General features: G+C 37.0%; 3 protein-coding genes across 4 annotated transcripts; 2 read left to right on the top strand and 1 right to left on the bottom strand.

Moving 5' to 3' along the window:
• Positions 1 to 115: 115 nt before the first annotated feature.
• Positions 116 to 2248, top strand: LOC139962220 (uncharacterized). Its single transcript, XM_071962220.1, has one exon. It carries the CDS (start codon positions 303 to 305, stop codon positions 1635 to 1637), a length of 1335 nt encoding a protein of 444 aa, XP_071818321.1. The 5' UTR covers positions 116 to 302; the 3' UTR covers positions 1638 to 2248.
• A 3041-nt stretch (positions 2249 to 5289) lies between these two features.
• On the bottom strand, positions 5290 to 26241 carry LOC139961317 (protein DENND6A-like). 2 transcript variants are annotated; one of them, XM_071960447.1, is made up of 16 exons: positions 25927 to 26238; positions 25396 to 25434; positions 24825 to 24867; positions 23689 to 23804; positions 23043 to 23123; positions 22271 to 22376; positions 21367 to 21512; positions 20511 to 20627; positions 19586 to 19743; positions 18863 to 18954; positions 16034 to 16096; positions 14825 to 14889; positions 14160 to 14303; positions 13690 to 13799; positions 12508 to 12685; positions 5290 to 10376 (listed from the first exon to the last, which is right to left on the bottom strand). In XM_071960447.1, the coding sequence occupies exons 1-16, from the start codon at positions 26089 to 26091 to the stop codon at positions 10257 to 10259; spliced, it is 1743 nt and encodes a 580-aa protein (XP_071816548.1). In that variant the 5' UTR covers positions 26092 to 26238; the 3' UTR covers positions 5290 to 10256. The 2 variants fall into 2 exon arrangements, with proteins under 2 accessions (XP_071816548.1, XP_071816549.1); XM_071960448.1 differs by lacking the exon at positions 16034 to 16096 and having other exon boundaries at positions 25927 to 26241.
• A 1257-nt stretch (positions 26242 to 27498) lies between these two features.
• LOC139961503 (ataxin-10-like) lies at positions 27499 to 70836 on the top strand. Its single transcript, XM_071960705.1, has 9 exons — positions 27499 to 27651; positions 32294 to 32461; positions 34402 to 34593; positions 36574 to 36744; positions 37726 to 37981; positions 38821 to 38935; positions 49704 to 49876; positions 67599 to 67662; positions 69008 to 70836. The coding sequence occupies exons 1-9, from the start codon at positions 27533 to 27535 to the stop codon at positions 69190 to 69192; spliced, it is 1443 nt and encodes a 480-aa protein (XP_071816806.1). The 5' UTR covers positions 27499 to 27532; the 3' UTR covers positions 69193 to 70836.
• The last annotated feature ends 1253 nt before the right edge of the window (positions 70837 to 72089 follow it).

Here is a 72089-nt window from a genome sequence, read left to right as displayed (position 1 = left end):
CTTACTGTATAAGCTTTCACTTCGATCAGAAGGCAATGATACTTTGTCACGTATAGAACATCATTTTTTTTAAGGTATCTCTTATTCTTTTCTGGTAGAGGATTGCTTTCATGATTGTACTTTCTCGTTCTTAGATTAAAAGACGTCTTAATCGTCGAAAAAACAATATAAGGGGAAAGATAAATATTTTTTAGTAACGCAGTCGGAGTGGTCTGTTTGCATCTAAATAATCAGATATTATCAGTCTGTTGGGATTTGATAACCTTACTTCTGAAACACAGACCATCTTAAACTCGGAAATAATGACGCGATTCTGGTATACTTGGGCTGTAGTGATTTACAGAAGCTTAGTAAGCCTTATTGGCATCCCTGGGAACATTCTCATCTTAGCGGTCTATTGGGACAAACAAGCCCTGGGTAGTGCTCAGGTTTTCATACAAACACTCGCTCTCTCGGATCTCTACGTCTGTTTACTATTCCCTCTCGAGATACACTTTTGGTTGCACGAATTTGACTACAAAGATCTATTGTTATGTAAATTATTATTCACTTTAGCATCTATTGGATGGTACATGTCGATTTTAATTACCGTCACAATTGCGTTAGATAGATATCTAGCTGTCGCTAAACCAGTCAACGGCCGATGGTCTCGAAGGAAAGCACAGAAGATATCTATTTCCTGTATATTTGTAGCCATTTTCATTAATATGGCCGTCCCTTTTTCGAGTCATATTAATTTCAGGGAGGTGAAAGGAGTTGTGAATGGTACGACTTGTTACAAACAAGATACGGGTGGCAGCGGAATAGCTTTGCTGGTTACGATACCCCAATACCTATCTTGCCTTGCTGCTTTCATCTTTATCGTTATCCTCTATGTTAAACTTTGGATCGTGGTTGCTCGCCAGAGGAAGAAAATTGGGATAAAAGAAGTCAAATATGATGACGATACTTCGGTGGTTGGTGATAAGATGAGTCAGGCTGGTTCCACGAAAACTAATGTTGTTGAATACAGTGTAACAAATGTTCAATATACAGCTAACGATACTGCAGTGGGAGGAAAGGGTACCGAAGCAGACACTCGATTGGAAACATCGGGGAAGAGCACAGAGAGGGATTCAACCGAAACGGATGTTACTGGAACAGACGACAGACTAAACGGACATAACGATAACAAATTACAGAAAGCGGAGGACAATGACGTCAGGATAAGCAACAGCAGGCCAGCATTGGAGGATACCATAGCAACAGGAGGTAGCAGAGAAGAAAATAATAAAGTGACGAAATCAGGTGACCAACTGCATCCAACTAATTCCAAGCAACCGCGTAGCCTGACCTTTGCTAATAAAGTGAGACGTCGTCGTGGTCAAAGCCATAAAGTGGTTTCTCGTTTGACACTAATGCTTCTGCTGGCAACCGCCATTTTCTTCATCACTTGGTTCGTAACTCTTGCAACATTCGCCTTAACGCCTCTGACGCGTCCATTCTTCGGTAATAACATCGCCTACGTCATGATTGCATTATTGCGGCTCAGTGGACTGATTAATCACTCAATCAACCCTCTTCTTTACAGTTTTCTGAATCCAAAATTTAGGGCCGACTGTAGAACGTTGTTCAAACGACTGAAATCAAGGCTGTAACTGAAACAGATTCACGCCTATATGGATGTTGTTAAAACCAGGTGACGAAAATGTCCCTTGTAATTTTAAGAGGCTAAAAGATAATGAAAAAATATTGTTCGCAGTTGTAAGAATGGATTAATATTCTAGTTTGAAACTATGAGTATGTGACTAACAGAGCATTCACAACTCTTCATAATTAAAGTTTGTACTAATCAGCAGGTGTAATTTGTAAAGTACGATATAGCCTACATGTTACAACATGTTTCTGTACCATATAAAGTAATGTATATTCCCGAACTACACTTGCCGTTGAGATTATTACGAAAATCTATGTAATTGTTGCCCCCGTCATTCTTGTTACCATTAGGTTATATGCTACAGTCCTAATGACAGTTTTGTATTTTTTATAACACCAACTCTATATCTACAGCTCTATATTTAGATAGGAGTTCTTTACTAACTACGTGTAAATCGATACTTTCTTATTTTCTATCGCACTTTTTTTCACTAACGCAGCCAATACCGAAAACTAGGTGTAACTGATTTTACATCTTAGTTAATTTCTGGATCTCTGGATCCGAAGGAAAACAATAAAAGGAAACCAAAGTAAATGGTTAATCGCTTGCTTACTATGTTAGCCAGGTCGGTCTTAGTTACGCAGAAGTATCTGACATTTAACTATGTATCAAGGGAGCATCCAGTGACGGGGACCAAGGGGGCCAGGGCCACTCCTCCTGGTTTGATTTCTCGCATTAAAAAGTAGGTAGATAGCAAACATTTTACCAATGTCCTTTTTTTAAATATCATGCACAGCTATTTCGGTACTCATATCGATATTTAATGATACCCTGACCCCCCCCCCCCTTTCCCCTACAAATACTCTGTTTAGTTAGTATCTTTAAACCGTTCTTTTCTTACCTGTCTCCTCACAACCGCAGCAGCCCTTCTTATTCCACCTCCCGAAACTTACATAGAGTATACGTGTCACGTGTTGCAGTATTTCTTCGTTCAAAAATTTCTCAAAATTGGTCTTAATTTGTTGTTACCTTAAGCTCAGTCACGAACGAATATCTAAATCTGGCGATACATTTTGGACGATTTGATTTTATATAACATGTGATACTATCATTCTTTTGAGGATATGGTACAAGCGATTATGACGCCTTCGTAAGTCAGGGGTTTTCCCATCAGGGTCTGGCGCAAATTTAGCTTAACGCTATTTAGTGTATATATGATTATTCTTAACAGAATTGTTGGCAGCGCTTAACTATCATACCTAAATTATTTTAACATATTTAATAACGTTGGTTTTATTTACAGGACTCGATTAAAACAAAACTTAAAAAAGGGCGATATTTCAAAGTTAAACAGTAGAAAATTTGACTTCGACTAAAATTTCTTATCCATTTTTGTCTTTGTGTAATATCGGTATATATGAATGCAAACCCCGCCCCGCCCCCTCCCCCCGCCCCCACCCCAAACGGTTTGAGTGAAAGTACAGTTTTTAAAATACTCACCCTTTAAAGTTGACTAAAACATGTATAATTTTCTGTTATGATAATATCGATTATGATGCTTTTCAGTCCAGGTAGGCTTAATGGGACGTAATGTCGATCAAATGTTTCAGGAAAGTTTTTTAACTTAACTAAAAGAAGTTTCTTTGATTCCATACAAACAACGTGAATGAAGATGCAACGATATGTATTAAACACATCTCGTTATACGTTGAAAACATAGCATTTGTTAGGCGTACCATGACAAGTTTTTTCTATCGACTTTTTGTGTGTATATATATATATGTTGCTTTTTGAGGACGTGTATGGCAAGCCATATAGGACAAACACCGCATAATATATCCTCGATATATTAATACGAATATATATGGATATTTATTCGAATATATACACGTACTAAATCAGACAACTGGCATGTCTTATATCTTTCACAAACGAGTTTCGAGAGTTTTCACATTGTAGCCTCGTCAGTGCAATAAATGAGAGATTGCAAAGTTAGTCTCTATTGACGTACACCCAGACAACATCATGGCTCGTCCAACTGACAAGGAACAGTATTTGAGAGAGTTCTCGCATTTATCGCGGATATACGTACACAGCAACAATGCGTTTTCGTGTAGCCTATATTCCAGTTAATCCGTGCATATATTGGATGTAATCCCGATATGTATTTGAATTAATGCGCGGATATATTGGATTTAATACGTGTTTATATTCGAATTAATACGTATATATATATTCAAATTAATACGTGTATTTATTCGAATTATCATGCGGATATATTATGCGGTGTTTGTCCCACATGGCTTGCCATAGACGTGTCCTATAATGTTTTGCACGCTACGCTAATTACCCATCAAGGCATTGGGAAAAGAATGAAGCAAATTGATACTTTGATTGATTAGTCCAAACGAAGCTGGGTTAGAAATATAACGGGTACTTTTATGAAGCAGAGATTTATAAAGCTCTACAATAGATCGATATTAATTTTGTGTCTGTAGACATCTCTTTTAATATAACCTTAATTTCCATGCATTTGACGTAGGCCTACGTACAAACGTTGATGGTATGTTTTTTTTATTTCATATAACAATACATAATTTTCATAAATCGATATTTGGAATTTTTCAATGTTTTAATTGTACTTGGCGCATACATTTAAGGAATGATGATGCAAAAATGAGCAGTTAAGGATGCTTTTCGACAGATTCTATGCTACTGACTTTTTTCACCTCAACCCTTTTTCTGTAAAATTATGGTATGCGATAAACAGTTTTCCAAAACTTACACAAATAATAGTTACTTTATAAGTGTCAATTGGGCGGATAGGATGGAGGTGTTTGATGTACACATTTTTTAATGTCTTGTTTGTTTTCCCATTGTTTTTGGCTTTGTGATGTAAAGAAGTTACAAATACTATATGTTATGTGTGACAATGATACATCGTGTAGTCTGATGCAAATGAAACCATAATTAACTGCTAAAGTAAGTATAAAGCATTTTTCAAAACATATCAGGCAATGAAATTGCGACACTGATGCATTACGGGAATGTGGAGGGGTAACGGGAAGGGGTGAGAGGGATAGTAGGGATGGGCCATTCCATATGGGGATATACTTCACAGAACTGGATCATACAGCCTAATTTGACAAGAATAATTCACATGTAAAACTGTTAAGTCAAATCAAAAGCAGATCAGACCCAAAAGTAATATGAGATTGGGAGGCTAATCTTACATTTGGGAGGAGTGGTGTCAGGGCGTGGGGGGGGGGGGGGTGGGAGGATTAAGTCAATATGAGATGGGTTTTTTTAAAGGTAGAAGGAGTAAGTTAGTAAGGAAAGGATTCAATCAAATTGCTGAAGATTGTTGGATTCGATATCTGCAATGAAAAGAATACAACCAGGCCTGACGAGACTGGGGTCAGGGAGGGGGTAGAATGGGGACAGGGAGCGAATACGGCCCTGCTGCTTTGAGACAATTATAGAGCCTGTTAAATAGGGAGGAGACCAGGGAATCTATGGGATATAGAATATCATTTTCATAATATACCTATATGGAAATATAAAGACTGCTAAATGCGGCCAGGTGACATAGTTGTCCATGGCGCCCGACATGGCTATCCACGCACATGACAATGAGGTAAGAGAGATCATGATCAATGAATTTTTCTGTATATATTTTTTATTGATGGTGTTCTGGTATTTACAAAATTGTGACTAAAAGTTGCAATTAAAAACTAGTAAGACTTGCATTACACTAAAACGTGATTGTTACAGTGCAGTTGCCTAAACTGTAGTTTGCCCAAAATTACTTTAACTTAAAAACAAAACTATCGCAAAAAACATAGTTCTGTTTTCCAACAAAATAATACTAAAGCAGGTGAAGACAAAGTTGAGGTGAAGAAAGGATCATCCCCCCCCCCCCCAACCCCTCTTTCCTGCCCTTTCCGACTAACTCCCTTCTGCCCAACCCTTCCTCGACTTTCTAAGCTCAGAAAATTTGGTAATATGGAGACTGACATACAAAGCCTAAAACGGTCAATTTTATAATTCTTGATCTTTTAACTTCCTCAATGTTTCCAATATTACTTTTCCTTTCTGTTCATTCCAATTGCTACCAATCGATCTTAGCAGACACAATAAACCAATGAACCAAAAGAAATGTCCCAAGTGTGGCGGTACAAAGAAATTTGAAAAGTATTACACAAGACCTTGTTTTGTTTTTTTGGCTTTTCTTTATTTTCTAGAAAATTTGAGGGTAACCTTCATTTGATCTGAAGGTTCCATTACAAAGTTAAAAGTTTTTTGAGTTCCTAGCCAATTTACTTGTTCTAAGAGAGGCTAAATGCAGATTAATAAACACCATGTCCAAGAGAAAGGCAAAAAAAAAAAAAATAACAGGTGAGAAGAAGCAACCAAAGTGACTAAAAAACAACTTAAACAACAATGACATAGGAATGAAGATACAAATAGTCAATACCTGTGACCTTAATTATATATGTGAAATATGCTAGAAGTAAATATGCCAGATTACTCCAAAGAACAGACGAGGTTGAGGACTTAGCTGAACCAAGCGGTAGTTTAGATAATTTCTTTCCTTAAAAGATATGATACTTTGCTTTCTAAGCCAGGGAAGAAAAAATAGAACACCACCCTCAGATTGAACATCTGCTACAAACTCTGTTGTGTTAAGATCACCCACCAACTCTCTTGTGTTAAAAACACCCACCAACTCTCTTGTGTTAACACCACCCACCAACTCTTGTGTTAACACCTCCCACCAACTCTTGTGTTAACACCACCCACCAACTATGTTGTGTTAACACCACCCACTAACTCTATTGTGTTAACACCACCCACTGTACATTGACAGCAAACCTGGCACAAGTAACCATATTGCAACCAAATTAAAAATATTGAAGCAAAAGAACAGTAACATGCTACAGCACGTGAAGTTGCTATATCTTTAAGTACTACTTTTTTTTTGCATATAACTTGAAGATTTATTAAGCCTAATTCTGAATGGGGCTCAAAACCTGTTCAAAAGAACACTTTAGGAGATAAAAAGACTAGCATAAGAAAAAAATATATATAGGTCATGATATAATCACAACTGAACAAGGTCTATAACATTATAGATATAGACATACAGTGAACATGTCTACATACACCTGTACAGTACACTCATATCTGAAACAGCACAGTGGTGATACATAGTAAATAGCTGGCTGTTGCACATACTACCGTCTACATACACATGTATTTGGCATGCATATAGTTGTGTATACACTCAGCTGTTCAACGACACAGCATGATATGTATAAAGATTCTGCCAGGACTGAATCTTACAAACCAGTTTTAGTGCCGTCCTGATTGGCATCTTTAAGGCATTGCTTGCACATGTCTACATACAACTGTAGAGAGACATACAGTGCACATGTCTACATATGCCTGTACAGTACACTCATATCTGAAACAGCATAGTGGTAATACACAGTTAGCAAGCTGTTGCACATACTAACGTCTACATACACATGATTAGGCATGCATATAGTTCTGTATATTTACAGCTGTTCAACGACACAGCATGTTGGGACTGAATCTTACTAACCTACAGATTTTGTGCCGTCCTGATTGACACCTCTAAGGCATTGCTTGCACATATCTACATACACCTGTACAGTACACTCATATCTGAAACAGCACAGTGGTAATACATAGTAAATAGCTGGCTGTTGCACATACTACGGTCTACATACACATGTATTGGCATGCATATAGTTGTGTATGTACATACAGCTGTTCAACGACACAGCATGATATGTATAAAGATTCTGTCAGGACTGAATCTTACAAACCTACAGATTAAGTGCCATCCTGATTGACATCTTTAAGGCATTGCTTGACCAGGGATATCAACTCCCTGGCTAGACCAACTAGCTTTGATCTTTAATAAGACATTAAGTAACCTACTCTATATGCATGGATAAAGTTGAAATTTACAATAAAATAGTTTAAATCAAACAAGCTGTTTTATAACAATAAATGCCCGCAATAATTCAAATGGAAGGATGTGGGCAGTGTATCACTGATTTGAGTCAAGGTTACGACAACATTAAATAAAACTTCCATCCATCTCAAGTTTACCCTATTGCTATCTTCAAATTTTATCCGATAAATTTAAAATCGGCAGGCATTTAAAATCAAGAAAGAAAATAAAAATAAACCGTTTTGCCAAGAACTTTAAAATTTAGCCAAGTTGATTATACATCAAACCTTTAGAAATCAAGAGTACATTGGAAAACTTTGCTGTCTCTCTCTCCGCATCATAACTGTGCAAAAATAAGAGCGAAAAAAAAAGGTTGAATTTTGCTCTGCAGAAGGCAAAAGTCTGGAATGTGACCAATTTATTAGTATGCAAGAAATGCTAACTTGCAGAACTATCTCCAACCCCGAAATGTCAACTGACATTAACATCAAGGATGGATGTAATCACCAAAACAGGTTGATAAGAATTATTGTGTACAAAATGCAGGTATTAAACTAAACCCTGCATCCAGCTATGACATAACGCCGGTGCCTTTCAATCATAAGGTCCCGAGTTCGAGTCACTCCAAGATTAATGTATGTCGTCCAGTTACAGAGTTGTTGACAATTGACAATTCATAATCATGGACGTTAAAATATGAATCTAAGAGACTGACTTCGGTCAGCTTGCGGCTTTGATAAGCCAATGATGGCTTCTTCACAAGTTCCTGCTTGCAGGAGGATCTAAAATACATACATACATTCTTAACATCGAATCACAGAACTTGATTTTCTAACATTTCCATATGTTGACAAAAAATTGAAAATATCTACCTCCAGTCAACACAGACAGTGATCAAAGCTCATCATCTCATATCAGCTGCACTGCCATAGATATGCAGATTTTATTTTCTAACTGTGACCTCAGCTTTCATTTCTGATACATCATTTTCCCTTTAATATCTCTCTCCCCCCAAGCAATGTCTTTTCTTCTGCTGGTGGTGCTCAAAACCGATTTATGTATTAAAGAACTCTCTACCATTTATATATTTCTACTCTTTTAAAATTTAGGTATCAATGGAAATGAATCAAGCCTTACTTCTTTCAAGAATCTCACTGTAACCATAATCCCAAAACTTGCAGAATATAACTCAATTTCATTCTATTTTTCATGATTCTGTCAGATTTTTAGATTTAAAAAAAAATTGATAATTAAAAGTAATATTAGATGTTACAATAAATTAATACAGTTAATAAAGGCTTGAAATATCCAAGGAATATAACGAAACAAATCAGCACACAAACAGAGCAATACTTTAAAGTCATTCTCTCTATTATGAGAACAAAATTTCTTCCTATACAAGATTAAGTCACACACATTGCAAACAAGTTGTTTTCTGGTGTACATACCGAAAACACACTTTTCATAGGAGTCGTGTTAAAACTTCCTTGATGTAGCTTTTACCACGGTGCTCTGTTCATGTATAACGTTTCAATTACCCTCATGTCAAACACACATTATGCTATTCATCTCCTCCAATGTAAAATGAATTGACAAACAAAGGACCTCATCTACCCCCCCCCCCCCCACACACACACCCACCTCCATAGCCATTTCATGATAAGTGATAAGAACTCTCTCTTGTTACAAAATTACAAAAAGACAAGATTGAGATAGAAAAATGCACAGGTATCAAAGAAGAATTTTTTAATGATTGTTTTTGCATTTCTTTAGGGGTTGTATGGGCAGTAGATGGCAGGGTGGGAGGGGGGTAAGGTGGTTGGGAAAGAGGTGTCACTGTCATTCTGAGCTCATGTAGTGAAGGTAAATGTCAGTGTTTATCTTGAAACCTAAATACCTGTTTTGCTTGACAAGGAAAAGGTGCATTGTCATTTAAAAATATGTTGCCATGTGAATAGTGTAAAAGTTGTTCAATGGTTCTATTTTTTTTCTTTTCATTTTTTCCTTTTGGACACAGAGAGAGAGATGGGGTGGGGGTGAGGACTTGACATGAAAATACCAGCCAGTGTTAGTGACACAAAAAACACTCTGTACACCCCTACCCCCATTCCCACCTCAAAAGGGTTTGGCTCAGCTTTTATGCAATAAACAAACACCCCAGTTGATATTTTCATGCAAATGTCCAAGCAAACTCTCACGGCAGTACAGTGGCCTGACATACAAACCAAGATGTCTTCGAGCAAATACTCACAACTGTTCTAACATTTTTCTCCTTTCTAATAAGTAGCAACATATTTTGCAGCAATATCCTGTGGTACTCCCTTTCTTCATCTTTTAAACTGCTGATGGTTGGCTAGAGTCTCGAAACAATCAGCATGTAAGACATATCAAGGGTTGTCTACAACTTCAAGGCCACAAAAAGCTTTCCAATTGTGATGGGAGGTGATTACGAAGTAGTTCAACATGGCCATGATGAAATATTCGGTTAAGAGAAAGTAGTTATACCTCAGTGGTATCCTTTACAATGCCATGTTGCGATTGGTTGTGTAGATTTCCTTATCCTGTTCCTCACCTTTTCTCTTTCCATCTCTGCCCCCCCCCCTCTCTCTTTGTCATATCCATGGTAGCACATATTCATTTCTTCAGTACACCTCTTAAATCCTCTGGTAGGGTATGTATGATCGCTTCTGATCCCTGGTGTAACTTCTGTATGAGTTCTGGTTTAACTGGAAGATTCAGTTCTCTGATGTTAGCCTAAGGGTGAAACAAAATATATACATCTATAATATATATAAATATATATATTAATATTTATATATATACAAAGACCTATATTAACAAAAAGAGAGACATGTTCACTTTCATTTAGAACTAAGGATGAAGTGTTAAATAACACTTTATAAGTTCAAAGTAGAGAAATATTTTGTATCATGTTAAAAGTGGAAAATAGATTATCACGTTTTAATTAAGAATGAAAACTAATATAGAATACACTACTGAACAAAACACTGATTGGAAATTTTACTTAACCTATGAACCTACTCTTCTTTCAAAATGTTATCAGTATAAACATGGAAATTTATGGTGGAAATTGGTGAAGGATGGGTGGAAAATGGAATGTGGGAGAATAGGGGGTGGGGTTTGTGGATCACTATCATCCAGTTAGAGCTACAACTTTTTAAGGTAAAAAAAGTTTTCTGCTTTTAATTGGTGGTTATGGGCAAACTTACTAGTCTTTCCCTGATTTTAAGATGCAAGTCAACAAAATCTCCATTGTTGTCTTGTGTTTACAGTAATATGTGAATTTACCAATCTTTCCATGAATTAAAGGACAAAATCAAGCATTTGGTGTTTCATGATTGTAGTTATATGTTAACTTACCAGTCTGTCAAGCATTTGTTGTTTCATGATTGTAGTTATATGTTTAACTTACCAGTCTTTCCCTGAGTTTAAGTACTAAGTCAAGCATTTGCTGTTTCATGATTGTAGTTATATGTTAACTTACCAGTCTTTCCCTGAGTTTAAGTACTAAGTCAAGCAGTTGCTGTTTCATGATTGTAGTTATATGTTAACTTACCAGTCTTTCCCTGAGTTTAAGTACTAAGTCAAGCATTTGTTGTTTCATGATTGTAGTTATATGTTTAACTTACCAGTCTTTCCCTGAGTTTAAGTACTAAGTCAAGCATTTGCTGTTTCATGATTGTAGTTATATGTTAACTTACCAGTCTTTCCCTGAGTTTAAGTACTAAGTCAAGCATTTGTTGTTTCATGATTGTAGTTATATATGTTAACTTACCAGTCTTTCCCTGAGTTTAAGTACTAAGTCAAGCATTTGCTGTTTCATGATTGTAGTTATATGTTAACTTACCAGTCTTTCCCTGAGTTTAAGTACTAAGTCAAGCATTTGGTGTTTCATGATAGTAGTTATATATGTTAACTTACCAGTCTTTCCCTGAGTTTAAGTACTAAGTCAAGCATTTGCTGTTTCATGATTGTAGTTATATATGTTAACTTACCAGTCTTTCCATGAGTTTAAGTACTAAGTCAAGCATTTGCTGTTTCATGATTGTAGTTATATGTTAACTTACCAGTCTTTCCCTGAGTTTAAGTACTAAGTCAAGCATTTGTTGTTTCATGATAGTAGAAGTTTATAACTTACCAGTCTTTCCCTGAGTTTAAGTACTAAGTCAAGCATTTGCTGTTTCATGATTGTAGTTATATGTTAACTTACCAGTCTTTCCCTGAGTTTAAGTACTAAGTCAAGCATTTGTTGTTTCATGATAGTAGAAGTTTATAACTTACCAGTCTTTCCCTGAGTTTAAGTACTAAGTCAAGCATTTGCTGTTTCATGATTGTAGTTATATGTTAACTTACCAGTCTTTCCCTGAGTTTAAGTACTAAGTCAAGCATTTGCTGTTTCATGATTGTAGTTATATATGTTAACTTACCAGTCTTTCCATGAGTTTAAGTACTAAGTCAAGCATTTGCTGTTTCATGATTGTAGTTATATGTTAACTTACCAGTCTTTCCCTGAGTTTAAGTACTAAGTCAAGCATTTGCTGTTTCATGATTGTAGTTATATATGTTAACTTACCAGTCTTTCCATGAGTTTAAGTACTAAGTCAAGCATTTGCTGTTTCATGATTGTAGTTATATGTTAACTTACCAGTCTTTCCCTGAGTTTAAGTACTAAGTCAAGCATTTGCTGTTTCATGATTGTAGTTATATATGTTAACTTACCAGTCTTTCCCTGAGTTTAAGTACTAAGTCAAGCATTTGCTGTTTCATCATTGTATTTATATATGTTAACTTACCAGTCTTTCCCTGAGTTTAAGTACTAAGTCAAGCAGTTGCTGTTTCATGATTGTAGAAGTTTATAACTTACCAGTCTTTCCCTGAGTTTAAGTACTAAGTCAACAATCTCTACTTCCTCCTTGTCACTGCACCATTGGAGGAGGTCAGCCTCTGAGAGAGCCTCCAGATGGAGAAGTAACAACTTCTGATTTATCTCCTCCTCACGGTTCTGGAACCAGCCTTGAAAATTGGCGGATTTGAAGAAACGTCTGGGGATGGTTAAGATAAAAACAACCAGAATGTAGTGGTACCATACCAACTAGAAATCACAATGTAGTGGTTCCATGCAAACCAGAGACCACAATGTAGTGGTTCTATGCAAAGCACAGACCACAATGTAGTGGTTCCATGCAAACCAGAGACCACAATGTAGTGGTTCCATACAAACCAGAAACCATAATTTAGTGGTTCCATGCAAACCAGAGACCACAATGTAGTGATTCCATACAAACCAGAGACACTAATGTAGTGGTTCCATGCAAACCAGAGACCATGTAGTGGTTCCATGCAAACCAGTGACCACAATGTAGTGGTTGCATAGAAACCAGAGACCAAAATGTAGTGGTTCCATGCAAACCAGAGACCACAATGTAGTGATTCCATACAAACCAGAGACACTAATGTAGTGGTTCCATGCAAACCAGAGACCACAATGTAGTGGTTGCAAATTAGAAACCATAATGTAGTGGTTCCATGCAAACCAGAGACCATAATTTAGTGGTTCCATACAAGCCAGAAACCATAATGTAGTGGTTCCTTGCAACCCAGAGACCACAATGTAATGGTTCAGTGCAAACCAAAGACCACAATGTAGTTCCATGCAAACCAGAGACCACAATGTAGTAACTCCAAGCAAACCAGAAAACTGAGGGTTCCAATCCCATGTAAGCAGAAGCCAGAAAAGCAGCAAAGGGATGCAACCGAAAGAGATATTGTGACAACATTGTGATGCTAATTTAACAATTAGCCATTATTTTGTGATGCCATGCAAACCAGACACATGAATATAGGGTTGGCCATGTACACTACGAGAATACCATTGACTCATTGCTATCTCCTGATCCTGTTCTGTTCAATAAAGTGAAGCAACCAATTTAAAGCTATGTGCTGGGTTAAAAATATAGAATTTTCCAAAAATAGTGATAGCTATCTCCGCATAATTACTGAAGCAATGGTAACTAAGAAACCAGTCGGGTAAAGATGTGAAGCTGACCTGTATAATCCCTCCCAATCTCCTTTAAGCCCAGAGGTCAGCTGTGGTCCTGAGTGCTCCACGGTCTGAAGAAACTCCTCCACGTCGAAGGTCTTCAGTCTCGGAGGATGCTGTAAGAGGAAGAATCAAAGAGGATGGTTGATGAGGAGTTTAAATATTGGGAAGGGGGGGGGGATAGAAAGAAGAAAAAACAACAAACAGGCAGACAATGACAAAAACATCAAATATCTTTGGATTCACGTCAAATGCCGTTTCCTTTTACCAATACGTTTCCACACTACTTGTCTGACAATCACTCACTTCAGCCACATTTTCTGTAACCTTAAAACCATTTTTGAAAAAAATGGTTTTGATTTACTTCCTACAAGTATAAAACACTAGTTTCGCAAACATACAACAGAAAATCACAATACAAACATATTCATAGCAGTTAAATGCTGCCTCATAAAGTAGGAAATATGTAACATTACCTTCCATGGTGAAATATTTCTCTGTAATGGCATAAGACTTGTAACGTATCTCTCTAATGAAAACATGAAGCTCTGAGTCAGTTCTAGGAGATATCTTCTCAACATTGCATCTTGGACCTCATATGGCCTTCTGCTTTGAATACCCTGGAAGTAGACAATAATGAATATATGAGGTTCTGTATCCATGTTAAGGTGGTATTCCCTTAACTTTGCATCTTGTACCTCATATAGCATTCTGCTTTGAATACCCTGGAAGTAGACTATAATGAATATATGAGGTACTGTTTCCATGTTAAGGAGGTATTCCTTTAACATTGAACCTTCCACCTCATATGGCCTTCTGTGGTGAGTACCCTAAACATAGACAATAATTAATATATGATGATCTGTGTTCATTTCATATGATTGCAGACATTTTCATATCATTTCAGAGTTAAAGAAATAAACAGTATAGGTGACAATGAATATTACCCCCCCCCCCATCCCATGAGAACCACCCTGTGTGTAAAATCACAATGGCAAACGGTTAATACAGTACTTGCAGTACTGCAGGTCAGAATATACACCCAGATGCAATAGTCTAAAGTATATTACACCTGTTTATAAATTAGAGGATGAAATTTTACAGAAAAATAATGAAATTTATCGTGGAAACTGTTTCGAACCTTTGCCAGCCTTTTGATGATTGTTTTATCTTTGCTCAGGAATGGTTTGTATTGAGTGTACACACCTGCAAATACAAACATAACAAAGAACGTAAAACTTCTAAGATTGTTACGTCGGTCCCTCTTCATTTTAATCTTTAGCAGCTCATGGTTAACACATAAAAGGGCTGGTGTGTTAAGTCTAACATTACTAAAATGCATTGTAACTTTCCCACAATGCTTTCTTAATGCAACAACAATATACAGTTCTGATGCAACAACAATATATAGTTCAAATTGTTTGGCAAATAATATCATAACCTCAAAATTGTTCTTTTATTTTTAATTAAATAATTAAATGGATCTGTTGACATCATAGCCTCTCTTCGGTAAAAAGACAAAACACATGTCTAATATCTGTCTTATGTGAGGAGATTGAAGGATGCAAAGATGGTGACCAATATCAGTGCATGCTACAGAATGAAATGGCTGGTCACTTAAGTCTAACACAAAGGAAAGGTATATGGTGTAACTTCACTGTAATGCTCTTATGAAATCAAAGAGGGCTAATGAATGAAACGGCTGGGAAGATAAGTCTAACACAAAAAAAATTACCTGTTATGCAATGCTATTATAATTTCAATTGACAATTCCGATAAAAACAGTTTGTCTGAATATTTTCTCACAAAATAAGTTATTTACAATGAATGTAATAAATATTTGATATGAAACATTAAACAATCAGAAAAGGAAACATTTAGTGGTTCCAATGCAAAAGAAAACGTTTAGTGCTTCAGATGCCCAAACAAATTCATAGTGTGGTAAGCCATAAATGTTAATATTCATGAACTTGTGCACAGCAATGAGGGATTAGCTATTTACTACTGCAGCAACATATAAAGGAAGGTAACAAAAGTCGATTATCATGCATTAAAAATGTAAATACGAAACAAATGGAAAGCATCCACATTCTAGCTTGTGTATTTTTTCTTCTTTACTAACCTACAAATTACTAATATAATTCCTTCAAAAAGAGCAATAAAAGGTAGGTCATTAGCTTTACCATATCTCTGCACATTTGTTTGCAAATATTTTTTTGTCTTATTTGTCTCATTTTGTGGCTCATTATTTGCTGCGATAAAGGACAACTGTTGTTAAGCATAAATCCTAAAATTTATCACTTCTCAAACAAGAATAACAAAACACCAATACAACTTTTGAATATTTTACCTGGCTTCGATTCTAAGGTCTTTAAACTCCCTGGTTTCTTTGGTTTGTTGGCTTTTGACTTGTCTGTCAAAGAACAAATGTAAAATTTATGTTGACCAATCACAGTGCAGTGACAGTGGAAAATTCCATGTAGCCATGGCAACAAAAAGGAGTTTTTGCTTGTTCATAAGACCAGCAGTCACTCAGCTAATCCTTCAAATGGATGCCACTCTTCATGGCAACACATTAATTTCCTCTGTTTAACGAAAATGACAGGATTACCTTTTGTTAACTTCAGGGAAGGTTCCTTGGAAGAATATTATACTAATTACACATCCCTACAAGACTTTCAGTGTCACATGTTGTGAGTGGCCCGCCGGCCATATGTTGCTACAAGTTTTCTCAATGTTGCAAAATGTTGAGGCTTTTTCCAATATGTAAATATTGATTTTAAAAGAAAAGTGAGATATCCAGAAAATAAGCTAGTAGGTGGCATGAGTACTGTGAAATAGTGAGATGATAGTTATTGTAAATATAGTGATAAGCCAATGTAAATGAGCGATTGTAACGATAGGCGTATTCTTGTGTGGGCGTACATGTATACAGTGTAGCGTAAGGCTATGGTGCACTTGTATCGACGCATCGCTGTTTAATTACGTAACAGAGGTTTCAAACGTATCGGGCGTGGCACGCTGTTTGTGGTGCGTGCATGCAACTGGTGTGCGTGTGTGCGTGTGGTGTGATAGAACTTTCTTGTGTTTGAAAACGTTTGGCAGAGCTTATGAATGAGGCGGTGAGTACGTATGGTTGACCGGCCAACACTTGTGAGCGAGTGAGTACGTTTGATTCATATATGTGTAGTGAGCTTGTGACTTGTAAGTAAATTATGTTTGATATTTTATACTTAGTTTGCTCCAGTTGAGTTGTGAATTTATTCAAGTAAACCGTTGCTCCAGTTGAGTTATTAAATTATCCAAGTAAACCGTTAATCTTTTGTTTCTGCGTTATCTTTGCAACTTCTCTCCCTTGAGTCATCATACTTTTGGGAGGGCACGCCAGTACGGAAAACCACTTAATTTACATTGGTGTCAGAAGTGTTGGCGTACTGGCTTAATTTTAAAGATTTCGCAGAGGCACGTACGTAATTTTAGTTAAAAGAAAAGAAAAAAAGTAAAGCTGTTAGCGAATTTTATTCAAGATTTTATTTCAATATCCCACGTTACGTAATTAAACAGCGATGCGTCGATACAAGCGCACCATAGCCTAACGCTACACTATATACATGTACGCCCACACAAGAATACGCCTATCGTCACAATCGCTCATTTACACCAACATTAGTGATAATCATAAGTTAAAAAGGCTACACAGCTTGATGAATGGACAAATATGTCCCTGTGGTCTTTAAGCTTTATGATCCCTATGTTTGATTAAGCATTGAAGACTCACCATACACCTAGGCTTTATGTACAGCATGTTTGATTATGCTCCAAAGCCTCACCAAACACCTAGGCTTTAGGCTCAGTATGTTTGACAATGCTCCAAAGCCTCACTAAACACCTAGTCTATATGTACATTATGTTTAATTATGCTCTGAAGCCTCACCAAACACCAATGCTTTATGTACACACCAATGCTTTATGTACAGTATGTTTGATTATGCTCCAAAGCCTCACCAAACACATAGGCTTTATGTACAGTATGTTTGATTATGCTCCAAAGCCTCACCAAACACATAGGCTTTATGTACAGTATGTTTGATTATGCTCCAAAGCCTCACCAAACACATAGGCTTTATGTACAGTATGTTTGATTATGCTCCAAAGCCTCACCAAACACCTAAGCTATATGTACAGTATGTTTGATTATGCTCTAAAGCCTCCCCAAACACCAATGCTTTATGTACAGCATGTTTGATTATGCTCCAAAGCCTCACCAAACACCTAGGCTTTATGTACAGCATGTTTGATTATGCTCCGAAGCCTCACCAAGCACCTAGGCTTTAGGTACAGTATGTTTGATTATGCTCTTAAGCCTCACAAAACACCAAGGCTTTATGTAGAGCATTTTTGGTTATGCTCTAAAGCCTCACCAAACACCTAGGCTATACGTACAGTATGTTTGATTATGCTCCAAAGCCTCACCAAACACCAATGCTTTATGTACAGTATGTTTGATTATGCTCTGAACCTCACCAAACACCTAGGCTTTATGTACAGTATGTTTGAAATGCTCTGAAGCCTCACCAAACACCAAGGCTTTATGTACAGTATGTTTGATTATGCTCACCAAATTCCAAGTTACTAGCAGCACTGAAGCTGACAGCTTCTACTTCATTGGTTAAGTTATACAACATTAGTGCAACCTTTATGCAACCCTTTTTAATGTTAATCAAGTGGCCAGTGTACTATTCTTCACAATAATGCGTTGATATTACACAATGAACAAGCATTTCTGTCTCGTTAAATTATTTTTGTGCAAAGCTGCTAGTTAGGCTGATCAACTCCATGACAATAAACATTTTTTCACTTGACTATATGCAAATTAAGTTAGGCCTAGGTACGTCTGCTGTGTAAGCATTGCATGTTTAATATTATTCTGAGACAAAAGTAAGACTGATTTCACTGATGTTAATCCTGCTGTTGACACAACGTTAAGAAACTTAACAAAATATCTTTTTCTCAAGTGTTCTAACAAACTTATAAAACTGTAATATCGGATCAAACTATTTGGTTACGCAACTCTCTTAATAATATTCTTAAAAATATGATCTTTTTGCCGACCTATGAGAGACACAGTATTTAATTAAATAATCAAATCTGATGAAAAACAGGGTACTCCTATGCTTACCACCGATGCTCTCTCCGATTCGGACAATGTGAGGCCAGTGTTGTAACGTCTTCGCAAAAAAGGGATTTGTTACACCTAAGATGACTGATGGCCTGTTGAAACAAAAACAGATTCAAAAAGTTTAAATTAACTTTAAATCACAATACCCCTGCATATAGGCTGTTATCCTTTCCCATCTCATCTCATTCAGAAATGGCCTGTTGTATATGGAGTGCATGACTTTATTACAATTGAGTAAAATGCCTTCTATAACACTTGTTCCTATCAATAGAAAGGTTCTTCCATATCATCAACCTCACATAGGAAAATGTTGTGACTTGCTCTCAACAATTAATTCAAATTGACCCTGTGCAGCTTAAAATTTGGCTCCTGTTGATAATTAGATTTTGAAGGCATTACAAAGACTAACACTATGTCATTCAATGGCAAGGCTGTTTGGCACAGTAAATGACCCAGTAACTTGTAGCCTATACAATCCCAGTTGAAATGATGCATAATGTGATGTTATCTGTTCATATTAGGTGAGTTGTTTTGTTTAAATTTCACTTCCTTCCAAAATGTCAAAGGACAGATTTAGACAGATTTAAAATGAACTATTTTTGTTGTTGCCGTGACTGAAGCAGACGAATATTGCAATCTCATTTCCACCTTTCTGGCGGTTTCTGCATGTAGCTTATTTCTTACTTGGGAACCTTATGAAGAGTATCAGTTCATAAAACTTACGGCCCCTGCGTCCGTGTGGTGTATTCCTTGAATTCACTGTCGTGTATGGTAAAGTATGGTCTGTAGTCTGTCATGTACTTCAGAGGTGACATGGTGTTGATGAGAGCGTGTACTGTACCACATGTAATACCAGGCGATGGTCCCATGATGACTAGAGGCTGGAGGATTAGAAACAGAACAATGCATTCAAAATAGATGGAGGGGGGGGGGGGAATGGACATTTAAGCAGTAGTCTGTGTTTGCAATATGTCTTTTAAAATAATAGTAAACACGAGGTGCAGCAACCTCAAATATATTTGTAAATATATTAACAATAAGCCACTTTGCCACTGAAGCAGACAGATCTATTGTTACATTTATGATGTTATAACAGATAGATCATAACCACAATAAAAAATTCTGTAACTTTTAAAACCAATTGAGTTTTCTGTTATTCATTTACTAATTTTCTTACTTTTGCCGTTTACTAAAAAGAAATACAAACAATTAGCCCTGGGATGAATAATTTGCATATTACACAACAGTCAAAAGTTGTTGTCATGATTGGGGTTTTCTTAAATTACCAGTCGACTAGATCAGAAGAGACGTTACACAAAATGAAAGATTTATACAACAGCGTGTGAGTATCTTTGGACAAAAACATGTTCATAAACAAGTTCCCACACTAGCAAATAAAAAGTATATTTTAGCATTCTCAAACATGTGGTATTAACAGACACCTCACTCACTTATAATATATATATACTTATAATATATTTGGCCAAAAAGAAAAGTGTCCTGCTATTATTTTCATACAGAAAGTCGGCAACAGCTTGAAACACAATAACTCTTACTTGGTGCTTAAAATTCTTCTATACATGAACACTTTCACTTTCAAGGAAATTTTTTTCCAAAGACTTTTTCTTGTGTTTCGTAAAAGACTCACTTCATTTGTTAATACTAATTCCCATAGAAGTTGTATATGAGGCAAGACGGGCTGAAGGCACATAAACGTCTCTGCAGCGTGTAATGACGGCACTACTGTAAGAGGTGAACCCATCGGCTGTGCAATGACAATAAGAAGAAAAGAGAGAGAAATAAAAAAATGTCTGATTGTTTGCCTCTGTATAATTCTTGTTTTCAGATAGTTCATAGCATTGCTATTTTCAAAGCATGTATCTGCTATGAGCATAGGAAGGTTGGGACTGGGGTGGGATGGGTAGGGAAGGGGCTACCCTCATCAACATTTTAAAATTCATATTCATCCTGACACAATCCCAAATTTGTTTGCAACAAATATTACCATGAATCTATCATAGCCAGCCCGTACAACTGTTATATTGAAGCTGGATGTAAAGTAGAGCATACCTTCAATTGATAACATGAAAACTGATCATATCAACCTTCCCACCCAGACCACCTGCTTACAGCTTCATCTGCTCCCAACCCAACCCACTCCCACCCCATCTCCCCTTTCCCCAAAAACTGTATAGTTTTGTCTTCTAAATTCTGACAAGCATGGATGAACAAAACATGTCATTAACCTATTATTGCAAGCCCTTGTATCATTTATTACGTAAATGATGAGTCAATCGAAGGAACATGCTTGACGACTCACTGCTATGCATCAGTCACATCATCTGACATGCATCAGTCACATGTGAGACGACTTTTAAACATGGACAATTTTGGTTGTTTCTTTTCAAATTGAATAACTACTTGCACTAATACCATATCCACCAGCAAGTGGCCCAGGGTTCTCACATGGGGCGCCTGTGCCACAACTTCTAATAATGACTTACTTGCACGGTGTCCCTTGGAATACCCATGGCTCCTAATTTGAGGTCACCCTTGGCGGGGACTTTCACCTGCAAGACAGTGCCCATGATGGGCAGCTGGAGGGTATCACCGGGGACAGGGTTAAGCCACTGATCAATATCATGACATGCTGAAAGAGGAACAAAAATGGACGCAAATTAGTTAAAAAAAAACACATAACCATTAAAGAAAGACAAGATATGTTAAGATGAATTGTTGTAGATTGGTGGGGAGGGGGGGGGTGGTGGTTGGGGGGAGTTGAGCTCCCTTGAACAATGCTAAATCAGATGCTGTCTTTATATGTATTGGTGTGGAAACTAGTATAAAGCGAGTACACTGTGATAGGAAATTTGATGTATTACAACGCACCCCAACTCACAACACACTTTGAGTATTATTTCTGTGATACTCCAGAACTTTAATTCACATTGTAAGTCCCATAAGTAGCCGGTCATGAGCTTGTACACATGTATAATTTCTATTTTTAGGTTATCTCTGCTAGGAAAACAGTACGTGTTTAAACATCTGTACATAAATCCCCAAATATGAGAGGCAATAATGATGAACTTATTGAGTATAAAGTCTACTACCAAATAAATTTTGGCTACTTGTGACCTCAAATGACCGCTGACCTCAACCAAAACAACAGCAGCCAAAAAACTCACTAAGGGACATAACATACCATGTACAGTATAAAGTTAAACCCCATACTCCAACGATAAAATAACCAGTAGTTAAATTTTGCCGCTTATTACTTTCTTGACATAATCTGTGTAAGCGCTACTTATATTAGCTAAACAATAATCATCGGGCATAATGCAAAAGGGACTGAATTTTTGAGGTAACTTATCAAAGAGGTACATAAAGACTAAAAAATTATGGACTAACCTGCTTCTATAAGCTGTTCTCCTTTGTCAAAAAATTCTGGAGCAATAAGTTCGGCTAAATCCGTAAACAAGTTGATGTACGGTAACCTTGATAGAAGAACGACGGACTAAAACAGAAATAAAATTGACCGAAAGTTTGATTCTGCAAAGGTTTTGACGGGTGAAAGCAAACTTTAATTAAATGTTTAATTTTATAGCATATAATGTGATTCATCTGCAACAAGTTTGTGGGGAAATTTCTTCCGCAAAGAAAACATTATTACTATTTATATTCAAGCCCAAAAGAAACACTTAAGGGAAAAAATAACATACAATATCTTATAATTGTCAATGTGCACTGACTACTTGCTATGAATGCTTGATCATTCACAATGATACACCATGGACTAATACAACAATGATCAGAAGAAAGATAAATTAATTCAAATCTAGATCTTAATTTAAAAGCAATTTTTGGTTTTGATATTGGAATGTTCTTGCTACCTTCATTCCTAGATGGATGTAGTTCAATTTATGAGACTAGTGTTTCATTTCAAATATAACAACTTAGGTGAACTCCACAATTTGTTTATTAATTCACAATCAGTTTTCCATTGCTAATTCGACCTATGCAAATATTTATCTAACCAGTTTTGCCTGCATGTTTACATATCAGCATGCTTTGCACAAAAAAATAAGCTATCAAACTTGAAAGTTTAAATTAATCTATTGTTGCAAATGTCGACGGTTAATGCATCTCTTTTTGAAATTTTCATCCCATTGATACGACCTACCTTTTGGAAGTATCCTCTTCTAGAGGTCTTATCCTTAACTTGTCGAAAGTAAACAAACCCAAATAGGTGAGAGGTATCACTCTGTAAACAGAACAGAATTATAGTTTAATAACAAACTAACTTTATTGTAACATGGCAAGGCATGGACACCTAAATAATTAAATGAACATAAAGTTTAGTCATACATTTCTACAATAGGTAGTGGTCATTTACAACAGCCAGTACTCTAGGTTCTTTTTCAATATTTTACCCACTCAGGAAATTCTTGGGAGAGGTATGTGTGGGGAGGAGGGGGGGCAGGTAGCCCCCAAGTTAGAAATCAGGAGAGTCAGCTATTTGGAGTCGTAAATTGGCAACCCATATGTAAGTCATACAACAATTAGTCAGAGCCAGGGTTGTAACCATGGTGGACTGACCTACGTGGACCTGCCCTCCATCACCATGGCTCAAATTGGAACCCATTTTCTGGGACTCATTTCTTTAGATGTTAAAGGTTTAGACGTTTCAAGGCTTCAGCTTGTTAGACGAGACACAATATAATTTATTAAAACCTTACCATGTAACTAGAATATTTGAAGAAATTAATTTTTTTACACTCATACACAACAATAAATATAATGCATAACATACTCTAAATATAACCTACCTGTAAAATTAATGGACTATTCCTGTCGTATTCCTTTCTCCTGACCGATAAGTGAGAATTGGTTTTCCCCGAAGTTTGTCGTATCCTGAAATTAAACTGTGTGTCTCCCATGCAACCTAGGAGAGCAACCAATACATGGTAAATGACACAGCATAATGAGATTTTAAATCAGGAGTTACAAATGTAAGAAATCATAAAAAGGAGAGCTAAATTCCTTCAACATATGTTATAAGACCTGGCAACGATGAAAAACAACTAGTCACTCTTTTGAAGTCTGGCTAAACAATACAGCTCGTTGATTATGCAATCTCATGGAATACAACAAAAAAGTAATGTTGAGAGGATGTATGTTGAATGAAAATAGGCTTCAAAATCTCAGTTTTAAAGTAGTACATGTCATGTAAGTTTTCCGAATTTTTTTTATTCAATGTTACATGTGTGGTAAAAAACTTCTCCTAAAAAGAAGAAAATTTACGCTTTCTATCTTTAAAGGGCACTACATAGACATGTCAGTTGGTTAATTGAGAGGGAAAAAAACAAAAATAACTGTAACATGGAATGTAACTGGAACTGCAAACCACATTCTCTTTAATATTTTCTCAGGGTTCCTGGTATGTACAGTAGTTAATCAGTATCCTTACAGAATTTTTAAAATAATAACATCCTCCATTCACCAAGCTAGAAAACATAAGATTATATCATAGCATAGCAAATAACCCTCCAAAGTCTACCAAAATGTCTTCTTTAATTGGAATACAAAATGGGTCATGCCTTTTTAGTGTGATTCATGAAGCAAACTGAAAGAGCACTGAACTTCTTCTTATAAAAAAATAACAATTCTGAAAAGAACAATTTATTTTGTAGCATTACATATCTCATGTTACTAGAAAAAAACAATTCTTAAAGGTACAATTTATTTTGTAGCATGACATACCTAATGTGAACAAATTCTGCTCAAAATAAAGTGAGAACATAGGAAGATTTTAATTATAAAGCCAAAACATCCAGATTTGAGAGACAGGGAAGTCAGGGGAAAATTTGACAATGGGAGGTTGATATGGGGGAGGTGTGTTCTTAAGTGGGGAAACAATGGACAAGTCAAGCATATCCCTAAATTAATTATGAACTCAACATACCAGAATTGGAATCTGGGAAGGATAGGTAGCAAATATTCATTTTCTGTCAAGACAAAGAGAAATAATTTTGCATAGGGATGTAAATTATGTTGCATACTTGAGCAGCTGGCCATGTTTCTTCTAATTCATGTTAGTGAAAACAAATGATTTCTTTTTCAAGTAATATTACTAGTGCATTGTTCCATACTAACAATATTGATTATCTTGATAACAATATTGATTGTTTGGTAAATCATATAATTCTTTGATGATCTTCAGGCTAAGTCCTCAGTTTTTCTGATTTATATGCAAAGTATGATAAACAATGATACAACAGCTGTGAAAGAACTGTATGCATAGAGAAATATTGGAATTGTTAAGAAAAGTAACAAACTTTCTTCAAAAATCAAAGAATACAGATTTATGGCAATAACATGATACATTAACACAGTGTGTATTTTACAGTCACTTTCAGCTACAGTAAGCTCATAATGTTTGATACATTTGAGTTTGTTGATAGTAGGTTTCAAAACAACACAAAAAGCAGGTGGCAACTTTCAATACAAAAAACGTAAACATGTACAACACAAACCTCTTTGTCCGAGAGCTTTATATGAGTGGGATAGATGAACTGTCAAGGAAAGAATGTAAAACTAATTATGTTAAGAAAACAGAACATTTGAAACCTGTACATGTTCCTAAACCAATCATTAATTTTTACAGCATTAGCCAAGTGGTATTGTTACACAATTTATGATAAACTTATCCCACCATGGCACGCACACACACAAAAACCATGATTTTGTTATATACACATCCATCATGCATTAGAAATCATCAAAATGATAACAACACAGCTGTTCCTATTGCATGTAATTTTCAACTAGAAAAAAGCCTAGGCCTATTCCCGAAGTTAGGCTTATTACTTCCATTCAATTATCTTTCATACTAACAGCCAAACAACTAGGCCTAACAACATTGAACCTTAGTGTGATGTGTTAATAGTTAGGTGTGAGTTAGGTTAATACTAATTTAAGCTTCACTTCTACTTTCAAATTGAATAGACCTAAGCTAAGTTTGTTCGATTGCAACCTACACTGCTACATTAGCCTACGCTTCCTACCTCCAGTGCCTGTCCAAGTTCTAAGTCGAACGTAATAACACAAACACAATGCAGCCATTGAGAGAATTTATCCCAAGGCAGTATCGCTTTCACCATCTCCTCTCGTTCTGAATTTGCTCTTTCACGTATAATCTGTTGGGACACTGCCCGTTCGATGGAATTCATGGTGATTTTGGGTGAGGAACATCTGTTTCAAGTGGTCAAATATGATTTCATCGTCATCCAAGTATGGAACCTTCAAATTCTTTGAACAAGCTGTCTATTCGATCGACTGGTCTATGTCAGATTAAAACCGCAACAAAGTGAAGTTGGGCTGGCCAGAAGTAGTACAAGAAAAAGCTATCTAAATCTGGTAAAATATGCTATAAAATGGAAGGGCTCTCTAGTACAAAAGCTGAAATGAAGTGAAACATGGAGTGCTGAAAGCGAAAAAAAGTTTTGTTTAAGAGCAACAGAGGAGGGCGACTTGGGCATCAAGCCTTTTGTTCAGAGACCAATACGATTAAACAGTAAAGGGTGCGAGGGGTCGAGACGGTTGGAATGTGGTGGGTTGGCCTGGACAGATTAGGCATTTTTTCAACTTCAAGTTGACACCTCTGTCACATTAGGGAGCAGCATCGTACCAACTTGACCAGATTTTCGTGTTGTGTGTGCACTGTGGCTGACTATAGACAACTTTCCAAGCAAAAAAAAAAGGAAAAAGGAAAGAAAAAAAAATGTCTATTCTATAAAATCAAACTTAGGCCTATACTATCCCCCGTAGGACCTTTCGTCGGTGAGGTCGACCAGGGGTTAAACTCCTTTTGATTTAAAAGACAATGTAACACTTATCTTGAAAGGGGAAATATCAACACGTACTGTAGTTACGTTGAATCCCCGGTATGGCCATCTCGAGATATTTTGACGGGCCAAACCCTCGATTCTTCCAGTGAGTGGATCAAAGTAGGTGCGTTTTTTGTTGTTGTCATCATGTTGAATGTTTGTTTAGCTGTCAATGTTCTTAGTAGTTAGCATTGGCGTAGGAAGGTACTTTTGAGTGGGGGGGGCTGAAGACTGATGGCCGGCCTGGGGAGGGGTCTAAGGGGAGGGGGTGTCCCCCTCCCCTTTGGAATTTTTTGCATTTCCAGGTAGCTTCAGATGCAATTTGGTGCAATATAGCACACTTCAACACCCACTCCATTTTGTAAACTAAATTTTGTATTTTCACCAGGCCTTAGATGCAATTTGGTGCTCCAAATGAGTTTTTTTCTCATTTGGAAATGAAAAAGGGGTTTTCTGACCTTCCGCCCCTCCACATTTTTCACTGGGGGGGCTGGCGCCCCCCAGCCCCCCCCCCCCCCGGTTCCTACGCCCTTGGTAGTTAGAATTTGGGCATCAAAATACAATTTAATTTTTGTAAGAATATTATTTTCTTCTGCGAACAAGTGAGCTAAATGTCATAAGAAATGACAAACTTTAATATCCATTCACACATAATTGGATAATCTACCCCAGCCCTACCCTTCTAACTATCACAACCGACCAACTATGCAAAGAAGAAAGCGACCATGAGTCCTAACATGAAATTTACAAATAGCGCCATCGAATACGGAAAATTCATTACAAAATGTCAGCTTCCATGAAATCCAAACACGATCTTGTTTACAAAGTTGAAATGGCCTCTCAGCAGCATATTCTCGAAAGTTTGCAGCAACTTACCCTAAAAATGAAACAAACTGAAAACAGGTAAGTGGAAGGTATTTTATGCAGAGATCGTGATAATGATTTTTCGTATTATGTGAAAGTGAAGATCGTAGCGCCTGAGGTCTGGCCCAGGCCAACATAGACCTAGCCTAGGCTGGGACAGAGTTAATGATAGGCTAGTAGTAGTAGTAGTAGTACTAGTTAGTAGTACTAGTAGTCGTTCGGCGAATCTATCATCATATACCTGGTTTAGTATATTATTACGTCAAGCGAGTCAGATGTGCTGTTAGCTAAGATACTCATGCACTTTGTCATCGACTTATGTAGACTTGGCTACATGACATTTTCCAGAATTCCCACTGGGGGAGAAAAATAATTGAAAATACTGGGAGGTATCAAGATATAGTGTTATTGGTTAAGAACAGGAAAATGCCAGAAAACTGCCAAATTACCAACCCTTTTTAATTACGGTCGCCATGGTCGCATTGGCGACCACAATCCTCGGCTGGCGATGAGAATTTCTGGAAAAATTAATGCTAGTCGCCAGACCTATAATACTGTGGCGATCAGTTTTTGCAACTGAAAATTTCACCATGATGAATTTAAATTGTCACGAAACTGTTCAAAATTTTAAAATGACGGAGTAATTATAGAATACAGGGCCACTCGATGATACTATCTGAGCATCCGGATGCGCGGATGCTCAGTCTCACCCCAGTACGTATGTGAGTAAAAAATGTCAAAGTCCCAGTTCTTTCTTTTTGAGTGGATGCGCGGATGCTTGGATGCGGAGTCAAAAATTTCCTAAGTCCTTTGCTAGTACTTCTGTGGTGGAATTTTAGAGGGCGTCACACATGTACGGATGCCTTTAAAGAACGACACACTATTGATGTGGAATATCTTCGTACATACGGGACTTTCAGTATTGGAAATACGTGATGGTATATGTCGAAACTAGTACTCCCGGGGTGGATGCGCGGATGCGGAGTCAAAATGAAATACGTGATGGAAATTAGAGGGAAATTATTTAAGTCCATTCCTAGTACTCCCGGGGTGGATGCGCGGATGCGCGGATGCGCGGATGCGCGGATGCGGAGTCAAAATGAAATACGTGATGGAAATCTAGAGGGCGTCATACGTGTACGGACATGTACAGACACACCGCGCATCCGGATGCTGGGAAGAGTTAATGAATGGCCCTGTATTCTATAATTGTACCAAAATGACAAGTTAGAGTAGCAATATTATGTGATAAAATGAAAAGAGATTTAATCTGTCTTACAATCTTTAAAAAGTTTAACTTACAAAACTGTCGATATTATGAAACAAACTACGTTCGGCAAAGCCCCGTTTCAAGACTGCCTAACAATGAACAGCGTGCACTATACGTACATCAGTTTACAACTGCAGTGTTTAACCCTGGTAGGCTACATGTGCAGCAAATTTTACCAGGTACCTTGTCAAGCAAGTTGCAACCCCCTGTCTAACACCTGTTTGTTAACATTTTTGGCACGTTTCCAAAAAACTTTTCATGGAGTAAACTATTTTGGCTCCGCTCCCAGAATTAATTAGGTCAGTCAGTAAAGGATCGGTAAAGTTATGCGAAATATTATCTTAGACGTTTAAGAAAAGTAGGTAAATATCCCCGTAACATGAAGATAAGTAAAACACACCTCAAGCCAACCGACTCCTCCGCATGAACAAAACATTCTTTTCCCCATGATACACGAGGCACAGTCTATACCATACAGACATAGCACGATATCATGGCCCCGATAGCTACGGTATGGTCATATTTATAAAAGTAAACCTTGCAATTCCATATTTTAGGCCACTTGGCATGATTAACTAAATGCTAAATATTGTTTCCATGTCCTTGTAGAGAACGTCAACTTCGCAAAATACAATTTATAGTTGTGTTTTTGTTGTTACGTGAGATCCGTAACCGACGAAGTGGTTAGGCTATTTACTATACACTTAACTGTGGTAGGATAATAATTTTTCCTTTTTTGGTGGAAATTCTAGAAATACTTTCTTTTTCCCCCGCTTAACACCAGATGTGGTCTCATGGTTAATTCATAAATGGGTGTACTAGAGCCTTGTTTACATGACATTTGTTGCATTTAGCACGATATGCCAGTTTCGCGTGAATTTTTCGAAAGTATTTTGCTCGATCTTTCGTAAAATTTGAAAGGTGTACCAACTTACTTTTCGTACACAATTGGTAATTTCTCTACTGATTTTCAGAGTTTTGTTCTCTATACAGTGAATGTTGTAAAGGACAGGTTTTAACGAAGTTCAAAAGTCAGTAAATGAAGTTGATAAACTTGATTTTTTTCAACTTTCTTAACCATGGAATGCTTGAATAACATTTACACATAAAACGGAGAAAGGATAATTGCATTTTTTTCCCACATTTATATCAAATTTCTTTCACAAGAAGTTATCGTCATTAGTTCAATCCTCAAAAAATATCGTCTTCAAAAAAAATTATCGCGATAATAATAATTTTCGATACATCGCCCAACCCTATTTTCCTATACGTCTTTATACGATTCTGTGCATGTACACATGTACAGTCTAGTGCTACTCGATGTTGAGCCTAGGCCTAGTGTTTTTTGTACTAATATTTAGCATATAAAAGTGGCGATCACATTTTCATTCTGGGCGACCAGAATTTGGGAAAAATTTAGATCTAGTCGCCACAGGATTTTCCTCCTGGCGACCTCATTCACTGGGGAATTAAAAAGGGTTGCAAATTACAATGCCTGCATGCTGTAAAATATTGTCACATATATGAAATTATATTTAAAAAATATCCCATGGAGGAATCAAGTAGACTAGTACACTGCATATTTTGGTTTAATATTTGGCTTTCTATAAAAGATATTTCCGAGCAGTGGCGTAGCCAGGATTTTTTCAGTGGGGAGGCGCTGGGGGGGCTTGAACATTTCCTGGGGGGGCTTGACCATTTTCTTGTTACTACAGGTATATCTAAGCGGAGCGCCACCATGGTTGGCGCGCAGCATACCGAAAATTTTTAGCTAAAAAGGCCTCCTAGATCGTTGGAAATGACACTTCCCAGGCCTTCTTAGCTGCTCTAAAGTTTTCTCAACATCCTTTATTTTGAGATCCCATGTTTTGATATGGTCATCAAATAGTTTAGTGAAATAGAAAAAAAAAAACAATCTGGTAAGTTACTTTGAAATATCATGACATATCTTTCTGCAAATTGCGCTTGGAAAATAAAGAAAGATTGACTGGGCTTTCAGCCAAGTAACATACTGAAATGACCAAACTATATGTCAAACAGACATCAAAGATTGCGCCTGAAATATTATTAGGGTGATAGACTGATTGGCCGGCAGTGGCGGAGCTAGGGGTATTGGTCAGGGGGGCGAGAACGGCCTGCAGGGGCCCTTTCAACACTATCTAAGCGGAGCGCCACCACAGGTTGGCGCGGAGCGTACAGAATTTTTTTTGAGTAAAGATATTCCCTAGATCGCCGGAAATGACTCTTTCCGGGCCTTGCTAATTTGCAGATAAACGAAGAAAAAATATGTGTCATCGCCATTTGTGACAAATCGGAAGTTTATATGGGTGTTGAAAGTACATGCATTTCATCACAATCCCTGTGGTATCTTTGTGAGTGCTCATGTTTTCGAAAAAATAGATCGAAAACCCCGTGCAGTTCTTGGAAAGAGTTTCGTACAACAGAATTAAGTGCCGATAAATGAAATACCGCCGTTCGTTAGAGCATTTTGTCAGTAAACTACACCAACAAAATGTGACAAATGTCAATAGGTAGATGAGAGTGCAATAAAAAAGTCAATAATCGCGAATAAGTAAAAGTGCTAAAAAGCTGAAAAGGGCGCCAGCAGTCCAGTTGAGTCAGGGGAGGGGCATCCTCCCCCTGACTGTTTGGACACTCCGCCACTGATGGCCGGTAGTTCTCAGCGATAGTGTTGTCTCCTTTCTTGAAAATTGGGTTTTTTAGAGGTTTTAAGAGCATCAGGGTACGTCCCAGAAGTGAAAACCCGATTGAAAATGTAACAGGGTATTGAGGCAATGACGCAAGCAATGATGTGAGAAACGTGTATGATGTCAGCATTTTTTACCTTTTAACATCTTCTTTGGCATTCAAGTACCTGGAAACCACCTTTCTATAAGGGTATAGTATTGCTCACTAGATTGTTTGATCAGTTAATGTGCACTGGTTACAAGATACTGATAGGCTGTTTGTATTAGTATTTATTTGTATGTTAGGGATGATGGATATTTTAAAACAGAGTGACAAAAGGCAAAGTTTGCCCGAACAGTCGAACACACAGATTCAGTAGTAAACATTATATGTGTTGTAGTCTTGTAGAGCAGGAATTATATTATCGACGGTCGTTAACATGAGTTTTCAGTACAGTGCGACTACTATAGACTTCTCGGCCTATGCGCTATGTCATGTCAGGTTTTTCAGCAACTATAGCCTACTGCCGGTCCGCGGTCGAAGGGTCGTTCATGAGTGGTCATCATGGAGATTCGAGACCATTCAGACCAATGATATATTTTTCGCACATGTTATTTTTTTTTCGACACCCAAAATCCAAGTGGGGGGGCGACTGGGGGGCGACAAGCTTTCATGGGGGGGCTGTCATTTACAATTTTTTCTTCATTATTTACTAACTCTTAGGTGGTCCTCTGATGATGAACTGGAAGATGTTATTCTTACTTTGTCAAAAACTTCTACCTGCATGCAACATTCCCAACCATCTCCTTACGAACTGAAACTTTGTCTTGAAAGCTTAAGATGTCTTCGCAATGCATGTGCCGGATGCAGAAAAAACCAAGACCTGTTAATGTAAGTTTGGAGGTTATATCATGTCTCTGAAACCAGAAAAAACCAAGGACTGTAAATTGTAAGTTTGGAGTGTATATCACGTCTCTAAAACCAGAAAAAAAACAGGTCTGTTAATGTAAAGTTTGGAGTTTATATCATGTCTCTGAAACCAGAAAATACCCAGGACCTGTTAATGTAAGTTTGGAGCATATATAATGTCTCTAAAACCAGAAAAAAACAGGACCTGATAATGTAAGTTTGAGTGTATATCATGTCTCTAAAACCAGAAAAAAACAGGTCTGTTAATGTATAGTTTGGAGTGTATATCCTGTCTCTGAAACCAGTAAAAACCAAGACCTGTTAATGTAAGTTTGAAGTATACATATATCATGTCTCTAAAACCAGAAAAAACCAAGACCTGATAACATAAGTTTGGAGTATCATGTCTCTAAAACCAAGACCTGATACTGTAAGTTTGGAGTATCATGTCTCTAAAACCAAGACCTGATAATGTAAGTTTGGAGGTTATATCATGTCTCTAAACCCCACAGTTATGTCAAGTCGTAATTATCCTCCCTCAGATCAGAGTAAAGATGGATGAATGTTTCCACACTCATACAAATATGAAATCAAAGAATTTAATGTGCGTTCAACTGGAATTGTAGCCCAATGTACACACTGCCACACCAACTGGAATTGTGGCCCAATGCACACACTGCCACACAGGATTTTAGTATTTCATAATGACCATACTGTATGTTCAGTTAGAAACATGAACTTTGATGATTGTACATAAACTATTAAAAAAATAAAAAGAGTTTTAATGATCTATCAATGAGATTTTGGGATCAGATTTACAATAAAGATAGATTGGTGTCTTTTTATGTGGAACATAAAAATCATGATAACTGAACATTTTGTTAACACAAGTTGGTAGATAGCGTGAAGTAACTGTGAGAAGACAGGTGGAGAAATCCAAGTTTGACTATTCGATGAGAGAGAATTAATAAAGTGTTGTTATCAATTTGACAACAGTTAATTTTCATTTAATTTTGATGATGTACCGACTTGATCTGTGAACAAATTCACAATAAAGATAAGACCTTTTTGTGGATGGAAACTATAGATTTTGTTACATAAGAATAATGTGCTTTAGTTTAGAGACAGTGTGTTGTAGCTATGGGAAGACATGTGAAACAACCAAAGTTTGACTTGTTGATGAGAATAAAGTGTTGTTATAAATATAAGTCAATTTAACTCCGTGACATTATGTTGCTCACCCCCCCCCCCCCACCTTTCAATTTTGACATCAACGGTTATGAACGGAAACTATATTATAATGTGCTAGAGTATTTTGGTGGCTCAATATTTTAAGGATGATGAACAGATCTTAAGTTTAGAACACCTCATATTCTGTAACAGGTTTCTTGCCTAAGATGTAAAAATCAAATGCCAAAAACACTTGGAATTTAACAGGGAGCCAATATATAAATAAGTTCAAAAAGGTGTTTACCTTGTGAAATACAGCTGATGAAATTATGCAATAATCTGGGATGCCTTCATCTGCAAGTCACAAATATAAAATGTGTAAACAATCAATGCTTAGGCCTTACATTGAAACTGTATCTAGGAACGGAAGGCCAAACAGGAAAACTTGAAATCGTTCAGGGCCGTTTTACGGATTCGAGGATATTCCCGGAACAATACTTCTGGAGACATTTGTGGGACACTTTTTCATACAAGGACATGGACACTCCTCTGAAATTGGGGACCTCTGGTCACCTTAAATTGAAGCCAGTAGTAGGTTTATTTAAGTTTTGAAAGAAACATTACCTATTCATTATATTTAGTGTAAGACTCAGTATGTAAATAGTGAATAGGGTATATATAGCATTCTCAAGTTCACATGAGAAGGTATTCAGGGAGTAAGTTCATATCTAACTCTCTGCAACTATTTTCAGCTCTCGTAAAGTTCCTGAACTACTATGCAAACTGATAAGTGCAGCTACTCATGACGCTGCACAGACAGAATCACCAGAGGAAGATGTTTTAACTCTGCTTAGATGTAGTATACAGCTTGCTGTGAATATGGTCACAGACAACAACCAAGGACAGCAATGTATATGGGACATCCTATACCCTGGATCTGTTATGTAAGTACTAATTAACAATGGCCCGATAAACTGTACTCAGGATCTGTTATATGTAAGTAACAATTTACAATGGCATATCTTGTACTCAGGACCTGTTTGTAGGTACTAAGTGATTCTTGGACATCTGGTACCCTGAAAATGTTACGTGTGTCATAAGTGACAATGGGATATCTTGTACTCAGGTGTCTTGTAGGTAAAAGTGATTCTTGGACATCTGGTACCCTGAATATCTTACGTGAGTAATAAGTGAGTGACAATGGGATATCTTGTACTCAGGACCTGTTTTGTTACTAAGTGATTCTTGGACATCTGGTACCCTGAATATGTTACGTGAGTAATAAGTGACAATGGGATATCTTGTACTCAGGACCTGTTTTGTTACTAAGTGATTCTTGGACATCTGGTACCCTGAATACGTGAGTAATAAGTGACAATGGGATATCTTGTACTCAGGACCTGTTTTGTAGGGACTAAGTGATTCTTGGACATCTGGTACCCTGAATATGTTACGTTAGTAATAAGTGGCAATGGGATATCTTGTACTCAGGACCTGTTTTGTTACTAAGTGATTCTTGGACATCTGGTACCCTGAATATGTTACGTGAGTAAAAAGTGACAATGGGATATCTTGTACCCAAAATCTGTTATGTATGTCCCAAAGTAACTTATTAGTTAAATAGCAATGTCTGGCTGTAAAAGATTTAAACTTGGGTGCAGGATGTCCGTGGGAAGCTAACAGACGCTGAGTATAAATATGGCTCTGCTACGTAAGTATTCCAGGGACTATGAAACATCCTGTAACCAGGATCTGTTGTATGACGTCAATCAGCGACATTTGGAGATGTTATACTCAGGACCCCTAACGTGAGTAATTAAGGACACTGGGACATGACGTGTACCTTGGGATACTTTATGTAAGAAGCAAGTTACTCTGAAATCATCATGAACTCAGAATCTGTTCTCTGTAGTATGTTAACTTAAAGATGTTATTCCCAGTGTTATTTATACTCAGCGTCTGTTTCTAAAACTAGTAAGTTTTCCATGGGCATTCTGTACACAAAATTAAATATATTCAGCCCATTAAATTGTTATTTGAGTATAAATCAGTTACTCTGGGACATAGCATACTTACAGTATGAACTGCATGGAAATTGTACATTTACTCCACTCAGGCTCAAAAGAACAAACGTTGTCATAAAGCAAAGCAATAATGAAATCTTTAGTCATTTCCTTCCCCATGATAAACATTTTGCTCAAATCAGGTTGCAATTATCTAAACAATTTTTAGCTTTGAGGTTGCAGGAAAGTATTTTCCCGCATGCTTTATTCCTGTGAGAGATTTACCATCAGTGAACTTGAAGCAAATAGGGTGTGATGTCATAGTTTTGCTGCAAAAATTGTATCATTTTGTTCCTTTTTTATTCTCACTTTATTGTTGTGACCTGGGATTGGACAGGGGTTCAACTGGGCTTTAAGAGGAAGTGAAGTTATCAATATCCCAGTGACTGTAGTGTATTGATTCATACGTTTATTACGCCTAAATTTGAAGAAGGAAAATTGGATGCACGTTTTAAAGAAAAATGCTAAACAAATTTGTCAGTGTGCGTCTATGACATCACACCTGTTTGCCTCAATTCAACATTTGGTACAAAATATGTTGTCTTCAAATATTTATCTTTTTAAATACCATAGATAGGAATTAAATGCAGATATTCACCAACCAATAGTAAGATTGCCCTCTGGACTCTCCTTTTATGTAAAATCTTTTTTTTTTTGGGACTGATACTGCAGAAATCCTGAATGATAGCTTGAAGTCCTGTATGAAATGGGCCAGAAGATTTCTGTTTAAAAATATATAAAACAATCAGCTCAAAAATAATGTATTTATGCTAATTTATGCTATGAATATGTATAAATGGAACTCATTGGAAAATAAATAGCACGTATCTCTTTTCTTTTTCTGTTTTTATTCTGTGATAGAGGAGTTTTAACCTGTGATGACACAAAGGCCCAGCATTATGGTTGTATGCTAGTTTTAGCTTGTCTGAAATCACCACAAATCTTAGCAACTTTTGAAACCAGCAATGAGAGGATAAGATTGTCAGAAGCAGTCTTAACCATCTGCACCAAGGAAACTGAACTAGATTTCAGGTAAGCTTTTGTGTGAACTACAGAAAATGAAAGAAAGTTGGTTAGCTTCTCAGAAGAAAATAGTGATGCACTCTCCTGGCCCTACTTCTGCACCAACCTCTTAGATTTTATCATTCTAATTTGTCAGAAAAGTTGCAACAGTGGCAGTGGGAATGATAAATGGTGACAAGTGGGCTCATCTTGCCACCTCCCAGTCAGTACTGTAATATCCATACCCACTCTTTTATATCTGACACTTGTACAGGATAAATAAAAATGAGCATTAAATATTTAGAGTAAAAAAGGCAAATTTTTAACCAGTTTAATTTCAAATTGAATGCTGAAGTACCATCAGTGTATTTTACCTGGCTAATTGACAAAAACAGAACTCTGTTGCATATGCAATGCATTTAATATGGCATTAAATATCCAGAGTACGGGGGTAGCATGACAAGATGTGGTATAGTATACCGCAACTTGGTGAAGCTCAGAGCTCAAATGCTCTTTCAGAGGATATTAATCTCTCTGATTTTGCTCTGTGGTTTAGTACTATCTTTCACATATAATGCTCTTTTATAGGACAAGGGTAATCTCTCTGATGTTTCTCTGTGGTTTAGTACTATCTTTCACACAGAATGCTCTTTCATAGGACAAGAGTATTCTTTCTGATGTTACTCTGTGGTTTAGTTCTATCTTTCACACAGAACGCTCTTTCAGAGGACAAGGGTAATCTCTCCGATGTTTCTCTGTGGTTTAGTTCCATCTTTCAAACAAAATGCTCTTTTATAGGACAAGGGTAATCTCTCTGATGTTGCTCTGTGGTTTAGTTCCATCTTTCACATATAATGCTCTTTCATAGGACAAGGGTAATCTCTCTGATGTTGCTCTGTGGTTTAGTTCTATCTTTCAACTGTGTGACCTCTTTGGTAAGTTTGATCAGATTTTGATCAGAATGAGATAGATTTATTCTTGTAAAACTTTAAATAATTGCATTTTATTCAGTTTACAGCTTGTTACTTTTCTTCTGCAACAATCCTACTTCATTCCCGATTCTCTGGTTAATCTGAGCTCTGATGCTCGGATGACTTTGCTGGACATAATATCAGCGCATCTCTCAGAAGAAGATGAAGACAGCGATTCTCGTTCGATTATCGATGAAAAAGCCTTAAAATCTCTGGCGGAGATCTTCGAGAAAGATTGTCATCATGTTATCAAATTTGCAGCCGGGGGAGAAGAAAAAGAGAACTCAGATTTTAAGGTCAGCTATGACAATAACTTTGGGAGAATTTTTGTTAATGTACATTTAAATTGTTTACTCTTAATTGATTGAGATAAATTGCATAGCATGAAGGTCTTATTTGGGTGAACAGGTGGGTGGATTGTGGGTGGATTGTGGGTGGCTTGTGGGTGGATTGTGGGTGGCTTGTGGGGGGATTGTGGGTGTTGTCAAAGGTATCATTGGGGGTTGGACTCTCTGATGCTGCTTATTCCATTGTGCTCTTGAAAGGTTTGTTAAAACAATTTTTTAATCAGTTCATTATTTACTTATTTTTTTCACTGTTAATTTGTAAACAATATTTATGCTTCCTTTAAAATGGGTACTACTGTAGTTCCCCTCTTTCCATGAGTTCAATTTTTTGTCTTCATTACATTTTATCAGAATAAGTTAAATATTTTATAAATCCAGCTCGCATTTGGAATCTAACATGTTTTGCACCCATATAAGGTTTTATGTTTTTGTTGGACTGTATTTGCATTTACTGGTGCTGTGGCCGAGTGGATATAGGCAACGGTGGCATTTGAAGCAATGAGGCTTCGCAATCAGGAGGTTCCAGGTTCGATACCCGTCCTGGTCATAGTAAAGGTGGGTTCTTCATCCAAGAGCAATCTACGGTTTTCCCGTCTGAAATGACTCTAAATTGATAAGATTGCAAATTTGAGTTCAAATGTTAAATTGGAAGCCCCCCGACATGTGAGTTGTAATCCATAAGCCCTTGTGGGTTTCTCCCACATTTGTGGTAGCTTAAGCGTTGTAAAAATATCTGCTGATTGTTATTGTTATAATTATGATTATTATTAATTGTTGTCTGTGTGCAGGTACCCATTGTCATCACCAAGCTTCTCACAGCTCTTTGTATTGCCTCTTCATCTCCATCCAAACCAGCATTATCAATTCTTCAGGGCAGAAAGTCAACTCTTATATCCAGTCTTGGTGAGTTGCAAACTTACTTTCACTATTTAATACTTGTACTACTAAATTTTTATGTGTTACATTTTGTTCCCTCCTCTCTTACTGTAACTTTCATTTCCATAGCATACAGAATCAAACTTGGTTAATCTGACCCATTTCTCATTGTTTTGTACTTATCTGTGCCGTAACATCTAGTATTTTATCTGATGTGACAAGACGTCCTGTATTTAAGGTGTATATGGAACATTCAGTCATGAAGGTGTCCTGTACCAATCAGGATTTCTGCAACCCTCCCCCTCCCCTCCCCCACCCCTCCCCCTCCCTCAAAACCATTGGGTATCTGGCTTACAATCCCATCAGGATGGAAATTCTTTTGACCCATTTGAAGTGGCTGCTTTCCAGTGTCATAGAGTGAAGTCTGTTGTGTATGAGTATTTCTGGTTTTCGAAGTGGGAAGTACATGTTTTCGGTACTGTTCTTTCAGTGGTTTCGAAACAGCTTTATTCACCGTAGCTGCTCTGCAGGGGTGCCTTGACCTAACCCTTGGGAAAAAGCAAACTTTGTTAAAACTAAAACTATTCCATAAATCCAGTCTTTAAATTAGCATACAGAAGATGTACTTATTCTGAAACTTTCAATGTTGTGTATCCCTCTGTTGTTTGGTTCTTTGCTCCAAGTGAACCTTGAATGCTGTTTTTTTCTTCCTATATTGTTTTGACAGCCATATACATAAATAGACTAAAAACCCTTTGTACTCTTCAATAACACTATAAACTGAGGTGAAGAATCAACGTCACCTAAAACAATATAAAAAAGAAAGAAAAAAGTTGCTATGAAATATTACTTTTTCTGTATTTTCCAATGTGAATTGTGAAATAGCGACCTCTATATGCCTACCATGACAAACTCATGGCACTGTTGTTGGTCTCTCAAAAGTCTTTGATGTTTGTTGGCAGACTCAGGTTTAAATGACCCTCTGTCTCGGTCAAGCAAAACCAAGGTTTTACCAAGGCCAGCAGTGAAACCTGGTTGGATATCTATATAGATTTCTGTATAAAATTCCCCATTGTAGTTTATTAAAAAATAAGTTATTTCAAGAATATATATACTTTTGTAAGCAAGTCCCCCCCCCCAAATTTTCTGCAGCTATTTTATAACGGTTTTGTATTGGCAAACTTGGCAGTAAGGCAGTTTGATTGTGTTTCCAACAGATATGACATCTCTTTCCCGCAGTAACCCTCAGCATGAAATATAATTATGTGTTTGTTGTCACAGCAGATGCAGAAACACTGCCAACTTGTTAGCAGCAAACATGAAGTGTTACTCAAGGATTCAGTGTCACTTGCTGGCAGGTGTTCCACCATGTGTGCAAAGGTTCATCAATAGGTGTCACCGTTGATGGCAGGTGCCACCACTCAGTTAAAAAAAAAAAAGCCCACAAGAGAAATAAAAACTCTGCTCTTATCTCAGTCAGGCATTCTCCCAACTTAAAAGTAATTCCAATATTAAATCATACTCATGTTGATGTTTCTTTATAGCTAATTGTAGATAGTGAGCCATCACAATCATGTGATTATCAAATGAGTTTAATTCATTTTTGGATGTTGGCACATTGTTTTAGGAGGAGTTAAAGGGTGTGCAGACTCGCGCACAAAGAAACGTCTCATGCCGGTAAATCTGACCTAGTTTCGAATGAGGTGTATTCAAAAGTGTTAGACACCACCATCGATCCCAGAAAAGACACACACAGCTTGCCACCGCCGGTAATTAGACACTAGTGTACAGTCAATACATGCAGCTACGGTCAATACCCACAACACAGTGTACATAGCAGCGATGGACATCTCAGGTCTAGATAAAAGATAACAAGGTATCACGTTTCATTACTGTCTGCATTTTGTAGCAACAAGAAGAAAACTTTACTTGCAAGCAAATGGAAAGTTAACTTTTTCAGAGCTCTGCACACTGTTGGGGCGAGTCTTCAAAGCCTTTAAAGTTTTGACTGAGGGGCCCTGTGATCCATCAAAATTAGAAGTTCTGCAAAATTAATGTTTTTATTATATCATTTTAAGTCATTGAGCTAATTATAAGCTTCTTGCAGGATTTTATGTTAAATTGATTTCTGATCATTGTGCACACCTTATGCAATTTACATAGCCCATGTAGAGGTTTGACTTTATTTAATGTCAAAATGATACATAATTATCATTTCAAGTGATTGTTAAAAGTCTGTCCCTCATACGGTTATTGGTGTCAGTTGCAATATAAAATGTAAATCAAGAGTTCTAAAATTTTTTAAGTTTTACTTTCTGTTCATTTGATTGTCGTGGCTCTTGAATACTGTATATGTGAACTGCACTTACAGTATATGAGATTTTTTGTGTGAAATATGTAGCAACAGCAGTTCATGAATAAAAAATTCACTCAAAAAGTTGCATGGACTTTTAATTTTAAAATTGCTTAAACAGAACAATCGTCAATTTGTCGAGCGATTATAAATGAATGCATTCATTGGATGCAAAAAGAGTAACAAATCAAATCGTCACCCATACAAAATGTTTGGTAAGCTCTGGCTACTGACAATCCTGTAACTTTTAGACATCGACCCAGTTGTGCTCCATGCAAGGGTAGGATCGCCACAGCACAGCCTGGGCCAGATTTGTTACTTGTGGTGAGGCATATGCCAGGTGATAGCGGGGGCCCATTTTGGCATAACCTGTCAATAAAACGTAATATCGATGACATATATCGGTAACCATAAGAGGTCACCTTGAGACCAGCATCCCCATAAAAATCAGTCACAGTTCGGCAGATTTGAATTTCTGAATGGAAGTTGTCTATAAATCACAGTAATACATTTACATCTTTTAACAGAACAATGTCATCACTTGTCCCATAATAATATATATATATATTTATATTGGATTTTGTGTAGTACATCAGGATAAGAAAAAAAGTCCACCTTTTAGTATTCCATAAAAATCATGAGGACCGACATTTATGTCTTGTAGATGTTTGTTTGGCCCTTGCCACTTATTACGACATCAGATCACTTGGTTACATCACATTCGTCCTATCTGGAAGATATAAAAACTGAAAATAGCGCGGTATTCAGACACTTAAAACGTCTCACGAGCCGTCCCACCGGAATTTACGATGCAAGCAAAACGGAGGCGGAAGTCACCTTTAGTTTACATCCTTCGAGGGTATCTGATACATTTTGACAGGTTTTTGATACGCTACCACCTATCTAAACAACAAAGTGTAATAAAATATTACCTGTGTTACAATAATAGTTTGATAGATTGATATTATGCAAATTGATGTAGACTGGTGCAAATAAAAATCTCACTGCTTACGTAAGTAGAGTTAACTGCCAAGGCTGGGGGTTTATAATGTTTTCTTTGCATGTTTGGTCTGGTTTACCACAGAAACAATGACACCTTTTTTCCACGTAAGAGAACTAACATAAGAAAAGGGGGGAAAGAGGAAAAAGGTTTTTATAAACTCATACCTAACTGCTCATATTCAAGCTGTGTTTTCAAAATGACCTTCACCAGTAATATCCTATTTCAAGGGAAAACTTTTTGAATGGGTTGCAAAATCTGTAATTGGATTTTCATTATTATTATTATTTTATTATTATTATTTAAACATTTCTAAAGCGCACATGAATATGTAAAAACATAAGCTATGGCGCTGTACAAACTTAAAAGAGTAAAGGTATAAAACTTAACGAAAATTAAGAAACCATGTTAATCATAAGAAAGAGGTAAAAATCTTAAAAACAGATAACCCTAAAAGACTAAACAAATCCAATAACGATGGAGAATGAAGTCAGTATATACCATGCCACAAAATCAGAAAATAGGATAAAACAATAGTAAGAGATAAATACCAAAAGAATGAGATAATAAGTAAAACTAGATTAATTATATACACGTGTGAAAATGAAAGTCTTAAGACTGGATTTAAATGAACTTACAGTACTTGAATTGCGAATAGAAAATGGGAGTGCATTCCACAATTTGGGGGCACAGACACAAAAAGATCGGTCACCAAGGGACTTGCAGCGAGTGCGGGGGGTAGTTAAAATCAAACTGTCATGAGATCGTATGGAGTAGCTCACTGATCGTGGTTTAAGAAGGTCCTTCAGATAAGATGGTGCAGATCCGTGAAGCGCCTTAGAAATGAGTGATAAAATTTTAAAATCGATACGATCCTTTATCGGAAGCCAGTGGAGAAGTTTAAAAGCAGAAGATATACTGTCATATTTGTTCAAATTTAGGATGATACGGGCAGCCATATTTTGTACACGCTGTAACTTATTAAGGGAAGAACTGGGAAGACTATAAAACAAAGAGTTACAATAATCAAAGTGTGATGTGACAAGTGCCTGAACTAAAGTGCGAGTAGAATCAGTTGAAAGATGCTTACGTAATTTTCTAATATTACACAAGTTAAAACTAGCGATTTTACATTTTTCATTTATATGTTTTTTCATTGATAAGGTGTTGTCCAAATAAACGCCAAGATACTTCACATCATTTACACAATTAATAATAGATGAGTCCACGTTAATACAATCAATTTCAAGTTAAATTGCAAGTTGAGTTCGTGAACCAAAGATAAGAAATTCAGTTTTGGTATCGTTCATTTTTAAGCGACACATATTCATCCAAGCCTTAACGTCCAATAAACAACTCTCCATAGCATTTAGAGCACTAAGTTCAGAGTCGGAGTTACCTGGTTTGAATTTTAGGTACAGGGCGTGATCGTCTGCATACCCCATGACCTCGGGAAGGTGACTGGAGATTGTATGATATAAAGTACTTGCATAAGCCGTAAAGAGAACAGGGCCAGCACAAGTTCCTTGTGGCACACCCTGGTGGACGGTGGATTTCGTAGAAATGCATTCACCAACCTGAACACTTTGTGTGCGTGGTCTTAAATAACAATCAAACCATGATTTAGCCAGCCCCTTAGTACCAAAGTTTTGATCAAGAACACTCAGCAAAATGTCATGGTCCACAGTATCAAAAGCTGCAGAAAGATCCAGCATAACCATCATTGAAACATGGTTATTGTCCATATTGCACAAAATTTCATTACATACTTTGAGCAAAGCTGTTTCAGTGCTGAAGTCTTTCCTATAAGCCGATTGACACAAAGGCAGTAAATTATTTTGTTCCATATGATCGCAAAATTGTGATAAGGCAGCTTTTTCACAGATTTTGGACACAAAACTGAGATTGCTAACCAGGCGGTAATTTCCATATGATAGGTCAAGACCTTGTTTTTTAAGTAGAGGTAAAACAATAGCATGCTTCCATTGATCACTGAAGCATCCCGAAGCGAGACTCAGGTTCACAATTTTAGCAATAACTGGAACAAAAGAATCCATATTATCCTTTATAAGTTTTGTTGGAAAAGGATCAAGGCGACAGTGAGTATTTTTAGATTGTGAAATTATTTTCTTGATATCGTCCTCTGAAACTTGAAAAAATTGATCAAAAGCTTTACCACAATAAGTAAGAGTTGGTTTGTATACCTCATGTTGAGCAAGTTCTTTCCTGATGTCTTCAATTTTCTGCGCGAAGAAATCGCAAATTTGGATGCAAGAACGTCCGCATTCTCATCAGGAAATTGATTAACTTTAGCTCGTCAAGATTATTCACAAGCTTGAACAACTTTTTGCTATCACGTCCGCACTCATTTACCATGTCATTAATGTGAATAAACTTTGATTTCTGTAGTTTTTGGGAATAAAGGTTTCTTAGTGATCTGAATACTTGAAAATCGGATAAATCATTTGTCTTGCGCCATCTCCGTTCAGCACGCCGCCTCTGAAGCTTTAATTCCTTCAAGTCATTTGTGTACCATGGTAGTCTCGGTCGAATTGTGATAGTCTTCGTTTTTAAAGGGGCACGTTTTTCTAAAATGCTGGTAAGCGACACATTATAAAATTGCACAAGTTAATTAACGTCATCAATATCCATCGCGGAGTTAGCCATTATCCGTAAGTCATGAGCAAGACTGACATTGTTTACAACTGCAATTTTCCTGAATTTAACAGTTTTTCTGGTAATATCAGGTTTTGGGCAGTCAATATCGCAGGTAACAAAGCAGTGATCAGAAATGAAATATTCACTAATTGGCTCAGTTATAATGACATCGTCATTACTCCTAGATAAAATCAAATCCAGTGTATTTCCAGAAGTATGGGTGTTTGTATTTACTTTTTGAGAAAGGCCAAAGGTGTTCAACAAATCAATGAACTTCATCGCTTCATTATTTTCCGCATCATTTAAGTGAATGTTGAAGTCACCACAGATAACAATATTTTTATCCACGCTACAGGAAGCCTCCAAATAATCATTGAAATCGCTCAAGAATGTTGAGACAGTCACTGGATGTACCTCCGAGTAAGGAGGACGATATATAATATGAATAGTTAGATAATTCTCGGTCCATACAGAATATTCAAATGAAATATATTCACCAGAGTGTACATTTTTAACCGAAAGATTTGAATTGAATAAAATGCCAGTTCCTCCTCCACGTCGCCCCACCCTCGGTACATCAAGGAAACTAAATCCGTCTGTGTTCAACTGGGCACGAAGTACACTATCATTTTCACTGAACCAAGTCTCTGTAACTGTACAAATGTCAATGTTTGTGTTAAAGATAAAATCGAGAAAGTCTGGAATTTTGTTCCTTAATGAACGACAATTCACTGTACTGAATCTAAGTTTCTTAGAAGAAACTGGAGATTTTGGCTCATTAATTCTTATCTGAATCAGATTATTGATTATGACACCGTTGTTAAAATCCCAGGTTTTGAACTTCTTTTTACCACCTCTACAACCACGTCTCTTAGCAGATAATCCAAGCCGCTTAACAGTAGAAAGCACTTCATCTGATAACAAAGGAGCATCTCTATTGTGCTCCAGAAATGAACTTCCAATAGCTTTCAGTGTTGTAGAGGAGTATGCAAGTCTATCTGTAGGCCTGCAAGATGCCACTGGAGCATGACGGCTGCACCTTCTTGCTTCGTATATTGCAAATATCAAAATCAGAAATCTCCGAAAAATTCATCACAATGTAGATTTCACATAATATAAAAAACATAAATGTGATGTCCATGTAAAGAGAAAACTGACTGCATAAATTCAGACAGAATTGAGACAGAATTCTTAAAATACGCCTAAAATCGTTAAAAAGACGAGAGCAAAAATACAGGCTGCCACACACGGCGCCTTCGTCTTCGTCTTCGTTACGGTGACACATCCGCAAAAAGGGACAATACCTCACCACACACACGTCAAGAGAGTAATTAGTTAAATCTGACACGAGTACTGATATGAGTGACAGGATTCACAGAACCACTGGAACTACTAATGACGTCTGAAGGCAGACTATTCCAATCCCAAATTGTATTTGGAAGAAAACTATACTTATAGCAATTGGTTCTGGCATACAATTGGCAGAAATGCATATCGTGCATGCTCCGACTCCTACGCAGAGGCTTCCTTAGGCAGTCAATAGGAATCTGAGCCTGACCATGGATGCCCTTAGCAAATAAGATGATTCTACTTTGCCTGCGCGTCTCTGCCAAGGGCACCAGGTTTAGGTCCCGTAAAAGAGATGAGACAGAGCCAGGCTCTCTTGAATAATCTGAAGCAATGAAACGGGCTGCACGCCTCTGAATGTTTTCGAGGTTGTGCTGCAAGAAAGCTTGGTGGGGATCCCAGACAGAACTGGCATATTCCAATACTGGCAGGAGGAGACCTTTATACGCAGCCAATTTTGCATCCTTCGAACAAGGGGATAAGTTTCTACGAAGAACTCCCAATATCCTATTGCCTTTGTTACACACATTTTGAATATGCTTTCCCCAGTTGAGATCTGAAAAGATATGAATACCCAGATATTTAACACAATCAACCTTAGCCAAGTGAAGCCCATTGAGCATGTAATTGAATTTCACAGGTTTCCTCTTTCTAGTAATGGTCATAATGTTACATTTCACCGGCTGGAAACTCATGCCCCAATCTTTAGCGCCACAGACACAATATATCATTAAGAATGTCATATTAGTGTAAAAACGATGGGATCAACACAGAAAGATATTACCTTTTTCTTCTTCATTTACATCTTCATTTTTTTCCTTGTGTACAAGGTTGGGGGTAGGGGTGAGGGGTCAGGAGAGGAGGAGGTCATTCAATCTGTTCTTCTTCTGCTGTTTGTATTTCTTACAAAACATCATCAAGTCGACCACAGACAAACGATCAAATTGTTGATGATAACATGCAGGCTCTGGTTACCAGGTTCTCTGTGGAGGACCTACTGTCAAAGTAATTTCAAGCTGTTTCCTAATCCACAATGTCGGTGATCTCTAGACCCGTACCCCTCGTAGTTTTCATACATGATTTGTTTGCTTGTTTCTGGTCAATACCGGCGGTAAAAACGGTGCGCTGGCTGGGATGTCAAGTATTTTTCGAGTCATCACTCTGATCAACTCCTTTATGGGCATCTTAAACAAGCTGTATACACTGCTGTGAAAATATCACCCATGTAATCACTCAAGGGATATGCATCAAAGCTGACATTCTCCATAGCAAACAAATGCCATTTGTTAGACAGGTGCAGAGCTTAAGCTCAGTGAAACCTCAGTGCAGTGGATGGTCCAGAGATGCGTAAAACAGTTTCGTGTAATTATAAATTATTATCAACCTGCTTTTATTTTTGTTATGTTTTTTTTTTTTTCATGCTTTAACTTCCCAATCTCTGGCCTCAGGTGAAGAAGAGTGCTAGGAGGGTGAAGTGACTGTACTTTGGAATTTGGAACATGAGCAACTTTTTCATACTTTGTAGTATGAACTCGAATTGTAGTGCCATGGAAAGAGGTTCCCACTTTTTTTTCTAGTGCTCTGATTCAAAAAAGTTCCGGTTCTTCACGTTTTCTTTCCAGACATTGTGAAGTCTTAAGTTAGAAAGTAGTTGAAAGAGAATTCTTAAATTTAACAGACAGAAGACAATGAGAGGTATTTAATTGACAATAAGACAGTAAGAAGTCTTAAATTGAATATTGAACACATTGAGCAGTCTTAAGTTAAACAATAAGACAATATGATGTCTTAAATTAGACAATAAGGCCATGTAATGTATTACATTAAGACGATGAAAAGTCTTAACTTGGTAAGAGTATTTAAAGTCTTACAATAGACAATATGACAGCGAAAAGTCTTAAATTGAATATTGAACACAGTGAGAAGTCTTAAGTTAAACAATAAGAATGTCTTAACTTAGACAATAAGGCAATGTGATGTCTTAAAGTACACAATAAGAAGATGAAAAGTCTTTAACTGAATTAGAGAATTAAAAGTCTTACAGTAGACAATATGACAGTGAGAAGTCTTAAATTGAATATTGAACACATTGAGCAGTCTCAAGTTAAACAATAAGACCCTATTATGTCTTAAATTAGACAATAAGGCAATGTAATGTATTAAAATATACAATAAGACGATGCAAAGTCTTAACTTAATAAGAGAATTACAAGTCTTAACTTAGACAACAACGATGAAAAGTCATAACTTTAATAGTAAGAGAATTAAAAGTATTACAGTAGACAATATGACAGTGAGATGTCTTAAATTGAATATTGAATACATTGAGAAGTCTTAAGTTAAACAATAAGACAATATGATGTCTTAACTTAGACAATAAGACAATGTGATGTCTAAAAGTACACAATAAGACAAGGAAAAGTCTTAACTGAATAAGAGAATTAAAGTCTTAACTTAGACAACATGACAAGTGAGAAGTCTTAAATTGAAAGAACACTATTAGCTGTCTTAAGTTACCACTATGAGCTGTCTTAAGTTATCAATAATACAATATGATGTGAAGAGTCTCCATTGATATAGCAAGACGATGAGAAAGTCTTAAACTAGACAATGGCGCAATGAGCACTCTCAATTGGAAAAGGAAATAATCTCAGAGAGTAAGAATCCATTGTACGTGGAAGTATACATTTCTTGAATTTTGAACGTTAGTTACCCATTGCTTCATTTCAAGTATGTTTTCTAGAAATGTTGAGATGATTAAAATACGAGATCATTAAAATATGAGATCATTAAAATATGAGATCATTAAAGGAGTGACAATATTTGTCTAATCCATCTCTTCATAATGTCAGTCATGTTCAGGCCTGGCAACGAGGGGGGGGGGCAGCAGTAGGCTGCAACCCTGGGGTCAGTAGTCAGTTAAGGAGCTGAGGAAATATAGGATAATAAATAATGTATCCTGATATTCATAAAATGCTTAATCAAAATGCAGAATTCATAATAGTCGAAGTTCCCGACCTGGCTCTAAATTCCCCTATTTAGGTTATAGGGTATACCATACCTCTCAAGTATGCAACCATCCCCTCCCCCCTCCCATCCCTTGTCCCTTGTTCTGCTTTGCATACCATAACTTTGGGTCATTTAGACACTTTTTGAAGAAACCAATTATTTCGATCATAGCATTTTATTATATCTTCATTTTATGATTGATATCAATAAATTTTACTTACTTTTACTTACTTACCTACAAGTCTCATCTTCAATGCTCTGAAAATTGTTTTCAAATGTATTTTGGGTAACGTGGGACCTCTTAAGAGAATTTTTAGGTGGCTTGACAGAAGTCATCAGTTCATGATACGTTAAGGTTTGATTAATGCTCTGAAAAAGTAGCTTCCAATATCACTCAAACAGAGATGAAATCTTCTTTATTTCTCCAGAATTATTACTCATGGTTCATGCTCTAGGCAAAGAGGGGAACAATCTCTTCACGGTGACACAGAAGAACCTCACCGCCGAGAGAGCGTCGGATAATCCAGTGCACGGCTTCCGGCGAGATCTGGTCAGGTTGATCGGAAATCTCAGCTATAGATGCAAGACAAGTCAGGATTTGGTCAGTACAGTGTATCAACGCAAATATGGCGTTTATCATTTCTTTTGTAATAGGTGCCCTGCTTTTTGGTGTATTTTAAGTGTATATATAAGTTAAAAAGTTAAGTTTATATGTTGTAGAACAGGTGGTCTTGAGAGTTGTCAAAGTAATATTATAGGGACAAACAGTGTATTTGGGGTGCCCATTAAAATACTCAAACAAGCAAATGGTTAGAACACAGTTGCTGAATTTCTTCCGAGAGTTTGCAAATTACCCGCGCTGTTCACGGAGTGGTCAACCGAGACCTCCGGTTTTCTACAATGGAAAGAAAAGGTAAACGCATTGCTGATCCTTTAACTACTTAACATCTTTTTAAAGCACTGTACATTTTTCTACACTTTTTTTATTTTGATATTTTGTTGTTGTATCGTCTCCCGATAGGACTGTATATTTGCCATGAATCTGTATTGAGGAGGTCGGAGAGGTTTCTAACTCAATACACCCGTAATTGTTAAAATTGTTAAAAAATTGGTTTGGTTGATACAGTATTTTGAATTGTCCTGTTGATCACACTGTGGTTCACATTAATTGTCTACACTGGAACTCAACTGACTAATATGCCTCCATTTATTTCAGTGAGCTTGGTAGGGTATAGTTACAAACCCACACACTACAAAGGTTTGAGAACACATGCAACGCTACTTGACCGGATTTCCCATACTAAAAGAAGGCCTCTCCATACATGCATCAAAGTAAAATATACCAAGCAAGATGCTTTGATATGAAATATTTTTTTCCAAATTTTTAAAGAGCTGTAATAAGGCTATAGGTGCAACTAAATCGAGTGCCATGCTGATGCTAAATTAGCTGGAAACTTACATATGCCAACTCACTTTGTTAGGTGTACAAAATACAAGAAGGGATCTGAGACTAGGCAATACTGTAGCATTGCCTAGGCCTATTTACTTAGTGGCCTGTATATAAGCTACATTACACCCTACATTTGTTTGTGTGTGTGCCAGTACTACCAGCAGCCATGGAGACATGCTCTGGGCTTAGTTAGGCCCTGTTTTGACAAATTAATACAAGACTAGAGGCTAGACCATAGGCCTAGGCTGGCATTGAATATTGATAGGCCTAACGTTAGTCTGCCTATCGAACCTACACTGGTGTTGATTTCATTTCTTTGTTTCATGACAAATAAAACATGACATAAATATAACAGATACCAGTATATAGTAGCTGTCGATCTATCCTTCATGGGTGCTACGTTAATCACTTCTAGTCTAAGGCAAACTAGTAATAGTATAGTATTGAAGAGCCTTGTCCTAAATTTTCATAGTTGGCATTCGTATCACTTGAGGAAGTTTCCTTGTCACAGTAATGCTCTAACATGAGTATTAGTAACAGGCCTTGAATTACCTTCATCGTTCGTATACTGAATCATGGAAGCACCTTCTAGGTATGAAAATTTGCCAACCTCAATACTGCTTCATATCTCGGCACATTTGACGTCGGTTTGCCAACTGTTGGCTGTAAATTTCGTTAGACTTTCAGCCCATCGTTCTCTTGTTATGCAGTACGTTATGCAGACTAATTGTAAACACGTACAAACATTACATACACACAGTCTGTGCATAAACATCACGCCGAGCCGAGCAGTTTCTGTATCAGCTGACATATCACATGCCATACAATAAGGATTTTGATTGGCTCTTGAGTGAAAAAATCGCTGCGTTCGGAGAAGTCCTAACAACGCAAAGCGGACGAAATGAGTCCGTCTTAAACTGCTGTTTACTCTTAAGATAACACTTCCCGAACCATCCAACATCGAGAATTGTAATAAGCATATGAAAACACACCATAATATGTGATCAAACCTTGGTACTAAATATGTGCAACGACAGTGAACGATATCGAGCCTGCCCCGATGGACTATTGTCCTTCTCCCTAATAATCTCCACAAATGGTGGATTGTTGAGATCAGTAAACATGTGTTTCTTAATTTGTTCCCCACTTACTTCTTCTTCACTTTGTCACCTGCATCTGAATTTTGCTGTGATGCTTACCATGTGGTTAAATTACATGTGAAGATGGCTTCCATATCAAGCTGACATGACAGAGTAACATTTCCAAGTATAGATGTCATTTTCCTTCTCCCTAATAATCTCCACAAATGGTGGATTGTTGAGATCAGTAAACATGTTTCTCTTAATTTGTACCCCACTTACTTCTTCTTCACTTTATCACCTGCATCTGAATTTCGCTGTGATTCCTATCATGGGGGTAAACCAACCTGGACGAGCAGCGTCTGTATCAAGCTGATTTTTATTAGGTCATTAGTGTCCTTTCCACTGGTCTACTTCTTTTTTTTGGGGGGGGGGGAGGCTTTTGGAAAATACCACAGAATTTCCTGAATTAGGACTTTTGAAGGTTATTTATTTATTTATTATGCAAAATTTCTATAGCGCCTTATCCAATCAGAAATTGCTCTAAGGCGCTTTACAGTAAAATACATACAAACATGATATACAAATATATAAATCGATAAAGTAAGGTATAAAAAGGGTAGAAAATTTGTAATAATAAATTGTATAAAAATGGAAAAACGAAAATGATACAAACAAATTCTTAAAATTTAAAATATATAAAAATGTGAAAAATTTTAAAAGCGCTATAAACGCAAAATAAAAAATGCGTTGTAATAATGTGACAATGTAAAGTATAGAAAGCACAGTTAATGGAATGCAGATCTAAATAGAAAGGTTTTGACTAATTTTTTAAATTCATCTATATTTTTGGCACACTTAGCTTCCTCCGATAAACTGTTCCATAATGTCGCAGATGAGTAATCGAAACGCCTGTTTCCATATATGTAGAAGTTTTAATGACAGGTTTGGTAAGTAAGGACTTGGATTCTGAGCGTAGAGATCGAGTAGGCTTGTATTTATGTATTAATTCAGAGGTAGATAGGGGCTAAACCATTAAGTGACTTATATGTATGTAACAGAATCTTCTAATTGCACCTGTAATGAATCGGCAACCAATGTAAGTCACGTAATACAGGTTAGGACTTTTAAAGAATAGGACACCTCAAAGTATAGTCATTTCTAATCAAAAATTTTGCACATTAAATATCTGAAGGAAACGTCCAGGAAAAGATAAATGGTTATTACCATTTCAAGATTACCGATTTTCTAATCATAGAATAATTCTTGGGATGAATGTTTTTTAAATCGCTACTGTAGGAGCTCGGATGCATCGGAGAAAAGTACCTAGTCCTAATTTAATTTACATATAAGAACTGGGATAGTAAGTTGCACATGAATGGCATCATTGACTGTAGAGGCTTTGACAGCCTCAGAGAACTTCCAACCTATCGGATGAGACGAAAATCTTCATGGAGTTTTTACTCTGACCATCGGTCAGCACATGCTGTTAGCGCATTCTGCAACCACAGTTAAAAAAAAAAAAAAACTTTCAATTCAAGGTTATATCGTGTGAAATTTGTAAGAGGATTGGTGTCAAGCAATGCTTAAGTGTTTTCTAGAATAATTTGGCCCAGAGGCAGCCATCACTCTAATGAGGTCATCAAGGCATTCCAATAATTGTGGGTCATTTGGTCAATGGCATCACCATTACCTAAATAGTGCAGATGGGACTCGGGCAGAGAAAGGAATGAACTTTTCAAGTCGTAAAGTCGGTTGAAATTGGTGGAATTTTTTTTTTTTGGCACCTTTTGAAATTTGTCATGAAAGAAAATATAATTGTAATCGTAATCTCCAAAATTGAGTAACTTCTTTTCAAAATGCATAATAATGAAGAAATATGAAGGAAACCTGGTGATTACAAATGTGGTTCTTCTAGCATTTCAATAGAGGGCGCTGTCTTATTGGTGCTAATGTGTTCACAGATCTCTGAATCAAAGTACCACGATCACAGGAAAGTGTTCACTAGCGTGCAAATACACCTCGTACAGATGCACTGGGGGATTGACTCATTAAGGGGTATGTAACACTGGCCAAAAACCTGGAAAAAGTTGTTTTTTTTACCAAGCACAAGTTAAGGTGCTTTAAACAATTAGTTTAAACTTGAAACTTTGATAATATATCTCAAAAAATGCCTTCTTCAGTTATGTACAAATGGAATTGTATAAATTGCAAGTGATCGACTAACAGTACCGTTGTGATCTTCAGTCAGAGACTGCCATGTTGTCAAGTTTTGTGGCACTAGACAGAACAGATACGGCAACACCCTCGGTTGTTTTTTGGGCGTGGCTGGAGAAGCCTGTTGCATGGGCACTCTTTTTTCTCCCTCCATCTGATTTTTTTTAAATCCTGGAGAGAAACTCACTTACCAGGACTTTTGTTGTAAACTACAGTGACAACCCCCCCCCCCCCCTCTTATCTCAAGGTTATATTGCGATAGATTTTACCAGGACTGGTGTCAAACATGGTTAACAAATTTGATGAACAAAATTTGACCGGGAGGAGCCATTGTTCTAATGAGGACATTTTGAGATTGGGTGTTATTTGTTGGCCATTAGGGCAATGGCTGACCTTTTAAAATAGCACAGATGGGTTCAACACAGATGGTGAGCGTGTAATTCATAGCAGGCGGTTGAAATTGGTGGAATATCCAAGAACTTTGGAAGGTGTTGTTTTTTATTCCACAAAATAAAATTGCACCATGACATGCTCCCCTGTCAGAAATCATTTTTAGGCTTCTAACTGGTAGGGTCAAGTTTATGAAGCCTGAATGATAAAAGCAGAATGGTTGCCTTTTTTCAATATATTAAATAAAATAAGATAAATTATAAACATGTCACAGGTTGCCATACTTGATTACCATACCAAATTGGCAGTCATGACTTTCTGGTAAATACGTAAGAATAGATATTATGTAAAGGACTGTAGAAGTATTAATTTTTTTCCTTCTTCTTTTGAGAATGGAAAGAAATGTGAAATGTCAGCAACAGTTGTTAATACCATGGTGAAGTGACCTACATTGAGGTAACAGACAATGTATACCCTAGCCAGGTTATTCTGCCTTACTTGGATGACGTCAGGCAGCCCTTTGGTCTTGATGTAGTCCCAAGAAGACAGAACAATGTTTGACTGCTGGTAAACGTTTCTTTAGCTATTCTAGTTTCAAGATATTAAGCTTGAAAATACGCTTAAAGGCATTGAAGACTCGCCCCAAACCTCGTCCCACGTTCTGAAAAAGTTAACTTTCCGTTGCTTGCAAGTGAAGTTTTCTTCTTGTCGCTACAAAATGCAGACAGTAATGAAACGTGATACCTTGTTATCTTTTATCTAGACCTGAGATGTCCATCGCTGCTATGTACAGTACACCTTGTTGTGGGTATTGACCGAAGCTGTTTGTATTGACTGTACACTAGTGTCTAATTACCGACAGTAGCAAGCTGTGTGTGTATTTTCTGGGATCGATGGTGGTGTCTAACACTTCTGTTACACCTCATTCGAAACTAGGTCAGATTACCGGCATGAGACGTTTCTTTGTGTGCGAGTCTTCACACCCTTTAATCTCTGGAATGTTCCCTTAAAGGCTAATCCTTGGCTCTTCAGTTGTAGCCTGATATGTTAATTATGGTAATCCATAATTTAACAAATTTTTCCCAAATATGTTCCTTTAACTTATAAAACAACTAAACACCTTCGACAAACATTCGACAACATTTGTCTCGGAAACAAATTGTAACACATTATAGGCATGTCGTTTGAGGCCATTGAAGTCCTATGTTTTCCCCCATTGAGTTTTGTGTTGCATCTGAGGCACCTGACCTACTGGTCTGTGTGTTGGACTGTATCATAGTCATTGTGGTAGATTGACCACAGCTTCTTAAAGGGTCATTTCAAAAAAAATATAAAGGTGTTAATATAGAAATATAACCTGGACTGATTGCGGTGGTTTTAAGCAGTCTTACAGCCGTGACATCCAAAATAATTCCCAGCCTAAAGTTATCCTTTAAGGCATTCAACTCAAAAGGTCAAGTGATACAACACAGGACAGAGAAATAGTTAGTATTAATCTTCATTAACTTTGTTAAAAGAAAGTCAACCCTCATTTGAATTTTTATATATTGAATAATTTGTGGTTTAAGACAAAGAAAAGGAAGATGAAGAGGCAGAAAAAGGGAACGACTTAATGCCTCGGATTTTGTCCTCTGTCAAAAGTTTTGCCCAAACTAGACCACACTGAATAGGATTGATTTACTGGTTATGTCCCTTTAGGCAAATATAGGCAATAGGGTTAAGACATTGTGTCAGTTTATTTGCTGGGCTGGTTGGGGGGGCATGGTTAGGATGTGGTGTTTAGTTTAATAGGGGTGGTTGGTGAGGCGGGGGGGGGCGGGGTTATTGCTGGAAGCATGGGAGATGGAAACCTAGGGAGTAATTATCACCAAGACAGGGATGTGATCACACTGGGCGGCACCGGGCGGCTGCGCCCAGCAGTTTTGAATGCCGCCCAGCACAAACAGTATTTTAAACATTTCTGCCCGGCACTTTTTTGATGATAATTTAACAAATTTTACCATAACCAAAAATCTGGGAGAATACATGGCACATAATAGGAAAAATAGCACCACCTAAGCATACTTCATGTGCAAATTTGTCCAGTGGGAAGGGGTACCCCACCCATGAGATCCCTCTCCCAGGGTGTGGATCACACTACCGCACAATCTGCCTGGCACTCAAATATTCCTGAGCACATCCCTGCCAAGATGAAAGAATATTGTGCATAATACTTTCAGAAGGTCATCGGGAGCAAGGGATGATAGAGATTAGTGCTTAGTGAGGTAACAACATGTGATGTTGGAGATGAATATAATTAAGGGCAATTTGTAGACCCTGGTAGTAGTATTTGTATCAAGTTTGTGCCTTCTCTTTTAAAGTCTCAATATGTGATTGCTGATGAATTTCGGAAAACAAACTTCAGAAGCAGATTCATTGTTTCTTAATCTAAATTCACTCTGACCAGGTGTGTTAAGTTGAAGGAAAGCTTTCGCAATCAAAGAAAGAGGTTTATTTTCTGTTGCCCTTATGGTGCGAATGATTTACCGTAAAAACACTGCGACCGCCCAAATCAGCATGTTCATTACACAAATGTAACCTATACATACTTGTATCGTCCACATTTATTACCCAATTCCACAGAGGAAACGTCTGAAAACACCTGTTTATTCATTGCAATGAGAGGAAATGACACTATTTTGCAAGCTACGTCGGTAAGACCGAACGAAAAGATACTATTCAAGAGAAGGGACCTAACACAGGATAGCCACGAAATTGAAAGTCCAAGGCCTAATGGTCGTAAACAAAACATAGATTTGATTGGCGCATGATCTGTTGGGCAGGGCTTGCAAAGTTTGAATGAAGTTTGTAGAATCTATGGACTCTTTAATAAATCTGGCGAAATTATTCAGCTCAAAATGTTTAACGACACATTACTCAATAAAAGTAGTAAATATTGATATGGAAATTGCATAGAACGGTGTCATTTTCACTGAGCTTTTAGTAAAGAAAGCTGGGAAAGGTCAAAGTTTAAATTTGGCAAACACGTGTCTATTCTTATCAGCAGGCTTGTTACCAACAATATCTATCACATTCAACCTGTGCTTGGATTTTGTAACTTTTTAAATTTCTTGATGAAACTGGTCGTTACAAAAGTGTGACATATGGTAGTTTTAAACTAGAACTGATACCTTCTTGAAACCTTTTGATTTGGAAAGGTGAAAATAAAGTTTGTGTCCCACAAATTTAATGTATGAAGGGTCTTACTTTTTTCATTTGCAATCCACTGAAATTTTGAACTGATTTTATTGTTTCTGTTGCCAATGTGGTTGTGATCAAAATTTAACAGATTATGCTCTCAGGATTTTACAATTCTGCTTGGCTTTTTCACACATACATACCGTGAAGTATCTTTGCAGGTTTTGATCCAATTCAATGCAAAATGAGGTTCTGTTTTCACTCAAATGTCTCTGTTTTATCATTTTTTTCATTTTTTTGTCTTTTTTGGCTATATAGCAGAATCGTACATGAAATGGATCCGGGGGGGGGGGGGAAAGATATATGACACTGGTAACCTTTTTCCAAGTGAGGGTGGGGTCAAAGGTTAAGTGGATCACTTACCATAAGCAGTATGGATAAACACACCTGTTGAACCTCTTAAAGGTTTGACTGTGCTTTATTTATGTATACATCTGTCCCTTCCTTAATCTGAAGCAAATATAATCTGACTTATGAGATGATATTAAAGAGAAACAGACTTTTGCACACAAAAAAAAAAGAAAGGAAAAAAATGTCTGTCAGAAATCTTCAACAAAACTGGTCACAAAAGTTTTTATTAACTTCAAATCCCATCTGTCATAGAAGTGATAGCATCAAAAATGGAGAATAACTAGTAATTTCTTCTCTTTTTTTTTGGGGGGGGGGGGAGGGGGGGTTTAAAAGTATCAAGATTTGAAAATTGCATTTTTGGTTGGTTTTGAAAATTGTTGTCATGCCTCTTACCCAAAGGATGTAACATTTAAACACTACACAGATATCCATTCAATATCTCAAAATCTGTGTAGTTGTGGAGAACAATTCTTTTGCATTACCGACATTGTATTCCCTGACAGGAAATTTGTTTGTCCCAGAAAAATAATATCAAGAATAATGTGTCTGTTCATTTCATCTGTAAGCTATTGAACTTAGCAAATATCGTTGTGCTTCTCCCATAGCTTGTTGTACAGTAGCTGTAATGCAGGAAACTTACGGCACGAACGTGATTTCAGCCAGTAGAGTTTGTATAGCCCACATTTACGCATTCCATTTTTAAACACAAACTAACCAATCTCTAACTCTACACTTGTTTTCAATTATCATTACATTAAATAATCGCACAATCATGACAATATACATTTATCCCATAATCGAAACCAAAACAAGCCATCGGTTCTTCTTTATTGGTTTGGTCGAGATGAAAGCAATTATCGGATGCATGCTCGGGCAGATCTGTCAACCACTCCATTCATAACTGGCTGTTTACCTGGCTAAATATTTGACATGACTAGCACCATTACGTAACTATGCTCGTGTGTGTCTAGGTCAATATTCTCGCCCGCGGCAGGGAGAACCGTTCGATGTACGCGTTCCACAAAAAAACCTGGAGTCATTATTTGCATGCTGTGCATTTTCGAGACCAAACAAAAGATCTTCTTTTATATCGTTTTTTTAACGTTATGTATTGAGATTAACATATTTTGCCTGCCCATGCATCCCATTAATGTTTTGGCTCACAAACAGGGATGTTTGAAGTTTTCATTTGCTTGATCTCAGAGGATCAGCCCAAACTTAAGTGGAAAAAAGTCCCCTGTCCTGATCGTGTGATTATTTTACTACACAATAGTACCAATTTTTTTTTATGCGTAATGGTACAGTAGCTTTAAGCACTTGCTTCTTTTCAATTTTCCAGTGGCTAAAATTGTGAGATATTTGAAATATTTTTACATATTTCTGTCCGAGGAGATGGAACTTGGTCTGATATAAGTAGCAGTAGAGTCGCCTTGTGATGTGGTCACCTGAAACTGGTCTGAAGCCATCCTGGACACTGAGTCAACAAGTGGTACCGTACTTTGCCAAAGAATTCACCCTTCGTCTCTTTTTACTTTCTCTTATAAGGCATGTGGCAGGAAGGTAGTAAGTGTTGTATTGCCAAGTGGAACTGATATCAGAGGTGTATATTGAAACCCAGAACAGGAAGTTATGAAAATTGATTTTCAAGGAAATTACTAATTTTATTTGTTAAAAAAAATCAACCGCGTGAACAACGTTCTATTTCCTTGACCTTTATGATTTGGAGTTATTTGAATGGCTTACTCACTTTCACCTTCCCAAATAATTTGTGGTCTTATAAAGTCCATCCTCAAAAAGCATTTGGTTATGTAGTTAATATTTAACCATATTTTTGTAACCTTTGTCTCCGAGGTGAGAGAGGTCTCACCTTGTTGGCACAGGGTGTAACGTTACCATGCCCTCTCAGTATATTGTAGTCAGTACTTTGATGACAATGTTGAGTAAGATTTGTGTACAACTTCTTGGAAGTTGAGTTTTCTATTAATATCGTTAACAATTTGCCCAAGAAATGCCCTAACTTGGGTTTACCTGTTGTAACGTGATGCGACAGTTGTTTTAACACTTTTAGCTCTACATTCTGAGGTTTTATGTATTTAGATCCTCCTGCAAGCAGGAACTCGCGAAGAAGCCATCATTGGCTTATCTAAGCCGCAAGCTCACCGAAGTCACTCTCTTAGATTCATATTTTAATGTCCATGATTATGAATTGTCAATTGTCAACAACTCTGTAACTGGACGACATACATTAATCTTTGAGTGACTCGAACTTGGGACCTTATGATTGAAAGGCACCGGCGTTAACCACTGAGCTAACACTCCTTATGTTAAACTGAGGAGCATTTTGTCTAACAGCAACATGTTGCATTTGGGTGCTAGACTAGTGTTCAGACAAATGCACTGAGAACTGATCCAGGTAGACTAATGTTTGTAAAACAAAAACCCTTAGGAATCTGCTAAATCATTTTGCAGATATGATTAATATATTAGTTTTAATCATGATGTAATCATACGTTAGCCATTGATGATACAGTTACAACTTTCTTAATCAGTCATCCAGCAGAAAAGGTAAAGAGTTTAAGCTCTGAATAAGTTCGAATTCTGAATCGATAGGTTTGTGGCACCATTGGAATAATCTTCTTTCAGACTCAGCGGTGTGAAAGAAGCTCTTACACCGTAGACTGGGAATTTGATCTGACAGCGAGACGAAAAACTGTCTAATTTAATGGAAATGTTTCGGGTTGAAATTAATTTAACTGTTCGGTATAATTTACATCATCTTAGTCACTCCTCTGCCAATTTTGTTGCCAGTTGTCACATTTTTGTGTAAAATCGGCGACGATAACTTCAGGTGATGTTACTAGATCGTTAAATGCCCTGTGGATAATCGTAGTCATCCTTCGGTTTCACCCCGGAGGAATTAACCCGGGGGAGATAGAAAGGGCTCGTCTTACCATCCTTCTGAGCAAAAAGTTCACGGTTAAAAATAGAAAATGTTTGACGGTCTTCCAAACAGTCTTGGATGTTGAGCAGGATATGTCAGGTTTGGAAGTGAAAAGGAAATTAAAATTTATTACAAACCAGAGGAAATTGCTAATTACTTTGAATGTTGATGGGTTTGTTTCTTAAATCAGGTAGATTCAAGTCAACAAACTTTCTAATGAATTTGGTATCATTCTTCTCTGTCCATTTTATAACTTTGTTACTGCCCCCTTTACTCTCCTTCCCCTTCCACTCCACCTTCCGAAAGCAACGACAAATGTGGAAAAACCCGCAAGGGCTTTATGGATTACAACTTACACTTCGGGTGGCTTCCAATTCAACAATTTAACACAAATTTTGAATCTTATGGATAAAATAAAACCACAATTTTGCTTTAAGTGGGTTCACTTAAAACATTTCGAAAAAATAGTTTAAACATTGACATATTTTTGGTTACAGCTGTGGTTAGCTATGACAATAAATATTCTCTGACTGTTAGCACCTCCCCCTCCATATATACAATTGTCTTTCTACCAACAAGATGATAACATATGTCAATCATTTATAGCTATATTTAGTCATTGTTTACTGATTTTAGCAAACAAGATGGAATCTGTTATCAATGAGAACTCCTTGAAGTTCAAAAAATCATGAACAACATTTTGTCCTTCCTTGATTTTGCATGCCTGGAGGCTATACCATGTAGGGTATTCCAACAAGACAGTCATGGACCACCCACCCTTCCCTTTGGTCATTTCTGGGTTTCCTGGTAGATAGCTTGTCACTTTCAATATTTAGTTATCCTCATTGACATCATCACCGTGATTCATTCCAAGCAAATTGTGAATCTTTCTTTTTCAGAGATGATGCCATGATACCCACAATCCAATTGCTTTTCTTTTCTTTTCTTTTCTTTTCTTTTCTTTTCTTTTCTTTTCTTTTCTTTTCTTTTCTTTTCTTTTCTTTTCTTTTCTTTTCTTTTCTTTTCTTTTCTTTTCTTTTCTTTTCTTTTCTTTTCTTTTCTTTTCTTTTCTTTTCTTTTCTTTTCTTTTCTTTTCTTTTCTTTTCTTTTCTTTTCTTTTCTTTTCTTTTCTTTTCTTTTCTTTTCTTTTCTTTTCTTTTCTTTTCTTTTCTTTTCTTTTCTTTTCTTTTCTTTTCTTTTCTTTTCTTTTCTTTTCTTTTCTTTTCTTTTCTTTTCTTTTCTTTTCTTTTCTTTTCTTTTCTTTTCTTTTCTTAGTTTTGAATTGATTTGATTTGATTTTCTCTTATTTTCTCTTCACTTCCTTTCTTTTCTTTTCTTTTCTTTTCGTTTCTGCTTCCCTTTTCTGCTTCCCCTTTCTGCTTCCCCTTTACTTTCCCTTACCCTTTCCCCTCAGCCCATTTTCTTTTCCATGTTTTGTTTGCCTGTACTAACTTGTCCTCGCTGGCATGAATTTTCACTCGTACTTGACACATTGTGGAATTCTAGTATACATAGAAGTGCAACATTAAGTGCTCGTATCTGTAATTCCTCCTCATACTACAAGTCTGTCACAGCCTAACAATTAATAAATACGACCGCAAAGACAAACAAAATTCTGTCAACAGATATGTCATACTTACTTGTGACAAGTTACATTTACCATTATGTATCAACGTCAAATTTTTCATTAACATTTTGAATTTGCGAATAGGTTAACAAAAATTTGATTAGTTGTGTTTATACTGAAATTTCTTAGGAATAACAAAACTGGATAAATATACAAAAATATAACTTATTGTTCTATTGATGTTTACATAATTCTTATAACTATCCCTTTATTTTTATTGTGTCATTCTAATGAAATAAGTTAATGTGAGTTTTGTATTTTGATGAAAAATGTTGCAATGATGACATTTTATGATAACGTAATAATATGTTGATTTGACAAAATTAAGTGATCGATCTCAATCTATTGTTTTTGCTGCGAATCATTAAAACGATGACTTTTCTTTTGTGACCGTATAATTCATGAGTTTGTTGCAAAATGTTGAACTCTTGATATTTCATGACTACTGTAATGGTTTTTGTCATTTTGCAGAATATTATGAAATTCCTCACTTATTAGATTTCAATTTGTCTTTTGATGCAAATTGTTAAAATATTAACTGAATTATGTATGATTACATTGAACAATGGTTACTATATTAACAGAAAGGTCTTGAACTTTTGACTGCACCATAAGGTTCCTAACTTGATCATGAATATACAAATGTGGAGGGGGAAAAACAAGGAACCATAATTTGCATGTTTCAAACTCAGTCATTTTCAAAGACATTTGTATTTTTTTCTGTTTGTACATTTTGATTGTTGTTTTTAGCTCATACCAGCATGCTGGTGTGAGCTATTGTTACAGTGCAGCGTCTATCACTCTATCCGTCAACAATTGGTAAAACCGCTCCCACTTGCACAGTGTTTGATGGAATTTCATGAAACTTGGACACAAGGACCGTTGGGTATAGGGCCATCAGAGATGGTCCAAAATTTGGGGTCAAAGGTCACCTGTGGGCCGTAATTGGCCATTTTGTGGAAATACGCAAAATGCTTCTTCTCCTACAGATTCCATGGTACAATGTTGAGGGTTTGTCACGATATTACTATGGAAGTTTTACCTTCAGGGTGTTCATGAATTTGAGATCAAAGATCAACTAGGGGTCTTTTGTGGCCCGGGCCGCGGCCCTATATTTTCAAATGCTCCTGTTCGTACAGTCTATGGCCAGTTATAATGAAACTTGGTCACAATGTTCCTCGGGATGAGAGTTACGAGGGGTGTTCGGAAAATTGAGGTCAAATGTCATTTAGGGGGTCATCGGGGGTCATTCTTTGTAATATTTTCAAATATCTCAATCTCCTCAAGATTTTGATGGATCATATTCAAAGTTGAACTGATGATTGTTGGATTGTGTATGAATAAGGTGATGCCTAATAATTTTTGGTCAAAAGTTAATTACAATTAATCCCCATTGTTTAAAAAAATCTGAGCCTTCACCTTTTGCCAAAGCTCCTTTAATTTGTCTCCCAGTCTCTGCAGTTTTTGTTTACATTTGTGGTTAAGCTCTGCAGAGGCTGTTAGTGGCATTAAAGCAGGACTGGGAGTTGTTATTAGCTGTTGAACTGTAAGCATGAGAGCCCTATAGCCAATCAGCACTTGTCGATTCTTAGAAGTCTTTGAGCCTGAGGTATGTAGGCAGCCAGCCAAAATTTTGGCAAGGAGTGCTTCAGGTCTGCTCTGGTAGAGGGGAGAAAGTTTAATAGGGTAGGTCAGTGGTATTGTTTGAGAGAGTGGGTAAAATAGGATTTAAAGGGGGAAAATAGGAATTATAGCCAGTGGTGTGGCCAGGGTTCTGCTAACGGAGGGGGGGGGTTATCCCTCATGGGCCCAAAATTGGTGGAATCTGAAAAATGGCCTGAAATTTGGTGGGCCATAAAGTTTTGTGGGCCCTACATTTTTAAGCTCGAAAAGGTATGAGCTTCTGCACCATTGGTGCTCTAGTTGTTAATTTGAGACAAAAATCTGGCATTCTCTGAATCACTTAAACTTGTGGACTGTGTACCCATTAAAAATTCTTTTTGGCCACTTTTGTATATGTTTGGCTGTTATCTCCTATCGTATTTAAACCGTTCTTTTTTCTCCAACTGTTCCGATTACAGTTTGCCACAATTCTATAAATCACATTTGATGACATTAAATTTGATGAAATTAATTTTGTTTAAAGATTTTGATCGGGTTTGACAGGCTACTCCTGGCATCACGAAATATCATCACCCCCTACGGGTTGTTTAAACATCCCGTACAATGTGATCACTGAGAAGTCAAGATCTTACCCATGAATGTAATCATCTTTTATTGAACCCATTTAAAAGTAATGATGTAATGGATATGAAGGATACTGTGTGCGGGATCCTCTCTCCGAACGCTCTGCCCCCCGCCCGTCATTCCCATCTTTGATCGCCGGCTGTGAAACTATTGAAAAAGGAAAGTATCTCATCCTAAACCGTAAGGCTCCAGAGAACAAAAAGAAAGGAAGAAAAAAAAGAATATTTTTCTTGACATTAGAAGTTCTTGTTTATTGGTTTGGGATCATTTCAGTCAAGAAAATTAGTATGCTCTCTGTCTAGCCCTGCAACATATGTACCGTTGTACTGAGATTTCATTGAAGTGGGTTTCTGCATTCTGAAATCTTCAACAAAGTCAGTCGTCTCAAGGAAATGTAGTGAAGTGAATTTTCTCCCCTTTGTGATTGTGGAGGGTTATATTTCATTAAAGGCTCTGTTAGCTGTTTTCATTGCTAAACGCTCCTGTAACCTTAACAAGTGTTCCATAGATTTCTCAGTTTTCCACTCGGGTATTTTTGGTTTAACTTCCCAAACATACTTCTGCCGGTCCACAAGCATGTTATCATCTGGCCTAAAAATTTACCTTATCATTAGGTAAAAATATAAAAAAAAACCACCTTTACACCAGAGGTTTAATTGGCATAGAGGTAAGGTATATCTGCTATAAAGGTATACTGTAGGTAAAAGTGTATCTTGGCTTAGTGATAGTGGTCTACCCACCGGGGTAATCAAACAATGTGCTCTTTAGCCCTTAATATCAGTGTACAGTACTTGGCATGGCTGGAGATTTCACTTCCACATCTTCAGCAGCTGTTCCTATCATACAGGTTAATGTATGAGAGTCTGAAGGTGGTGATGACCCATCTAACACCTCCTTTAATACCTTCTAGCTATAAATGATCACAAAGGTACTCCTCTATGCACAACCCAGCTCCCTCTATTCTAGTACCAGCTTTGTTTTTTTATTCTTCTTTTTCTTTTCTTAATGTTTTTTTTTTTTCATTCTATCACCATCAAGCCAACCCTTTGATCCTCTAAGGTATAATTTAGAGTAACAGTTGTTTCAAATTTTGCCCCATTTTCTTTGGCTTCCAAACTTGTCCCCCCCGAGGTATCCCTGATGTATCAGTTTGGGTCCTATTTGAGTTTTTCCCTATTGGTACCTGCACAATTGATATTGTCATTGGCTTATCACAGATAGAAGTGTGACCCTGTACCAGCAGGGGGTTAGGCATTGTTCATTGGGGTAGTAATTGCAATCCGGTCGGAAGCTCCGGGCTCTTCCGTGGGTCTTGGAAATGAGTGTCAGACCATGTCGATCATTACTGTGTCGAAATGGTAGGTGTTAGGCATTCACCTTATTGAGATGGGGGGGAACTGAGGGGTAAATTATGGGTGTCACTTACAATTAATGTGTTTGTTTAGGTTCCGGCAAAACACTCTCCTATTTACCCTCAAGGAGTTCTGACATGATTGCCGGGAATTATTCGTGAGGTTAAAGTCCTTTGTTATTATCTTCACTTTGTCCCACTTTTTTTTCTCTTTCTTCATCTGCTTTTCTTCTTTTTCTCTCTGTTTTGTTTTGTTGAGAGTATACGCTGGCTTAAAGGTCATTTGTACTCCTCAAGTAATTTCTCAGAGTAACATGAAAGGGGAGAACCTGCAAAGAAAAAGTTGTTATCATGGCTATTCGTAGAACAAAAAAGGATTTTAATAGATTCTTTAGGTATCATTCGCAAATTCCAATTAGGCCGCCGATCTTTTGGCCTTCACTCGCAAGATCCCATGTAAAACAGTTTCTGCATCTTTTATTCGACTTTCAAACCATTTTTTCCCTCTCTTTTCGCAACTGGATTTAATCAGTTTTTGAAATTAACGAGAGAATTATTTCTCACTTGAAACAATGGAACAGGAACTTTAGGTATCATTCGCAAAGTCAAATTTAGCCGCTTATCTTTTGGCCTTCACTCGCAAGATCTCATGTAAACAGTTTCTGCATCTTTTTATTCGATTTTTCAAACCAATATTTTTCTTCTTTTCGCAACTGGATTTAATCAGTTTTTGAAATTAACGAGAGAATTATTTCTCACTTGAAACAATGTGGTTTTTTTTTCTTCACCAGACATCATTAATATTTTTTGCTGTTATGGAAACGTAATACTGGTAGTAATAAATATCCAATGATACTTGCCTCCCACTCCCTCGCCCAACCCTCCCCAACCACCCCCCCCCCCCTGCCCACAACCCTGTTTCGATGAACCCTGGATCTGCCAGTGTTTTCAGTGACCTTCCTCTGATAGGTCAAGGTTCCTTCCTCCTGAGTCTGTTGTTTTTTCCACAATAGAGTCGTCACCTGGAGTAGAATGCAACAGATGATTGCCGTGTACTCTACTTCTTTTTTTAGCTTGACTCTAATTCGTATCGACTTCATCGCGACCTTCTTGGATGGCCTACTTTCTTGCCAACTGTTAAAACAAAATTTTGTTATAGTCTTTGTATCAAGCAAAAAATAACAGTTTTCTTTGTATTTTTGGTACTAAATCAGTCTTTGGTACAAGTCCCTTTCCAGCGATCCATATCTTGTCTCGTTCAAACATAATTTTCTGATAAAATGCAACGTTTGCCAAGAATAGCAGATGCACCATCAGAAGAATGTGATAACATTAAACGTTAACCCTGTCGTTATCAATCAGTCCTTTGCTTTGATGTGTCTGTTTTCTGTTGTTGGAATAATGGGTTCATTCTCTCTGTCTCTCTCTGGCAGGTTCGAGATTTGAAAGGAATCCAGGTCATTTTGGAGCAATGCAATATCGACGATCAAAACCCGTGTATCCTTGATTATATCGATATTTCAATTTGCTAGGACAACGACATGTGTAAAAAGTTGCTGTTATCCTAGAACATTTTGGAATGAAAGATGTGAATTTTGTCAATTCCTCTGACCTGCTCTTTCAAGCAGATGTCTTTACTTTTGTCTAATAAAAGGGATATATTCCAATTGCAGACACCGACAGGTATATGGAAGAGAAAACACCGTTAGTTGAAGACCGTTGCTTGGAAGGAAACGGATCATATAGTAGGTGGTCTTAGTGGCAGATATAGATTTATAAACTTCATTTCCCTATTTTATAGTATCATTATTGTAGTGCGCGCTACAATATTGGCGTTACTGGCCAAGTGAGCGATACCTATGCGACTGGACTTTGATACTTAAAGTTTCATATAGTCTCTGTACATTTGTAGTTTGCGCAGAGGCTAGCTGTGTAGCCAACTTCTTCTGAGCCTGTCATGGCGCTCACCATTGCCCTCACTTTGTAGGTACCTACATGACTGTACTCCCTGGTGTGTTGTCCGCCTCAAAAAATAACACTATGATCAACCGAAAAGCTCATCCCAATACTGCAAGCAATCCACAAGCACTACAATACTGCGTATCTGCAGGCAAATGCAGTTTCTAGTTATTTTTAATCTTTCCAGCTCAATAAATGCAATGATGATACATTCAACTCTGTTGCTGCCATGAAGCATTCATAAAGCATTCAACCAAAGTTTATAAGTTTTCTATCTCCGCAATACAAATTGCCCATGAGGGTATGGTTTTGATCTGAAGATGTTAACCATACCCTTCCACCATAACCTATCATGCTTTTTTGCTTTGTTTTGTTTTGTTTTTTAAATTGGTTAATTGGCACATATCTATGGTGAGTTCATTCCTAATATTTAGAACGAAAACATCATCAGTTGCGTTCAACCTTTTGAGCAACTCTTAACACTTCAACTGAGGTTAATTCTTCAATCTTAAACATAACTTCATTACTTATGATGTATTCTAGATCTTTAGTTGGAAGGTATAGCACTTCTGCATACATCTGTTCATCGTTTGGAATTGAATTATTAGGAATATGTTTCCTTTTATGATGCACATATCCGCTCTATGCGGACATATCCCATACTATAGAGCCAATCAACACTGTTGTATCCCATATGGATAGTGCCACATATTTACTCCATGGTGAGTGCCATATGGACTTTTCGTTATATATATATGTGTATATATACATACATATATAAATATGTATATACCTACAACATCCTTGTTGACCATGTCGACAGCAATTTTCAAATAAAACCTTTCCCCTGAACAAGTTTGACTTCTTAACATGAGTTTCTCAGTCATTAACCAATGGGCGGTACTCGCCATCAGAAATATATGCGAAAACAACCAGGAGAATCAGGACGTGATAGCGGCATTGAGGCAGCAGGGCGTGGCTAGTAACGAGACACTCGAGACCTTCGGCTACGAGGCGGTAGCGAGAGGTGACGGTTCCATTTATCTGCAGAATGTAAAGAAACGGTGACAGCCGGATTGGTGTTGTTATGAAACTTTACATTTAGTATCGTTAACTTTTATTCATTAGTGTCACAACAGTGGTCCTGTGAATCTTGGCAGAGACTTTCGCCCAATCGTAAACAGCCGAGGATAAATAGCTGATGCAACATTTTCACAGCTCCATGTATCTAGGCGTAGCCCTATGTTGAACCAAAACTTTGGGTGTCACTGTTTTATCAGTCACGAGGTAACAAGGCGAATTATCAACTGGTTTGTAGGATGACTGCAGGTCAAATAGAGAGGCATCATGGGAAACGTGTGATCATTAAAACTAGCAGTGAAAAATCATGGTGGGAAAATTGTTCAGTCAAATTGAATATATAGAAACCCTAATGTGATGCTTGTAAACATAATAATCCAATTTAATATATTGTCATTTCTCCTTTAGTTTGAAGCGATAAAAATCTTTTGATATCTACCGGGAACCCATTTGACAACTATTTGATAATATGTCTCATCAACTTATTAAAGAGTAAATATCATAATATGAATATTATTTTTTGTTTCTGCTTCAGTTTTGGTCCCCACTTTCGAGACACTTGTCTATGTAACTCTGGGTCAAATGATCGAAAGAATTGTTTTTATGTTGTTTTTTTTTACATAATCTTCATTTGTTCTTGGGTGGGATTACCCATGCCGTTGCACGTAAACTCGGCCGACGATTTCTAATCATTGATTTTTATTGATGAACCTTTTCGTAAGAGGTACTATTATCATCATGGAGAGGTGAAAAGAGAGAACAGGATAAATCGATCAATCGATCAATTCTTTGGTAAAAGTTCAGAGTAATGACAAGAATTTGATGCTAGTCTGAAAAGGTTCCATTTTCGTGTCAAAATGAAAGAAAATCTGACCTACATTTCTCTTGTAGCCAAATTTTGCAGGTTTCAGTTACCGCTGCACCAAATCACACAACAGTTATGATTTGCTGATTTGCAGACAGTCAATTGTCATCAGGTTTGGAGTGGTGGTTCTGCTGTGAAAAAATGGACTCTAACAGGAGCTGCAGACCTTCTAAATGGATCTTCTGATGGTCGAAGATGATTCCTCAGCAAAAACCCTGAAAATTTCCTGCATCTTTAGGCCTAACACCAGATCCTCAGAAATATTTTACTGCAAAGAGGAGCTGTGTGTTTTTAATTTTTTTAATCTTGTAATATATTTTTTAATTTATGCTTCTGGCAACAGCAGAATCAATGATGTCATCCATTGTATTTGAACTGAATAAGTCTTTGCTTTTTCCTTAAAGTGTAAAAAAAATTCTACAAAATGGATCATTTTGATGAAATTCTCAATACTGAGAAAATTGACAAACAGACAAATACTAGGATAGACAGATTTCTGGTTTTTCAAGATAATCAGCTTTATTATATGGCAAATTCCTGGCATGCTAAATTGGTCATGACCTCTGCTCCTCACTGAAGCCTTGACATTAATGTATTTCATTGTTTTTCATCAGTTCTGATCGCTAAAATGCTGGCCGAAATATTTATCTTATTCCATTGTCTTGGACTAAGTAGCCCAGCCACTTTAATTGATGAGCCTGAGATATTTTAACAGATCATTTCTCAAAGATTTGAAAGGGGAATAAATGTACAATACGTAAAACTGACAGCAGTGTTTCGTTTTCATTAACAATCCGCAACGTATTAAAAGTAGTTTGTACTTCAAAAAGTTTGTACTTCAAGTCAGCCATCCTGTAAAGTCTCAGGAGTTCGTTCACTAGATATTTTTTAGATCCCTTCCAGCAGCAATCACCTGAAGGTAACATGGTTGGAGGCTTCATTCGTGTATCCGTAATGTTTAATCCAAACACACAACCGAAAGTATACTAGCGTCGCTGTAATAAGTGCATTTAAAACAACACTGCCTGTATTTTCTGGCAGCCTGCAAATCAAGCAAATCCACAACAAGTCTCAAGTCGAAACAATGGTATTCCATCAAGTTTTCATCTTTATATTTTTAAATTCTTAAATATTGTATTAAAAGCTCTTTATTATGTGTAATGGTCATATATAAACTGCATGAAACACACATTCCATTTCGGTATTTGAAACTTGAACCGTATTGTTGTGTTAGGTGTTTTTGCCAGTTTGGAAAACAAAACTACAACAGTGTAATATTTTTTCAAATGAGATTTCAGTTGAACAAACTAAAGAAATCTTGTAGATTTTTTGGCCTCATCAATGTTGAGAAACAAGAATATAATGAGTATTTAGGTTCCCAATAATATGGATATATGGACACAGTGTCATACCATATTAATAAGATGCGAAAACAAATCAAACATTTTTCAAATTTTATAAAATTTCTTCATTATTTGAAATTAAAATTTGGTAGCCTAGGAGCAGCATTGCGATGAGATTTTAGTACGTAATCCTGTTAAAGATTATCGTCAAAACTTTAATTGATGAGAAAACCTACAGTAAACACTGAATGCTGATTTAAAGGGCTTTTTCAGTGACTGAAATTTGCAGAGGCCTTATGAACAAACATGCATCACTAAGTTTAACCCCCACCACACCACCCCCACCCCACCCTCATGGCATCCTGTATGGTGAAGATATGGGATCGGTGATGTTTTGTGAATTCATCGGGCAACAGTGGAGTGCATGATGTCACCATAGCAATTGAGCTCATGAAAGCCTTTTGTTTCTCTTATATGATATTATTCACTTATCCACAGAGGAAAATAATATATCTACAAAGAACAATAACAATTAAAACAGAGAACATTGACAGCTATAGTAAACATTCCAAATCTATCACATTTTCAGGGCTGAATCAACAAGAAGATTATAAATAGGAAAGTAAAGTTTATGAAGAACAAAATGGCATGATGACATCACAGACCACTAACTACGA

This window comes from Apostichopus japonicus, chromosome 20 (genome assembly GCF_037975245.1).
Source record: "Apostichopus japonicus isolate 1M-3 chromosome 20, ASM3797524v1, whole genome shotgun sequence".
Taxonomy (NCBI): domain Eukaryota; kingdom Metazoa; phylum Echinodermata; class Holothuroidea; order Aspidochirotida; family Stichopodidae; genus Apostichopus; species Apostichopus japonicus.
The sequence above is the reverse complement of the archived record's forward strand: the minus strand, read 5'-3'. Positions and strand labels throughout refer to the sequence as shown.

Coding starts and splice junctions, on each gene's coding strand:
- LOC139962220 (XM_071962220.1), top strand. CDS start 303: ATGACGCGATTCTGGTATACTTGGGCTGTAGTGATTTACAGAAGCTTA.
- LOC139961317 (XM_071960447.1), bottom strand. CDS start 26,091: ATGAATTCCATCGAACGGGCAGTGTCCCAACAGATTATACGTGAAAGA. Junction 24,868..25,395: donor TAAAGCTCTCGGACAAAGAG/GTTTGTGTTGTA, acceptor TTGTCTTGACAG/AAAATGAATATTTGCTACCT. Junction 13,800..14,159: donor GAAATATTTCACCATGGAAG/GTAATGTTACAT, acceptor TTCCTCTTACAG/CATCCTCCGAGACTGAAGAC.
- LOC139961503 (XM_071960705.1), top strand. CDS start 27,533: ATGTCAGCTTCCATGAAATCCAAACACGATCTTGTTTACAAAGTTGAA. Junction 49,877..67,598: donor GCAAGACAAGTCAGGATTTG/GTCAGTACAGTG, acceptor TCTCTCTGGCAG/GTTCGAGATTTGAAAGGAAT. Junction 67,663..69,007: donor TATCGACGATCAAAACCCGT/GTATCCTTGATT, acceptor TGAGTTTCTCAG/TCATTAACCAATGGGCGGTA.